Source organism: Microcebus murinus, chromosome 22 (genome assembly GCF_040939455.1).
Source record: "Microcebus murinus isolate Inina chromosome 22, M.murinus_Inina_mat1.0, whole genome shotgun sequence".
In the NCBI taxonomy this organism is placed as follows: Eukaryota; Metazoa; Chordata; class Mammalia; order Primates; family Cheirogaleidae; genus Microcebus; species Microcebus murinus.
In genome coordinates this window covers 33689587-33760754 of record NC_134125.1, presented here as the reverse complement: position 1 = coordinate 33760754, position 71168 = coordinate 33689587, and positions in this window count along the sequence as shown.

The following is a 71168-nucleotide window of genomic DNA, read 5'->3' as shown; positions in this document are numbered from 1 at the left end:
TGAGTGGACACAGCCAGATCCGCACACCGCCCTACCTGCCCGTCTGCCGTGGATCAGTGGACATAGCCAGATCCACACAGCACCCTCTCTGCCCGTCTCCCGTGGGTGAGTGGACACAGCCAGATCAACACTGCGCCTTGCCTACCCGTCTCCCGTGGGTTAGTGGACACAGCCAATTCTGCACTGCGCCCTGCCTGACCGTCTGCCGTGGGTGAGGGGACACAGCCAGATCCGCACTGCGCCCTGCCTGCCCGTCTGCCGTGGGTCAGTGGACATAGCCAGATCAACACAGCACCCTCTCTGCCCGTCTCCCGTGGGTGAGTGGACACAGCCAGATCCGCAATGCGCCCTGCCTGCCCATCTGCTGTGGGTCAGTGGACATAGCCAGATCCACTCGGCACTTTTTCTGCCCGTCTCCCGTGGATGAGTAGACACAGCCAGATTCACAGTGCGCCTTGCCTGCCCGTCTCCCGTGGGTGACTGAACACAGCCAGATCCACACTGCGCCCTGCCTGCCCGTCTTCCGTGGGTGATTGGACACAGCCAGATCCGCACTGCGCCCTGTCTGCCCATTTGCCGTGGGTCAGTGGACATAGCCAGATCAACAGAGCACCCTTTCTGCCCGTCTCCCGTGGGTGAGTGGACACAGCCAGATCCACACTGCGGCTTGCCTGCCAGTCTCCCGTGGGTGAGTGGACACAGCCAGATCCGCACTGCGCCCTGCCTGCCCGTCTGCTGTGGGTGAGTGGACACAGCCAGATCCGCACTGCGCCCTGCCTGCCCGTCTGCCGTGGGTGAGTGGATACAGCCAGATCCGCACTGCGCAATAACTGCCCGTCTGCCGTGGGTCAGTGGATTTAGCCAGAACCACACAGCACCCTCTCTGCCCGTCTCCCGTGGGTGAGTGGACACAGCCAGATCCACACTGCGCCTTGCCTGCCCGTCTCCCATGGGTGAGTGGACACAGGCAGATCCGCACTGCGCCCTGCCTGCCCGTCTGCCGTGGGTGAGTGGACACAGCCAGATCCGCACTGCGCCCTGCCTGCCCGTCTCCCGTGGGTGAGTGGACACAGCCAGATCCGCAATGCGCCCTGCCAGCCCCGTCTCCCGTGTGTGAGTGGACACAGCCAGATCTGCACTGCGCCCTGCCTGACCGTCTGCCGTGGGCGAGTGGACACAGCAAGATCCGCACTGCGCCCTGCCTGCCCGTCTGCCGTGGGTCAGTGGACATAGCCAGATCCAACAGCACCCTCTCTGCCCGTCTCCCGTGGGTGAGTGGACACAGCCATATACACACTGCGCCTTGCTTCCCCGTCTCCCGTGTGTGAGTGGACACAGCCAGTACCGCGCTGCGCCCTGCCTGCCCATCTGCCGTGGGTGATTCGACACAGCCAGATCCGCACTGCGCAATGCCTGCCCGTCTGAAGTGGGTCAGTGGACATAGCCAGATCCACACAGCGCCCTTTCTGCCCGTCTCCCGTGAGTGAATGGACACAGCCAGATCCGCACTGCCCTTTGCCTGCCCATCTCCCGTTTGTGAGTGGACACAACCAGATCCGCACTGTGCCCTGCATGACCGTCTCCCGTGGGTGAGTGGAGACAGCCAGATCCGCACTGCGCCCTGCCTGCCCGTCTGCCGTGGGTGAGTGGACATAGCCAGATCCGCACTGCGCCCTGCCTGCCCGTCTGCCGTGGGTCAGTGGACATAGCCAGATCCACACAGCACCCTTTGAGCCCGTCTCCCATGGATCAGTGGACATAGCCAGATCCACACATCACCCTCTCTGCCCGTCTCCCGTGGGTGAGTGGACACAGCCAGATCAACACTGCGCCTTGCCTACCCGTCTCCCGTGGGTGAGTGGACACAGCCAATTCAGCACTGCGCCCTGCCTGACCTTATGCCGTGGGTGAGCGGACACAGCCAGATCCGCACTGCGCCCTGCCTGCCCGTCTGCCGTGGGTCCGTGGACATAGCCAGATCAACACAGCACACTCTCTGCCCGTCTACCGTGGGTGAGTGGACACAGCCAGATCCACACTGCGCCCTGCCAGCCCGTCTGCCGTGGGTGAGTTAACACAGCCAGGTCCGCACTGCGCCCTGCCTGCCTGTCTGCCGTGGGTCAGTGGACATAGCTAGATACACACAGCACCCTCTCTGCCCATCTCCCGTGGGTGAGTGGTCACAGCAAGATCCACAGTGCGCCTTGCCTTCCCGTCTCCCGTGGGTGAGTGGACAAAGCCAGATCCGCACTGCACCCTGCCTGCCCGTCTGCCGTGGGTGTTTGGATACAGCCAGATCCACACTGCGCCCTGCCTGCCCGTCTGCCGTGGGTCAGTAGACATAGCCAGATCCACACAGGACCCTCTCTGCCCGTCTCCCGTGGGTGAATGGACACAGCCAGATCCACACTGCGCCTTGCCTGCCCGTTTCCCGTGGGTGAGTGGACACAGCCAGATCCGCACTGCGTCCTGCCTGCCCGTCTCCCGTGGGCGAGTGGACACAGCCAGATCCGCACTGTGCCCTGCCTGCTCGTCTGCCGTGGGTGAGTGGACACAGCCAGATCCGCACTGGGCCCTTCCTGATCGTCTGCCGTGGGTGAGTGGACACAGCCAAATCCCCACTGCGCACTGCCTGCCCGTCTGCCGTGGGTCAGTGGACTTAGCCATATCCACACAGCACCCTCTCTGCCCGTCTCCCGTGGGTGAGTGGACACAGCCCGATCCACAGTGCGCCTTGCCTGCCCGTCTCCCGTGTGTGAGGGGTCACAGCGAGATCCGCACTGCGCCTTGCCTGCCCGTCTGCCGTGGGTGAGGGGACACAGCCAGATCCGCACTGCGCCCTGCCTGACCGTCTGCCGTAAGTGAGGGGACACAGCCAGATCCGCACTGCGCCCTGCCTGCCCATCTGCTGTGGGTCAGTGGACATAGCCAGATCCACACGGCACTTTTTCTGCCCATCACCCGTGGGTGAGTGGACACAGCCAGATCCACAGTGCGCCTTGCATTCCCGTCTCTCGTGGGTGACTGGACACAGCCAGATCCACACTGCGCCCTGCCTGCCCGTCTTCCGTGGGTGATTGGACACAGCCAGATCCGCACTGCGCCCTGTGTGCCCGTTTGCCGTGGGTCAGTGGACATAGCCAGATTCACACAGCACCCTCTGCCGTCCCCCGTGGGTGAGTGGACACAGCCAGATCCACACTGCGCCTTGCCTGCCCGTCTCCCGTGGGTGAGTGGACACACCCAGATCCGCACTGCGCCCTACCTGCCCGTCTGCTGTGGGTGATTGCACACAGCCAGATCCGCACTGCGCCTTGCCTGCCCGTCTGCAGTGGGTCAGTGGACATAGCCAGATCCACACAGCACCCTCTCTGCCCGTCTCCCGTGGGTGAGTGGACACAGCCAGATCCACACTGCGGCTTGCCTGCCCGTCTCCCGTGGGTGAGTGGACACAGCCAGATCCGCAATGCGCCCTGCCTCACTGTCTGCCGTGGGCGAGTGGACACAGCCAGATCCGCACTGCGACCTGCCTGACCGCCTGCCGTGGGTGAGTGGACACAGCCAGATCCGCACTGCGCCCTGCCTGCCCGTCTCCCGTGGGCGAGTGGACACAGCCAGATCCGCACTGCGCCCTGCCTGACCGTCTGCCGTGGGTGAGTGTACACAGCCACATCCGCACTGCGCCCTGCCTGACCGCCTGCCGTGGGTGAGTGGACACAGCCAGATCCGTACTGCGCCCTGCCTGCCCGTCTGCCGTGGGTCAGTGGACACAGCCAGATCCACACTGCGCCCTGGCTGACCGCCTGCTGTGGGGGCGTGCACACAGCCAGATCCGCACTGCGGCCTGCCTGACCGCCTGCCGTGGGTGAGTGTACTCACCCAGATCTGCACTGCGCCCTGCCTGACCGTCTGCCGTGGGTGAGTGGACACAGCCAGATCCGTACTGCGCCCTGCTTGCCCGTCTGCCGTGGGTCAGTGGACACAGCCAGATCCATACAGCACCGTCTCTGCCCATCTCCCGTGGGTGAGTGGACACAGCCAGATCCGCACTGCGCCCTGCCTGCCCGTCTCCCGTGGTCGAGTGCACACAGCCAGATCCGCACTGCGCCCTGCCTGCCCGTCTCCCGTGGGCGTGTGGACACAGCCAGAACCGCACTGCGCCCTGCCTGCCCGTCTGCCTTGGGTGAGTGGACACAGCCTGATCCGCACTGCGCCCTGACTGCCCGTCTCCCGTGGGTGAGTGGACACAGCCAGATCCGCACTGCACCCTGCCTGACCGCCTGCCGTGGGTGAGTGGACACAGCCAGATCCGTACTGCGCCCTGCTTGGCCGTCTGCCGTGGGTCAGTGGACATAGCCAGATCCACACAGCACCCTCTCAGCCCGTATCCCGTGGGTGAGTGGCCACAGCCAGATCCGTACTGCGCCCTGCCTGCCCGTCTGCCGTGGGTCAGTGGACAAAGCCAGATCCGCACTGCGCCATGGATGACCGCCTGCCGTGGGTGCGTGGAAACAGCCAGATCCGCACTGCGCCCTGCCTGACTGCCTGCCGTGGGTGATAGGACACAACCAGATACGCACTGAGCCCTGCCTGACCGTCTGCCGTGGGTGAGTGGACACAGCCAGATCCGCACTGCGCCCTGCCTGACCGCCTGCCGTGGGTGAGTGGACACAGCCAGATCCGCACTGCGCCCAGCCGGCCCGTCTCCCGTGGGCGAGTGGACACAGCCAGATCCGCACTGCGCTCTGCCTGCCCGTCTGCCGTGGGTGAGTGGACACAGCCAGATCCGTACTGCGCCCTGCCTGACCGCCTGCTGTGGGTGCGTGGACACAGCCAGATCCGCACTGCGGCCTGCCTGACCGCCTGCTGTGTGTGCGTGGACACAGCCAGATCCGCACTGCGCCCTGCCTGACCGCCTGCCGTGGGTGAGTGGACACAGCCAGATCCGCACTGCGCCCTGCCTGACCGTCTGCCGTGGGTGAGTGGACACAGCCAGATCCGCACTGCGCCCTGCCTGACCTCCTGCCGTGTGTGAGTGGACACAGCCAGATCCGCACTGCGCCCTGCCTGCCCGTCTCCCGTGGGCGAGTGGACAAAGCCAGATCCGCACTGCGCCCTGCCTGACCGTCTGCCGTGGGTGAGTGGACACAGCCAGATCCGCACTGCGCCCTGCCTGAAGGTCTCCCGTGGGTGAGTGGACACGGCCAGATCCGCACTGCGCCCTGCCTGCCCGTCTCCCGTGGGCGAGTGGACACAGCCAGATACGCACTGCGCCCTGCCTGCCCGTCTCCCGTGGGTGAGTGGACACAGCCACATCCGCACTGCGCCCTGCCTGACCGCCTGCCGTGGGTGAGTGGACACAGCCAGATCCGTACTGCGCCCTGCCTGCCCGTCTGCCGTGGGTCAGTGGACACAGCCAGATCCACACTGCGCCCTGGCTGACCGCCTGCTGTGGGGGCGTGCACACAGCCAGATCCGCACTGCGGCCTGCCTGACCGCCTGCCGTGGGTGAGTGTACTCACCCAGATCTGCACTGCGCCCTGCCTGACCGTCTGCCGTGGGTGAGTGGACACAGCCAGATCCGTACTGCGCCCTGCTTGCCCGTCTGCCGTGGGTCAGTGGACACAGCCAGATCCATACAGCACCGTCTCTGCCCATCTCCCGTGGGTGAGTGGACACAGCCAGATCCGCACTGCGCCCTGCCTGCCCGTCTCCCGTGGTCGAGTGCACACAGCCAGATCCGCACTGCGCCCTGCCTGCCCGTCTCCCGTGGGCGTGTGGACACAGCCAGAACCGCACTGCGCCCTGCCTGCCCATCTCCCGTGGGCGAGTGGACACAGCCAGATCCGCACAGCGCCCTGCCTGCCCGTCTCCCGTGGGTGAGTGGACACAGCCAGATCCGCACTGCGCCCTGCCTGCCCGTCTGCCGTGGGTGAGTGGACACAGCCTGATCCGCACTGCGCCCTGACTGCCCGTCTCCCGTGGGTGAGTGGACACAGCCAGATCCGCACTGCACCCTGCCTGACCGCCTGCCGTGGGTGAGTGGACACAGCCAGATCCGTACTGCGCCCTGCTTGGCCGTCTGCCGTGGGTCAGTGGACATAGCCAGATCCACACAGCACCCTCTCAGCCCGTATCCCGTGGGTGAGTGGCCACAGCCAGATCCGTACTGCGCCCTGCCTGCCCGTCTGCCGTGGGTCAGTGGACAAAGCCAGATCCGCACTGCGCCATGGATGACCGCCTGCCGTGGGTGCGTGGAAACAGCCAGATCCGCACTGCGCCCTGCCTGACTGCCTGCCGTGGGTGATAGGACACAACCAGATACGCACTGAGCCCTGCCTGACCGTCTGCCGTGGGTGAGTGGACACAGCCAGATCCGCACTGCGCCCTGCCTGACCGCCTGCCGTGGGTGAGTGGACACAGCCAGATCCGCACTGCGCCCAGCCGGCCCGTCTCCCGTGGGCGAGTGGACACAGCCAGATCCGCACTGCGCTCTGCCTGCCCGTCTGCCGTGGGTGAGTGGACACAGCCAGATCCGTACTGCGCCCTGCCTGACCGCCTGCTGTGGGTGCGTGGACACAGCCAGATCCGCACTGCGGCCTGCCTGACCGCCTGCTGTGTGTGCGTGGACACAGCCAGATCCGCACTGCGCCCTGCCTGACCGCCTGCCGTGGGTGAGTGGACACAGCCAGATCCGCACTGCGCCCTGCCTGACCGTCTGCCGTGGGTGAGTGGACACAGCCAGATCCGCACTGCGCCCTGCCTGACCTCCTGCCGTGTGTGAGTGGACACAGCCAGATCCGCACTGCGCCCTGCCTGCCCGTCTCCCGTGGGCGAGTGGACAAAGCCAGATCCGCACTGCGCCCTGCCTGACCGTCTGCCGTGGGTGAGTGGACACAGCCAGATCCGCACTGCGCCCTGCCTGAAGGTCTCCCGTGGGTGAGTGGACACGGCCAGATCCGCACTGCGCCCTGCCTGCCCGTCTCCCGTGGGCGAGTGGACACAGCCAGATACGCACTGCGCCCTGCCTGCCCGTCTCCCGTGGGTGAGTGGACACAGCCAAATCCGCACTGCGCCCTGCCTGACCGTCTGCCGTGAGTGAGTGGACACAGCCAGATCCGCACTGCGCCCTGCATGCCCGTATGCCGTGGGTGAGTGGACACAGCCAGATCCGCACTGCGCCCTGCCTGACCGCCTGCCGTGGGCGAGTGGACACAGCCAGATCCGCACTGCGCCCTGCCTGCCTGTCTCCCGTGGGCGAGTGGACACAGCCAGATCCTCACTGCGCCCTGCCTGCCCGTCTGTCGTGGGGAGTGGACACAGCCATATCCACACTGCGCCCTGCCTGCCCGTCTCCCGTGGGCGAGTGGACACAGCCAGATACGCACTGCGCCCTGCCTGCCTGTCTCCCGTGGGTGAGTGGACACAGCCAAAATCGCACTGCGCCCTGCCTGCCCGTCTCCCGTGGGTGAGTGGACACAGCCAGATCCGCACTGTGCCCTGCCTGCCCGTCTCCCTTGGGTGAGTGGACACAGCCAGATCCGCACTGCACCCTGCCTGACCGCCTGCCGTGGGTGAGTGGACACAGCCAGATCCGTACTGCGCCCTGCCTGCCCGTCTGCCATGGGTCAGTGGACATAGCCAGATCCACACAGCACCGTCTCTGCCCGTCTCCCGTGGGTGGTTGGACACAGCCAGATCCGCACTGCGCCTTGCCAACCCGTCTCCCGTGGGTGAGTGGACACAGCCAGATCCGCACTGCGCCCTGCCTGCCCGTCTCCCGTGGGTGAGTGGACACAGCCAGATCCGCAATGCGCCCTGCCTCACTGTCTGCCGTAGGCGAGTGGACACAGCCAGATCCGCACTGCGCCCTGCCTGACCGCCTACCGTGGGTGAGTGGACACAGCCAGATCCGCACTGCGCCCTGCCTGCCCGTCTCCCGTGGGCGAGTGGACACAGCCAGATCCGCACTGCGCCCTGCCTGACCGTCTGCCGTGGGTGAGTGTACACAGCCACATCCGCACTGCGCCCTGCCTGACCGCCTGCCGTGGGTGAGTGGACACAGCCAGATCCGTACTGCGCCCTGCCTGCCGGTCTGCCGTGGGTCAGTGGACACAGCCAGATCCACACTGCGCCCTGGCTGACCGCCTGCTGTGGGGGCGTGCACACAGCCAGATCTGCACTGCGCCCTGCCTGAGCGTCTGCCGTGTGTGAGTGGACACAGCCAGATCCGTACTGCGCCCTTCTTGCCCGTCTGCCGTGGGTCAGTGGACACAGCCAGATCCATACAGCACCGTCTCTGCCCATCTCCCGTGGGTGAGTGGACACAGCCAGATCCGCACTGCGCCCTGCCTGCCCGTCTCCCGTGGTCGAGTGCACACAGCCAGATCCGCACTGCGCCCTGCCTGCCCGTCTCCCGTGGGCGTGTGGACACAGCCAGAACCGCACTGCGCCCTGCCTGCCCATCTCCCGTGGGCGAGTGGACACAGCCAGATCCGCACAGCGCCCTGCCTGCCCGTCTCCCGTGGGTGAGTGGACACAGCCAGATCCGCACTGCGCCCTGCCTGCCCGTCTGCCATGGGTGAGTGGACACAGCCTGATCCGCACTGCGCCCTGACTGCCCGTCTCCCGTGGGTGAGTGGACACAGCCAGATCCGCACTGCACCCTGCCTGACCGCCTGCCGTGGGTGAGTGGACACAGCCAGATCCGTACTGCGCCCTGCTTGGCCGTCTGCCGTGGGTCAGTGGACATAGCCAGATCCACACAGCACCCTCTCAGCCCGTATCCCGTGGGTGAGTGGACACAGCCAGATCCGTACTGCGCCCTGCCTGCCCGTCTGCCGTGGGTCAGTGGACAAAGCCAGATCCGCACTGCGCCATGGCTGACCGCCTGCCGTGGGTGCGTGGAAACAGCCAGATCCGCACTGCGCCCTGCCTGACTGCCTGCCGTGGGTGATAGGACACAACCAGATCCGCACTGAGCCCTGCCTGACCGTCTTCCGTGGGTTAGTGGACACAGCCAGATCCGCACTGCGCCCTGCCTGACCGCCTGCCGTGGGTGAGTGGACACAGCCAGATCCGCACTGCGCCCAGCCGGCCCGTCTCCCGTAGGCGAGTGGACACAGCCAGATCCGCACTGCGCTCTGCCTGCCCGTCTGCCGTGGGTGAGTGGACACAGCCAGATCCGTACTGCGCCCTGCCTGACCGCCTGCTGTGGGTGCGTGGACACAGCCAGATCCGCACTGCGGCCTGCCTGACCGCCTGCTGTGTGTGCGTGGACACAGCCAGATCCGCACTGCGCCCTGCCTGACCGACTGCCGTGGGAGAGTGGACACAGCCAGATCCGCACTGCGCCCTACCTGACCGTCTGCCGTGGGTGAGTGGACACAGCCAGATCCGCACTGCGCCCTGCCTGACCTCCTGCCGTGTGTGAGTGGACACAGCCAGATCCGCACTGCGCCCTGCCTGCCCGTCTCCCGTGGGCGAGTGGACACAGCCAGATCCGCACTGCGCCCTGCCTGACCGTCTGCCGTTGGTGAGTGGACACAGCCAGATCCGCACTGCGCCCTGCCTGACCGTCTGCCGTGGGTGAGTGGACACAGCCAGATCCAAACTGCGCCCTGCCTGCCCGTCGGCCGTGGGTGAGTGGACACAGCCAGATCCGCACTACGCCCTGCCTGACCGCCTGCCGTGGGTGAGTGGACACAGCCATATCCGCACTGCGCCCTGCCTGACCGCCTGCCGTGGGTGAGTGGACACAGCCAGATCCGCACTGCGCCCTGCCTGCCCGTCTCCCGTGGGCGAGTGGAGACAGCCAGATCCGCACTGCGCCCTGCCTGACCGTCTGCCGTGGGTGAGTGGACACAGCCAGATCCGCACTGCGCCCTGCCTGACCGTCTGCCGTGGGTGAGTGGACACAGCCAGATCCGCACTGCGCCCTGCCTGCCCATCTGCCGTGGGTGAGTGGACACAGACAGATCCGCACTACGACCTGCCTGACCGCCTGCCGTGGGTGAGTGTACACAGCCAGATCCGCACTGCGCCCTGCCTGACCGCCTGCCGTGGGCGAGTGGACACAGCCAGATCCGCACTGCGCCCTGCCTGAACGTCTCCCGTGGGCGAGTGTACACAGCCAGATCCGCACTGCGCCCTGCCTGACCGCCTGCCGTGGGTGAGTGGACACAGCCAGATTCGCACTACGCCCTGCCTGACCGCCTGCCGTGGGTCAGTGGACATAGCGAGATCCACACAGCACCGTCTCTGCCCATCTCCCGTGGGTGAGTGGACACAGCCGGATCCGCACTGCGCCCTGCCTGCCCGTCTCCCATGGGAGAGTGGACACAGTCAGATCCGCACTGCGCCCTGCCTGCTGGTCTTTCGTGGGTGAGTGGACACAGCCAGATCCACACTGCGCCCTGCCTGCCCGTCTCCCGTGGGCGAGTGGACACAGCCAGTTATGCACTGCGCCCTGCCTGCCTGTCTCCCGTGGGTGAGTGGACACAAAAATCGCACTGCGCCCTGCCTGCCTGTCTCCCGTGGGTGAGTGGACACAGCCCGATCCGCACTGCGCCCTGTCTGCCCGTCTCCCGTGGGTGAGTGGACACAGCCAGATCCGCACTGCGCCTTGCCTGCCGTCTCCCGTGGATGAGTGGACACAGCCAGATCCGCACTGCGCCCTGCCTGCCCGTCTCCCGTGGGTGAGTGGACACAGCCAGATCCGCACTGCGCCCTGCCTGACCGCCTGCCGTGGGTGAGTGGACACAGCCAGATCCGTACTGCGCCCTGGCTGACCGCATGCCGTGGGTGCGTGGACAGAGCCAGATCCGCACTGCGCCCTGCCTGACCGCCTGCCGTGGGTGAGTGGACAGAGCCAGATCCGCACTGTGCCCTGCCTGACCGTCTGCCGTGGGTGAGTGGACACAGCCAGATCCGCACTGCGCCCTGCCTGACCGCCTGCCGTGTGTGAGTGGACACAGCCAGATCCGCACTGCGCCCTGCCTGCCCGTCTCCCGTGTGCGAGTGGACACAGCCAGATCCGCACTGCGCCCTGCCTGCCGGTCTCCCGTGGGTGAGTGGACACGGCCAGATCCGCACTGCGCCCTGCCTGCCCGTCTCCCGTGGGCGAGTGGACACAGCCAGATACGCACTGCGCCCTGCCTGCCCGTCTCCCGTGGGTGAGTGGACACAGCCAAATCCGCACTGCGCCCTGTCTGACCGTCTGCCGTGAGTGAGTGGACACAGCCAGATCCGCACTGCGCCCTGCATGCCCGTATGCCGTGGGTGAGTGGACACAGACAGATCCGCACTACGACCTGGCTGACCGCCTGCCGTGGGTGAGTGGACACAGCCAGATCCGCACTGCGCCCTGCCTGACCGCCTGCCGTGGGCGAGTGGACACAGCCAGATCCGCACTGCGCCCTGCCTGCCTGTCTCCCGTGGGCGAGTGGACACAGCCAGATCCTCACTGCGCCCTGCCTGCCCGTCTGTCGTGGGGAGTGGACACAGCCAGATCCACACTGCGCCCTGCCTGCCCGTCTCCCGTGGGCGAGTGGACACAGCCAGATACGCACTGTGCCCTGCCTGCCTGACTCCCGTGGGTGAGTGGACACAGCCAAAATCGCACTGCGCCCTGCCTGCCTGTCTCCCGTGGGTGAGTGGACACAGCCAGATCCGCACTGTGCCCTGCCTGCCCGTCTCCCTTGGGTGAGTGGACACAGCCAGATCCGCACTGCACCCTGCCTGACCGCCTGCCGTGGGTGAGTGGACACAGCCAGATCCGTACTGCGCCCTGCCTGCCCGTCTGCCATGGGTCAGTGGACATAGCCAGATCCACACAGCACCGTCTCTGCCCGTCTCCCGTGGGTGGTTGGACACAGCCAGATCCGCACTGCGCCTTGCCAACCCGTCTCCCGTGGGTGAGTGGACACAGCCAGATCCGCACTGCGCCCTGCCTGACCGCCTGCCGTGGGTGAGTGGACACAGCCAGATCCGCACTGCGCCCTGCCTGACCGTCTGCCGTGGGTGAGTGGACACAGCCAGATCCGCACTGCGCCCTGCCTGACCTCCTGCCGTGTGTGAGTGGACACAGCCAGATCCGCACTGCGCCCTGCCTGCCCGTCTCCCGTGGGTGAGTGGACACAGCCAGATCCGCACTGCGCCCTGCCTGACCGTCTGCCGTGGGTGAGTGGACACAGCCAGATCCGCACTGCGCCCTGCCTGACCGTCTGCCGTGGGTGAGTGGACACAGCCAGATCCAAACTGCGCCCTGCCTGCCCGTCGGCCGTGGGTGAGTGGACACAGCCAGATCCGCACTACGCCCTGCCTGACCGCCTGCCGTGGGTGAGTGGACACAGCCATATCCGCACTGCGCCCTGCCTGACCGCCTGCCATGGGTCAGTGGACATAGCGAGATCCACACAGCACCGTCTCTGCCCATCTCCCGTGGGTGAGTGGACACAGCCGGATCCGCACTGCGCCCTGCCTGCCCGTCTCCCATGGGAGAGTGGACACAGCCAGATCCGCACTGCGCCCTGCCTGCTGGTCTTTCGTGGGTGAGTGGACACAGCCAGATCCACACTGCGCCCTGCCTGCCCGTCTCCTGTGGGCGAGTGGACACAGCCAGTTATGCACTGCGCCCTGCCTGCCTGTCTCCCGTGGGTGAGTGGACACAAAAATCGCACTGCGCCCTGCCTGCCTGTCTCCCGTGGGTGAGTGGACACAGCCCGATCCGCACTGCGCCCTGTCTGCCCGTCTCCCGTGGGTGAGTGGACACAGCCAGATCCGCACTGCGCCTTGCCTGCCGTCTCCCGTGGATGAGTGGACACAGCCAGATCCGCACTGCGCCCTGCCTGCCCGTCTCCCGTGGGTGAGTGGAAACAGCCAGATCCGCACTGCGCCCTGCCTGACCGCCTGCCGTGGGTGAGTGGACACAGCCAGATCCGTACTGCGCCCTGGCTGACCGCATGCCGTGGGTGCGTGGACAGAGCCAGATCCGCACTGCGCCCTGCCTGACCGTCTGCCGTGGGTGAGTGGACAGAGCCAGATCCGCACTGCGCCCTGCCTGACCGTCTGCCGTGGGTGAGTGGACACAGCCAGATCCGCACTGCGCCCTGCCTGACCGCCTGCCGTGTGTGAGTGGACACAGCCAGATCCGCACTGCGCCCTGCCTGCCCGTCTCCCGTGTGCGAGTGGACACAGCCAGATCCGCACTGCGCCCTGCCTGCCCGTCTGCCGTGGGTGAGTGGACACAGCCAGATCCGCACTGCGCCCTGCCTCACCGTCTGCCGTGGGTGAGTGGACACAGCCAGATCCACACTGCGCTCTGCCTGCCCGTCTGCCGTGGGTGAGTTGACACAGCCAGATCCGCACTACGCCCTGCCTGACCGCCTGCCGTGGGTGAGTGGACACAGCCATATCCGCACTGCGCCCTGCCTGACCGCCTGCCGTGGGTGAGTGGACACAGCCAGATCCGCACTGCGCCCTGCCTGACCGCCTGCCGTGGGTGAGTGGACACAGCCTGATCCGTACTGCGCCCTGCCTGCCCGTCTGCCGTCGGTCAGTGGACATAGCCAGATCCACACAGCACCGTCTCTGCCCGTCTCCCGTGGGTGAGTGGACACAGCCAGATCCGCACTGCGCCCTGCCTTCCCGTCCTCCGTGGGTGAGTGGACACAGCCAGATCCGCACTGCGCCCTGCCTGACCGCCTGCCGTGGGCGAGTGGACACAGCCAGATCCGCACTGCGCCCTGCCTGAACGTCTCCCGTGGGCGAGTGTACACAGCCAGATCCGCACTGCGCCCTGCCTGCCCGTCTGCCGTGGGTGAGGGGACACAGCCAGATCCGCACAGCACCCTGCCTGACCGTCTGCCGTGGGTGAGTGGACACAGCCAGATCCACACTGCGCCCTGCCTGCCCGTCTGCCGTGGGTGAGTGGACACAGCCAGATCCGCACTACGCCCTGCCTGACCGCCTGCCGTGGGTGAGTGGACACAGCCAGATTCGCACTACGCCCTGCCTGACCGCCTGCCGTGGGTCAGTGGACATAGCGAGATCCACACAGCACCGTCTCTGCCCATCTCCCGTGGGTGAGTGGACACAGCCGGATCCGCACTGCGCCCTGCCTGCTGGTCTTTCGTGGGTGAGTGGACACAGCCAGATCCACACTGCGCCCTGCCTGCCCGTCTCCCGTGGGCGAGTGGACACAGCCAGTTATGCACTGCGCCCTGCCTGCCTGTCTCCCGTGGGTGAGTGGACACAAAAATCGCACTGCGCCCTGCCTGCCTGTCTCCCGTGGGTGAGTGGACACAGCCCGATCCGCACTGCGCCCTGTCTGCCCGTCTCCCGTGGGTGAGTGGACACAGCCAGATCCGCACTGCGCCTTGCCTGCCGTCTCCCGTGGATGAGTGGACACAGCCAGATCCGCACTGCGCCCTGCCTGCCCGTCTCCCGTGGGTGAGTGGACACAGCCAGATCCGCACTGCGCCCTGCCTGACCGCCTGCCGTGGGTGAGTGGACACAGCCAGATCCGTACTGCGCCCTGGCTGACCGCATGCCGTGGGTGCGTGGACAGAGCCAGATCCGCACTGCGCCCTGCCTGACCGCCTGCCGTGGGTGAGTGGACAGAGCCAGATCCGCACTGTGCCCTGCCTGACCGTCTGCCGTGGGTGAGTGGACACAGCCAGATCCGCACTGCGCCCTGCCTGACCGCCTGCCGTGTGTGAGTGGACACAGCCAGATCCGCACTGCGCCCTGCCTGCCCGTCTCCCGTGTGCGAGTGGACACAGCCAGATCCGCACTGCGCCCTGCCTGCCGGTCTCCCGTGGGTGAGTGGACACGGCCAGATCCGCACTGCGCCCTGCCTGCCTGTCTCCCGTGGGCGAGTGGACACAGCCAGATACGCACTGCGCCCTGCCTGCCCGTCTCCCGTGGGTGAGTGGACACAGCCAAATCCGCACTGCGCCCTGCCTGACCGTCTGCCGTGAGTGAGTGGACACAGCCAGATCCGCACTGCGCCCTGCATGCCCGTATGCCGTGGGTGAGTGGACACAGACAGATCCGCACTACGACCTGGCTGACCGCCTGCCGTGGGTGAGTGGACACAGCCAGATCCGCACTGCGCCCTGCCTGACCGCCTGCCGTGGGCGAGTGGAAACAGCCAGATCCGCACTGCGCCCTGCCTGCCTGTCTCCCGTGGGCGAGTGGACACAGCCAGATCCTCACTGCGCCCTGCCTGCCCGTCTGTCGTGGGGAGTGGACACAGCCAGATCCGTACTGCGCCCTGCCTGCCCGTCTGCCATGGCTCAGTGGACATAGCCAGATCCACACAGCACCGTCTCTGCCCGTCTCCCGTGGGTGGTTGGACACAGCCAGATCCGCACTGCGCCTTGCCAACCCGTCTCCCGTGGGTGAGTGGACACAGCCAGATCCGCACTGCGCCCTGCCTGCCCGTCTCCCGTGGGTGAGTGGACACAGCCAGATCCGCAATGCGCCCTGCCTCACTGTCTGCCGTGGGCGAGTGGACACAGCCAGATCCGCACTGCGCCCTGCCTGACCGCCTGCCGTGGGTGAGTGGACACAGCCAGATCCGCACTGCGCCCTGCCTGCCCGTCTCCCGTGGGCGAGTGGACACAGCCAGATCCGCACTGCGCCCTGCCTGACCGTCTGCCGTGGGTGAGTGTACACAGCCACATCCGCACTGCGCCCTGCCTGACCGCCTGCCGTGGGTGAGTGGACACAGCCAGATCCGTACTGCGCCCTGCCTGCCCGTCTGCCGTGGGTCAGTGGACACAGCCAGATCCACACTGCGCCCTGGCTGACCGCCTGCTGTGGGGGCGTGCACACAGCCAGATCCGCACTGCGGCCTGCCTGACCGCCTGCCGTGGGTGAGTGTACTCAGCCAGATCTGCACTGCGCCCTGCCTGACCGTCTGCCGTGGGTGAGTGGACACAGCCAGATCCGTACTGCGCCCTGCTTGCCCGTCTGCCGTGGGTCAGTGGACACAGCCAGATCCATACAGCACCGTCTCTGCCCATCTCCCGTGGGTGAGTGGACACAGCCAGATCCGCACTGCGCCCTGCCTGCCCGTCTCCCGTGGTCGAGTGCACACAGCCAGATCCGCACTGCGCCCTGCCTGCCCGTCTCCCGTGGGCGTGTGGACACAGCCAGAACCGCACTGCGCCCTGCCTGCCCATCTCCCGTGGGCGAGTGGACACAGCCAGATCCGCACAGCGCCCTGCCTGCTCGTCTCCCGTGGGTGAGTGGACACAGCCAGATCCGCACTGCGCCCTGCCTGCCCGTCTGCCGTGGGTGAGTGGACACAGCCTGATCCGCACTGCGCCCTGACTGCCCGTCTCCGGTGGATGAGTGGACACAGCCAGATCCGCACTGCACCCTGGCTGACCGCCTGCCATGGGTGAGTGGACACAGCCAGATCTGTACTGCGCCCTGCTTGGCCATTTGCCGTGGGTCAGTGGACATAGCCAGATCCACACAGCACCCTCTCAGCCCGTATCCCGTGGGTGAGTGGACACAGCCAGATCCGTACTGCGCCCTGCCTGCCCGTCTGCCGTGGGTCAGTGGACAAAGCCAGATCCGCACTGCGCCATGGCTGACCGCCTGCCGTGGGTGCGTGGAAACAGCCAGATCCGCACTGCGCCCTGCCTGACTGCCTGCCGTGGGTGATAGGACACAACCAGATCCGCACTGAGCCCTGCCTGACCGTCTGCCGTGGGTGAGTGGACACAGCCAGATCCGCACTGCGCCCTGCCTGACCGCCTGCCGTGGGTGAGTGGACACAGCCAGATCCGCACTGCGCCCAGCCGGCCAGTCTCCCGTGGGCGAGTGGACACAGCCAGATCCGCACTGCGCTCTGCCTGCCCGTCTGCCGTGGGTGAGTGGACACAGCCAGATCCGTACTGCGCCCTGCCTGACCGCCTGCTGTGGGTGCGTGGACACAGCCAGATCCGCACTGCGGCCTGCCTGACCGCCTGCTGTGTGTGCGTGGACACAGCCAGATCCGCACTGCGCCCTGCCTGACCGCCTGCCGTGGGTGAGTGGACACAGCCAGATCCGCACTGCGCCCTGCCTGACCGTCTGCCGTGGGTGAGTGGACACAGCCAGATCCGCACTGCGCCCTGCCTGACCTCCTGCCGTGTGTGAGTGGACACAGCCAGATCCGCACTGCGCCCTGCCTGCCCGTCTCCCGTGGGCGAGTGGACACAGCCAGATCCGCACTGCGCCCTGCCTGACCGTCTGCCGTGGGTGAGTGGACACAGCCAGATCCGCACTGCGCCCTGCCTGACCGTCTGCCGTGGGTGAGTGGACACAGCCAGATCCGCACTGCGCCCTGCCTGACCGTCTGCCGTGGGTGAGTGGACACAGCCAGATCCAAACTGCGCCCTGCCTGCCCGTCGGCCGTGGGTGAGTGGACACAGCCAGATCCGCACTACGCCCTGCCTGACCGCCTGCCGTGGGTGAGTGGACACAGCCATATCCGCACTGCGCCCTGCCTGACCGCCTGCCGTGGGTGAGTGGACACAGCCAGATCCGCACTGCGCCCTGCCTGCCCGTCTCCCGTGGGCGAGTGGAGACAGCCAGATCCGCACTGCGCCCTGCCTGACCGTCTGCCGTGGGTGAGTGGACACAGCCAGATCCGCACTGCGCCCTGCCTGACCGTCTGCCGTGGGTCAGTGGACACAGCCAGATCCGCACTGCGCCCTGCCTGCCCATCTGCCGTGGGTGAGTGGACACAGACAGATCCGCACTACGACCTGCCTGACCGCCTGCCGTGGGTGAGTGGACACAGCCAGATCCGCACTGCGCCCTGCCTGACCGCCTGCCGTGGGCGAGTGGACACAGCCAGATCCGCACTGCGCCCTGCCTGAACGTCTCCCGTGGGCGAGTGTACACAGCCAGATCCGCACTGCGCCCTGCCTGCCCGTCTGCCGTGGGTGAGTGGACACAGCCAGATCCGCACAGCACCCTGCCTGACCGTCTGCCGTGGGTGAGTGGACACAGCCAGATCCACACTGCGCCCTGCCTGCCCGTCTGCCGTGGGTGAGTGGACACAGCCAGATCCGCACTACGCCCTGCCTGACCGCCTGCCGTGGGTGAGTGGACACAGCCAGATTCGCACTACGCCCTGCCTGACCGCCTGCCGTGGGTCAGTGGACATAGCGAGATCCACACAGCACCGTCTCTGCCCATCTCCCGTGGGTGAGTGGACACAGCCGGATCCGCACTGCGCCCTGCCTGCCCGTCTCCCATGGGAGAGTGGACACAGCCAGATCCGCACTGCGCCCTGCCTGCTGGTCTTTCGTGGGTGAGTGGACACAGCCAGATCCACACTGCGCCCTGCCTGCCCGTCTCCCGTGGGCGAGTGGACACAGCCAGTTATGCACTGCGCCCTGCCTGCCTGTCTCCCGTGGGTGAGTGGACACAAAAATCGCACTGCGCCCTGCCTGCCTGTCTCCCGTGGGTGAGTGGACACAGCCCGATCCGCACTGCGCCCTGTCTGCCCGTCTCCCGTGGGTGAGTGGACACAGCCAGATCCGCACTGCGCCTTGCCTGCCGTCTCCCGTGGATGAGTGGACACAGCCAGATCCGCACTGCGCCCTGCCTGCCCGTCTCCCGTGGGTGAGTGGACACAGCCAGATCCGCACTGCGCCCTGCCTGACCGCCTGCCGTGGGTGAGTGGACACAGCCAGATCCGTACTGCGCCCTGGCTGACCGCATGCCGTGGGTGCGTGGACAGAGCCAGATCCGCACTGCGCCCTGCCGGACCGCCTGCCGTGGGTGAGTGGACAGAGCCAGATCCGCACTGTGCCCTGCCTGACCGCCTGCCGTGGGTGAGTGGACACAGCCAGATCCGCACTGCGCCCTGCCTGACCGCCTGCCGTGGGTGAGTGGACACAGCCAGATCCGCACTACGCACTGCCTGACCGTCTGCCGTGGGTGAGTGGACACAGCCAGATCCGCACTGCGCCCTGCCGGACCGCCTGCTGTGGGTGAGTGGACACAGCCAGATCTGCACTACGCCCTGCCTGCCCGTCTCCCGTGGGCGAGTGGACACAGCCAGATCCGCACTGCGCCCTGCCTGACCGTCTGCCGTGGGTGAGTGGACACAGCCAGATCCGCACTGCGCCCTGCCTGACCGTCTGCCGTGGGTGAGTGGACACAGCCAGATCCGCACTGCGCCCTGCCTGACCGTCTGCCGTGCGTGAGTGGACACAGCCAGATCCACACTGCGCCCTGCCTGCCCGTCTGCCGTGGGTGAGTGGACACAGCCAGATCCGCACTACGACCTATCTGACCGTCTGCCGTGGGTGAGTGGACAGAGCCAGATCCGCACTGCGCCCTGCCTGCCCGTCTGCCGGGGGTGAGTGGACACAGACAGATCCGCACTACGCCCTGCCTGACCGCCTGCCGTGGGTCAGTGGACATAGCCAGATCCACAGAGCACCGTCTCTGCCCATCTCCCTTGGGTGAGTGGACACAGCCAAAATCGCACTGCGCCCTGCCTGCCCGTCTCCCCTGGGTGAGTGGACACAGCCCGATCCGCACTGCGCCCTGTCTGCCCGTCTCCCGTGGGTGAGTGGACACAGCCAGATCCGCACTGCGCCTTGCCTGCCGTCTCCCGTGGATGAGTGGACACAGCCAGATCCGCACTGCGCCCTGCCTGCCCGTCTCCCGTGGGTGAGTGGACACAGCCAGATCCGCACTGCGACCTGCCTGACCGCCTGCCGTGGGTGAGTGGACACAGCCAGATCCGTACTGCGCCCTGGCTGACCGCCTGCCGTAGGTGCGTGGACAGAGCCAGATCCGCACTGCGCCCTGCCTGACCGCCTGCCGTGGGTGAGTGGACAGAGCCAGATCCGCACTGTGCCCTGCCTGACCGTCTGCCGTGGGTGAGTGGACACAGCCAGATCCGCACTGCGCCCTGCCTGACCGCCTGCCGTGGGTGAGTGGACACAGCCAGATCCGCACTGCGCCTGCCTGCCCGTCTCCCGTGTGCGAGTGGACACAGCCAGATCCGCACTGCGCCCTGCCTGCCCGTCTGCCGTGGGTGAGTGGACACAGCCAGATCCGCACTGCGCCCTGCCTCACCGTCTGCCGTGGGTGAGTGGACACAGCCAGATCCACACTGCGCTCTGCCTGCCCGTCTGCCGTGGGTGAGTGGACACAGCCAGATCCGCACTACGCCCTGCCTGACCGCCTGCCGTGGGTGAGTGGACATAGCCAGATCCACACAGCACCGTCTCTGCCCATCTCCCGTGGGTGAGTGGACACAGCCAAAATCGCACTGCGCCCTGCCTGCCCGTCTCCCGTGGGTGAGTGGACACAGCCCGATCCGCACTGCGCCCTGTCTGCCCGTCTCCCGTGGGTGAGTGGACACAGCCAGATCCGCACTGCGCCTTGCCTGCCGTCTCCCGTGGATGAGTGGACACAGCCAGATCCGCACTGCGACCTGCCTGCCCGTCTCCCGTGGGTGAGTGGACACAGCCAGATCCGCACTGCGCCCTGCCTGACCGCCTGCCGTGGGTGAGTGGACACAGCCAGATCCGTACTGCGCCCTGGCTGACCGCCTGCCGTAGGTGCGTGGACAGAGCCAGATCCGCACTGCGCCCTGCCTGACCGCCTGCCGTGGGTGAGTGGACAGAGCCAGATCCGCACTGTGCCCTTCCTGACCGTCTGCCGTGGGTGAGTGGACACAGCCAGATCCGCACTGCGCCCTGCCTGACCGCCTGCCGTGGGTGAGTGGACACAGCCAGATCCGCACTGCGCCCTGCCTGCCCGTCTCCCGTATGCGAGTGGACACAGCCAGATCCGCACTGCGCCCTGCCTGCCCGTCTGCCGTGGGTGAGTGGACACAGCCAGATCCGCACTGCGCCCTGCCTCACCGTCTGCCGTGGGTGAGTGGACACAGCCAGATCCACACTGCGCTCTGCCTGCCCGTATGCCGTGGGTGAGTGGACACAGCCAGATCCGCACGACGCCCTGCCTGACCGCCTGCCGTGGGTGAGTGGACACAGCCATATCCGCACTGCGCCCTGCCTGAGCGCCTGCCGTGGGTGAGTGGACACAGCCTGATCCGCACTGCACCCTGCCTGACTGCCTGCCGTGGGTGAGTGTACACAGCCCGATCCATACTGCGCCCTGCCTGCCCGTCTGCCGTGGGTCAGTGGACATAGCCAGATCCACACATCACCGTCTCTGCCCGTCTCCCGTGGGTGAGTGGACACAGCCAGATCCGCACTGCGCCCTGCCTTCCCGTCTCCCGTGGGTGAGTGGACACAGCCAGATCCGCACTGCGCCCTGCCTGCCCGTCTCCCGTGGGTGAGTGGACACAGCCAGATCCGCACTGCGCCCTGCCTGCCCGACTGCCGTGGGTGAGTGGACACAGCCAGATCCGCACTGCGCCCTGCCTGACCGTCTGCGGTGGGTGAGTGGACACAGCCAGATCCATACTGCGCCCTTCCTGCCCTTCTGCCGTTGGTGAGTGGACACAGCCAGATCCGTACTGCGCCCTGCCTGACCGTCTGCCGTGGGTGAGAGGACACAGCCAGATCCGCACTGCGCCTTGGCTGACCACCTGCTGTGGGTGCGTGGACACAGCCAGATCCGCACTGCGCCCTGCCTGACCGCCTGCCGTGGGTCAGTGGACATAGCCGGATCCACACAGCACCGTCTCTGCCCATCTCCCGTGGGTGAGTGGACACTGCCGGATCCGCACTGCGCCCTGCCTACCCGTCTCCCGTGGGTGAGTGGACACAGCCATATCCACACTGCGCCCTGCCTGCCCGTCTCCCGTGGGTGAGTGGACACAGCCAGATCCGCACTGCGCCCTGCCTGACCGTCTGCCGTGGGTGAGTGGACACAGCCAGATCCGCACTGCGCCCTGCCTGCCCGTCTCCCGTGGGTGAGTGGACACAGCCAGATCCGCACTGCGCCCTGCCTGCCCGTCTCCCGTGGGTGAGTGGACACAGCCAGATCCGCACTGCGCCCTGCCTGCCCGTCTCCCGTGGGTGAGTGGACACAGCCAGATCCGCACTGCGACCTGCCTGCCCGTCTCCCGTGGGTGAGTGGACACAGCCAGATCCACACTGCACCCTGCCCGCCCGTCTGCCGTGGGTCAGTGGACATAGCCAAATCCACACAGCACCGTCTCTGCCCGTCTCCCGTGGGTGAGTGCACACACAAGATCCGCACTGCGCCTTGCCTGCCCGTCTCCCGTGGGTGAGTGGACACAGCCAGATCCGCACTGCACCCTGCCTGCCCGTCTCCCGTGGGTGTGTGGACACAGCCAGATCCGCACTGCGCCCTGCCTGACCGTCTGCTGTGGGTGAGTGGACACAGCCATATCCGTACTGGCCCTGCCTGACCGCCTGCCGTGGGTGAGTGGACACAGCCAGATCGCACTGCGCCCTGGCTGACCGCCTGCAGTGGGTGCGTGGACACAGCCAGATACGCACTGCGCCCTGCCTGACCACCTGCCGTGGGTGAGTGGACACAGCCAGATCCGCACTACGCCCTGCCTGACCGCCTGCCGTGGGTGAGTGGACACGGCCAGATCCGCACTGCGCCCTGCCGGACCGCCTGCCGTGGGTGAGTGGACACAGCCAGATCCGTACTGCGCCCTGCCTGCCCGTCTGCCGTGGGTCAGTGGACATAGCCCGATCCACACAGCACCGTCTCTGCCCATCTCCCGTGGGTGAGTGGACACAGCCGGATCCGCACTGCGCCCTGCCTGCCCGTCTCCCGTGGGCGAGTGGACACAGCCAGATCCGCACTGCGCCCTGCCTGCCCGTCTCCCGTGGGCGAGTGGACACAGCCAGATCCGCACTGCGCCCTGCCTGCCCGTCTCCCGTGGGCGAGTGGACACAGCCAGATCCGCACTGCGCCCTGCCTGCCCGTCTCCCGTGGGTGAGTGGACACAGCCAGATCCGCACTGCGCCCTGCCTGCCTGTCTCCCGTGGGTGAGTGGACACAGCCAGATCCGCACTGCGCCCTGCCTGCCTGTCTCCCGTGGGTCAGTGGACACAGCCAGATCCGCACTGCGCCCTGGCTGACCGCCTGCTGTGGGTGCGTGTACACAGCCAGATCCACACTGCGCCCTGCCTGACCGCCTGCCGTTGGTGAGTGGACACAGCCAGATCCGCACTGCGCCCTGCCTGACCGTCTGCCGTGGGTGAGTGGACACAGCCAGATCCGCACTGCGCCCTGCCTGACCGCCTGCTTTGGGTGAGTGGACACAGCCAGATCCACACTGCGCCCTGCCTGACCGCCTGCCGTGGGTGAGTGGACACAGCCAAATCCGCACTGCGCCCTGACTGCCCGTCTCCCGTGGGCAAGTGGACACAGCCAAATCCACACTGCGCCCTGCCTGCCCATCTCCCGTGGGTGAGTGAACACAGCCAGATCCGCACTGCGCCATGCCTGCCCGTCTCCCGTGGGTGAGTGGACACAGCCAGATCCGCACTGCGCCCTGCCTGCCCGTCTCCCGTGGGTGAGTGGACACAGCCAGATCCGCACTGCGCCCTGCCTGCCCGTATCCCGTGGGTGATTTGACACAGCCAGATCCGCACTGCACCCTGCCTTACCGCCTGCCGTGGGTGAGTGGACACAGCCAGATCCGTACTGCGCCCTGCCCACCCGTCTGCCGTGGGTCAGTGGACATAGCCAGATCCACACAGCACCGTCTCTGCCCGTCTCCCGTGGGTGAGTGCACACACAAGATCCGCACTGCGCCTTGCCTGCCCGTCTCCCGTGGGTGAGTGGACACAGCCAGATCCGCACTGCGCCCTGCCTGCCCGTCTCCCGTGGGTGTGTGGACACAGCCAGATATGCACTGCGCCCTGCCTGACCGTCTGCCGTGGGTGAGTGGACACAGCCATATCCGTACTGGCCCTGCCTGACCCCTGCCGTGTGTGAGTGGACACAGCCAGATCCGCACTGCGCCCTGGCTGACCGCCTGCAGTGGGTGCGTGGACACAGCCAGATCCGCACTACGCCCTGCCTGACCGCCTGCCGTGGGTGAGTGGACACGGCCAGATCCGCACTGCGCCCTGCCTGACCGCCTGCCGTGGGTGAGTGGACACAGCCAGATCCGTACTGCGCCCTGCCTTCCCGTCTGCCGTGTGTCAGTGGACATAGCCAGATCCACACAGCACCGTCTCTGCCCATCTCCCGTGGGTGAGTGGACACAGCCGGACCCGCACTGCGCCCTGCCTGCCCGTCTCCCGTGGGTGAGTGGACACAGCCAGATCCGCACTGCGCCATGCCTGCCGGTCTCCCGTGGGTGAGTGGACACGGCCAGATCCGCACTGCGCCCTGCCTGCCCGTCTCCCGTGGGTGAGTGGACACAGCCAGATACGCACTGCGCCCTGCCTGCCCGTCTCCCGTGGGTGAGTGGACACAGCCAGATCCGCACTGCGCCTTGCCTGCCCGTCTCGCGTGGGTGAGTGGACACAGCCAGATCCGCACTGCGCCCTGCCTGCCCGTCTCCCATAGGTGAGTGGACACAGACAGATCCGCACTGCCCCCTGCCTGACAGTCTGCCGTGGGTGAGTGGACACAGCCATATCCGCACTGCGCCCTGCCTGACCGCCTGCCGTGGGTGAGTGGACACAGCCAGATCCGCACTGCGCCCTGCCTGCCCGTCTCCCGTGGGTGAGTGGACACAGCCAGATCCACACTGCGCCCTGCCTGCACGTCTCCCATGGGCGAGTGGACACAGCCAGATCCGCACTGCGCCCTGCCTGCCCGTCTCCCGTGGGTGAGTGGACACAGCCAGATCCACACTGCGCCCTGCCTGCACGTCTCCCATGGGCGAGTGGACACAGCCAGATCCGCACTGCGCCCTGCCTGCCCGTCTCCCGTGGGTGAGTGGACACATCCAGATCCGCACTGCGCCCTGCCTGCCCGTCTCCCGTGGGTGAGTGAACACAGCCAGATCCGCACTGTGCCCTGCCTGCCCGTCTCCGGTGGGTGAGTGGACACAGCCAGATCCGCACTGCACCCTGCCTGACCGCCTGCCGTGGGTGAGTAGACACAGCCAGATCTGCACTGCGCCCTGCCTGCCCGTCTCCCGTGGGCGATGGACACAGCCATATCCGCACTGCGCACTGCCTGCCCGTCTGCTGTGGGTGAGTGGACACAGCCAGATCCGCACTGCGCCCTACCTGACCGTCTGCCGTGGGTGAGAGGACACAGCCAGATCCACACTGCGCCCTGCCTTCCCGTCTGCCGTGGGTGAGTGGACACAGCCAGATCCGCACTACGCCCTGCCTGACCGCCTGCCGTGGGTCAGTGGACATAGCCAGATCCACACAGCACCGTCTCTGCCCATCTCCCGTGGGTGAGTGGACACAGCCGGATCAGCACTGTGCCCTGCTTGCCCGTCTCCCGTGGGTGAGTGGACACAGCCAGATCCGCACTGCACCCTGCCTGACCGCCTGCCGTGGGTGAGTGGTCACAGCCAGATCCGTACTGCGCCCTGCCTGACCGCCTGCCGTGGGTGAGTGGACACAGCCAGATCCGTACTGCGCCCTGCCTTCCCGTCTGCCGTGTGTCAGTGGACATAGCCAGATCCACACAGCACCGTCTCTGCCCATCTCCCGTGGGTGAGTGGTCACAGCCGGATCCGCACTGCGCCCTGCCTGCCCGTCTCCCGTGGGCGAGTGGACACAGCCAGATCCGCACTGCGCCCTGCATGCCCGTCTCCCGTGGGCGAGTGGACACAGCCAGATCCGCACTGCGCCCTGCATGCCGGTCTGCCGTGGGTCAGTGGACATAGCCAGATCCACACAGCACCGTCTCTGCCCATCTCCTGTGGGTGAGTGGACACAGCCGGATCCGCACTGCGCCCTGCCTGCCCGTCTCCCGTGGGTGAGTGGACACAGCCAGATCCGCACTGCCCCCTGCCTGCCCGTCTGCCGTGGGTGAGTGGACACAGCCAGATCCGCACTACGCCCTGCCTGACCATCTGCCGTGGGTGAGTGGACACAGCCAGATCCGCACTGCTCCCTGCCTGCCCATCTCCCGTGGGTGAGTGGACACAGCCAGATCAGCACTGCGCACTGCCTGCCCGTCTCCCGTGGGTGTGTGGACACAGCCAGATCCGCACTGCGCCCTGCCTGCCTGTCTGCCGTGGGTCAGTGGACACAGCCAGATCCGCACTGCGCCCTGGCTTACCGCCTGCCGTCGGTGCGTGGACACAGCCAGATCCGCACTGCGCCCTGCCTGACCGTCTGCCGTGGTTGATTGGACACAGCCAGATCCGCACTGCACCCTGCCTGACCGCCTGCCGTGGGTGAGTGAACACAGCCAAATCCGCACTGCACCCTGCCTGCCCGTCTCCCGTGGGCGAGTGGACACAGCCAGATCCACACTGCGCCCTGCCTGCCCATCTCCCGTGAGTGAGTGGACACAGCCAGATCCGCACTGCGCCTTGCCTGCCCGTCTCGCGTGGGTGAGTGGACACAGCCAGATCCGCACTGCGCCCTGCCTGCCCGTCTCCCGTGGGTGAGTGGACACAGCCAGATCCGCACTGCCCCCTGCCTGACAGTCTGCCGTGGGTGAGTGGACACAGCCATATCAGCACTGCTCCCTGCCTGACCGCCTGCCGTGGGTGAGTGGACACAGCCATATCAGCACTGCGCCCTCCCTGACCGCCTGCCGTGGGTGAGTGGACACAGCCAGATCCGCACTGCGCCCTGCCCGCCCGTCTGCCGTGGGTCAGTGGACATAGCCAAATCCACACAGCACCGTCTCTGCCCGTCTCCCGTGGGTGAGTGGACACAGCCAGATCCGCACTGCGTCCTGCCTGCCCGTCTCCCGTGGGTGAGTGGACACAGCCAAATCCGCACAGCACCCTGCCTGACCGCCTGCCGTGGGTGAGTGGACACAGCCAGATCCGTACTGCGCCCTGCCCGCCCGTCTGCCGTGGGTCAGTGGACATAGCCAGATCCACACAGCACCGTCTCTGCCCGTCTCCCGTGGGTGAGTGCACACACAAGATCTGCACTGCGCCCTGCCTGCCCATCTCCCGTGGGTGAGTGGACACAGCCAGATCCGCACTGCGCCCTGCTTGCCCGTCTCCCGTGGGTGAGTGGACACAGCCAGATCCGCAATGCACCCTGCCTGACCGCCTGCCGTGGGTGAGTGGACACAGCCAGATCCGTACTGCGCCCTCCTGCCCGTCTGCCGTGGGTGAGTGGACACAGCCAGATCCGTACTGCACCCTGCCTGACCGCCTGCCGTGGGTGAGTGGACACAGCCAGATCCGTACGGCGCCCTGCATTCCCGTCTGCCATGGGTCAGTGGACATAGCCAGATCCACACAGCACCGTCTCTGCCCATCTCCCGTGGGTGAGTGGACACAGCCGGATCCGCACTGCGCCATGCCTGCCCGTCTCCCGTGGGCGAGTGGACACAGCCAGATCCGCACTGCGCCCTGCCTGCCCGTCTCTCGTGGGCGAGTGGACACAGCCAGATCCGCACTGCGCACTGCCTGCCCGTCTCTCGTGGGCGAGTGGACACAGCCAGATCCGCACTGCGCCCTGCCTGCCCGTCTCCCGTGGGCGAGTGGACACAGCCATATCCGCACTGCGCCCTGCCTGCCCGTCTGCTGTGGGTGAGTGGACACAGCCAGATCCGCACTGCACCCTGCCTGACCGTCTGCCGTGGGTGAGAGGACACAGCCAGATCCACACTGCGCCCTGCCTTCCCGTCTGCCGTGGGTGAGTGGACACAGCCAGATCCGCACTACCCCCTGCCTGACCGCCTGCCGTGGGTGAGTAGACACAGCCAGATCCGAACTGTGCCCTGCCTGCCCGTCTCCCGTGGGCGAGTGGACACAGCCAGATCCGCACTGCGCCCTGCCTACCCGTCTGCCGTGGGTGAGTGGACACAGCCAGATCCGCACTGCGCCCTGCCTGACCGTCTGCCGTTGGTGAGTGGACACAGCCAGATCCACACTGCGCCCTGCCTGCCCGCCTGCCGTGGGTGAGTGGACACAGCCAGATCCGCACTACGCCCTGCCTGACCACCTGCCGTGGGTGAGTGGACACAGCCAGATCTGCACTGCGCCCTGCCTGACCGCCTGCTGTGGGTGCGTGGACACAGCCGGATCCACACTGCGCCCTGCCTGACCGCCTGCCGTGGGTGAGTGGACACAGCCAGATCCGCACTGCGCCCTGCCTGACCATCTGCCGTGGGTGAGAGGACACAGCCAGATCCACACTGCGCCCTGCCTTCCCGTCTGCCGTGGGTGAGTGGACACAGCCAGATCCGCACTACCCCCTGCCTGACCGCCTGCCGTGGGTCAGTGGACATAGCCAGATCCACACAGCACCGTCTCTACCCATCTCCCGTGGGTGAGTGGACACAGCCGGATCCGCACTGCGCCCTGCCTGCCCGTCTCCCGTGGGTGAGTGGACACAGCCAGATCCGCACTGCGCCCTGCCTGCCCGTCTCCCGTGGGTGAGTGGACACAGCCAGATCCACACTGCGCCCTGCCTGCCCGTCTCCCATGGGCGAGGGGACACAGCCAGATAGGCACTGCGCCCTGCCTGCCCGTCTCCCGTGGGTGAGTGGACACAGCCAAAATCGCACTGCGCCCTGCCTGCCCGTCTCCCGTGGGTGAGTGGACACAGCCAGATCCGCACTGCGCCCTGCCTGCCCGTCTCCCGTGGGTGAGTGAACACAGCCAGATCCGCACTGTGCCCTGCCAGCCCGTCTCCCGTGGGTGAGTGGACACAGCCAGATCCGCACTGCACCCTGCCTGACCGCCTGCCGTGTGTGAGTGGACACAGCCAGATCCGTACTGCGCCCTGCCTGTCCGCCTGCCGTGGGTGAGTGGACACAGCCAGATCCGTACTGCGCCCTGCCTTCCCGTCTGCCGTGTGTCAGTGGACATAGCCAGATCCACACAGCACCGTCTCTGCCCATCTCCCGTGGGTGAGTGGACACAGCCGGATCCGCACTGCGCCCTGCTTGCCCGTCTCCCGTGGGCGAGTGGACACAGCCAGATCCGCACTGCGCCCGGCCTGCCCGTCTCCCGTGGGTGAATGGACACAGCCAGATCCGCACTGCGCCCTGCCTGCCCGTCTCCTGTGGGCGAGTGGACACAGCCAGATCCGCACTGCGCCCTGCCTGCCCGTCTCCCGTAGGCGAGTGGACACAGCCAGATCCGCACTGCGCCCTGCCTGCCCGTCTCCCGTGGGTGAGTGGACACAGCCAGATCCGCACTGCGCCCTGCCTGCCCGTCTCCCGTAGGTGAGTGGACACAGCCATATCCACACTGCACCCTGCCTGACCGCCTGCCGTGGGTGAGTGGACTCAGCCAGCTCCGTACTGGGCCCTGCCTGCCCGTCTGCCGTGGGTCAGTGGACATAGCCAGATCCACACAGCACCGTCTCTGCCCGTCTCCCGTGGGTGAGTGGACACAGCAAGATCCGCACTGCGCCCTGCCTGCCGGTCTCCCGTGGGTGAGTGGACACGGCCAGATCCGCACTGCGCCCTGCCTGCCCGTCTCCCGTGGGCGAGTGGAAACAGCCAGATACGCACTGCGCCCTGCCTGCCCGTCTCCCGTGGGTGAGTGGACGCAGCCAAATCCGCACTGCGCCCTGCCTGCCCGTCTCCCGTGGGTGAGTGGACACAGCCAGATCTGCACTGCGCCCTGCCTGCCCATCTCCCGTGGGTGAGTGGACACAGCCAGATCCGCACTGCGCCCTGCTTGCCCGTCTCCCGTGGGTGAGTGGACACAGCCAGATCCGCAATGCACCCTGCCTGACCGCCTGCCGTGGGTGAGTGGACACAGCCAGATCCGTACTGCGCCCTCCTGCCCGTCTGCCGTGGGTGAGTGGACACAGCCAGATCCGTACTGCACCCTGCCTGACCGCCTGCCGTGGGTGAGTGGACACAGCCAGATCCGTACTGCGCCCTGCATTCCCGTCTGCCATGGGTCAGTGGACATAGCCAGATCCACACAGCACCGTCTCTGCCCATCTCCCGTGGGTGAGTGGACACAGCCGGATCCGCACTGCGCCCTGCCTGCCCGTCTCCCGTGGGCGAGTGGACACAGCCAGATCCGCACTGCGCCCTGCCTACCCGTCTCTCGTGGGCGAGTGGACACAGCCAGATCCGCACTGCGCACTGCCTGCCCGTCTCTCGTGGGCGAGTGGACACAGCCAGATCCGCACTGCGCCCTGCCTGCCCGTCTCCCGTGGGCGAGTGGACACAGCCATATCCGCACTGCGCCCTGCCTGCCCGTCTGCTGTGGGTGAGTGGACACAGCCAGATCCGCACTGCACCCTGCCTGACCGTCTGCCGTGGGTGAGAGGACACAGCCAGATCCACACTGCGCCCTGCCTTCCCGTCTGCCGTGGGTGAGTGGACACAGCCAGATCCGCACTACCCCCTGCCTGACCGCCTGCCGTGGGTCAGTGGACATAGCCAGATCCACACAGCACCGTCTCTACCCATCTCCTGTGGGTGAGTGGACACAGCCGTATCCGCACTGCGCCCTGCCTGCCCGTCTCCCGTGGGTGAGTGGACACAGCCAGATCCGCACTGCGCCCTGCCTCCCCGTCTCCCGTGGGTGGGTGGACACAGCCAGATCCACACTGCGCCCTGCCTGCACGTCTCCCATGGGCGAGTGGACACAGCCAGATAGGCACTGCGCCCTGCCTGCCCGTCTACCGTGGGTGAGTGGACACAGCCAGATCCGCACTGCGCCCTGCCTGCCCGTCTCCCGTGGGTGAGTGAACACAGCCAGATCAGCACTGTGCCCTGCCTGCCCGTCTCCCGTGGCTGAGTGGACACAGCCAGATCCGCACTGCACCCTGCCTGACCGCCTGCCGTGGGTGAGTGGACACAGCCAGATCCGTACTGCGCCCTGCCTGACCGCCTGCCGTGGGTGAGTGGACACAGCAAGATCCGTACTGCGCTCTGCCTTCCCGTCTGCCGTGGGTCAGTGGACATAGCCAGATCCACACAGCACTGTCTCTGCCCATCTCCCGTGGGTGAGTGGACACAGCCGGATCCGCACTGCGCCCTGCCTGCCCGTCTCCCGTGGGTGAGTGGACACAGCCAGATCCGCACTGCGCCCTGCCTGCCCGTCTCCCGTGGGTGAGTGGACACAGCCAGATCCACACTGCGCCCTGCCTGCCCGTCTCCCATGGGCGAGGGGACACAGCCAGATAGGCACTGCGCCCTGCCTGCCCGTCTCCCGTGGGTGAGTGGACACAGCCAAAATCGCACTGCGCCCTGCCTGCCCGTCTCCCGTGGGTGAGTGGACACAGCCAGATCCGTACTGCGCCCTGCCTTCCCGTCTGCCGTGTGTCAGTGGACATAGCCAGATCCACACAGCACCGTCTCTGCCCATCTCCCGTGGGTGAGTGGACACAGCCGGATCCGCACTGCACCCTGCTTGCCCGTCTCCCGTGGGCGAGTGGACACAGCCAGATCCGCACTGCGCCCGGCCTGCCCGTCTCCCGTGGGTGAATGGACACAGCCAGATCCGCACTGCGCCCTGCCTGCCCGTCTCCCGTGGGCGAGTGGACACAGCCAGATCCGCACTGCGCCCTGCCTGCCCGTCTCCCGTAGGCGAGTGGACACAGCCAGATCCGCACTGCGCCCTGCCTGCCCGTCTCCCGTGGGTGAGTGGACACAGCCAGATCCGCACTGCGCCCTGCCTGCCCGTCTCCCGTAGGTGAGTGGACACAGCCATATCCACACTGCACCCTGCCTGACCGCCTGCCGTGGGTGAGTGGACTCAGCCAGCTCCGTACTGGGCCCTGCCTGCCCGTCTGCCGTGGGTCAGTGGACATAGCCAGATCCACACAGCACCGTCTCTGCCCGTCTCCCGTGGGTGAGTGGACACAGCAAGATCCGCACTGCGCCCTGCCTGCCGGTCTCCCGTGGGTGAGTGGACACGGCCAGATCCGCACTGCGCCCTGCCTGCCCGTCTCCCGTGGGCGAGTGGAAACAGCCAGATACGCACTGCGCCCTGCCTGCCCGTCTCCCGTGGGTGAGTGGACGCAGCCAAATCCGCACTGCGCCCTGCCTGCCCGTCTCCCGTGGGTGAGTGGACACAGCCAGATCTGCACTGCGCCCTGCCTGCCCATCTCCCGTGGGTGAGTGGACACAGCCAGATCCGCACTGCGCCCTGCTTGCCCGTCTCCCGTGGGTGAGTGGACACAGCCAGATCCGCAATGCACCCTGCCTGACCGCCTGCCGTGGGTGAGTGGACACAGCCAGATCCGTACTGCGCCCTCCTGCCCGTCTGCCGTGGGTGAGTGGACACAGCCAGATCCGTACTGCACCCTGCCTGACCGCCTGCCGTGGGTGAGTGGACACAGTCAGATCCGTACTGCGCCCTGCATTCCCGTCTGCCATGGGTCAGTGGACATAGCCAGATCCACACAGCACCGTCTCTGCCCATCTCCCGTGGGTGAGTGGACACAGCCGGATCCGCACTGCGCCCTGCCTGCCCGTCTCCCGTGGGCGAGTGGACACAGCCAGATCCGCACTGCGCCCTGCCTACCCGTCTCTCGTGGGCGAGTGGACACAGCCAGATCCGCACTGCGCACTGCCTGCCCGTCTCTCGTGGGCGAGTGGACACAGCCAGATCCGCACTGCGCCCTGCCTGCCCGTCTCCCGTGGGCGAGTGGACACAGCCATATCCGCACTGCGCCCTGCCTGCCCGTCTGCTGTGGGTGAGTGGACACAGCCAGATCCGCACTGCACCCTGCCTGACCGTCTGCCGTGGGTGAGAGGACACAGCCAGATCCACACTGCGCCCTGCCTTCCCGTCTGCCGTGGGTGAGTGGACACAGCCAGATCCGCACTACCCCCTGCCTGACCGCCTGCCGTGGGTCAGTGGACATAGCCAGATCCACACAGCACCGTCTCTACCCATCTCCCGTGGGTGAGTGGACACAGCCGTATCCGCACTGCGCCCTGCCTGCCCGTCTCCCGTGGGTGAGTGGACACAGCCAGATCCGCACTGCGCCCTGCCTCCCCGTCTCCCGTGGGTGGGTGGACACAGCCAGATCCACACTGCGCCCTGCCTGCACGTCTCCCATGGGCGAGTGGACACAGCCAGATAGGCACTGCGCCCTGCCTGCCCGTCTACCGTGGGTGAGTGGACACAGCCAGATCCGCACTGCGCCCTGCCTGCCCGTCTCCCGTGGGTGAGTGAACACAGCCAGATCAGCACTGTGCCCTGCCTGCCCGTCTCCCGTGGCTGAGTGGACACAGCCAGATCCGCACTGCACCCTGCCTGACCGCCTGCCGTGGGTGAGTGGACACAGCCAGATCCGTACTGCGCCCTGCCTGACCGCCTGCCGTGGGTGAGTGGACACAGCAAGATCCGTACTGCGCTCTGCCTTCCCGTCTGCCGTGGGTCAGTGGACATAGCCAGATCCACACAGCACTGTCTCTGCCCATCTCCCGTGGGTGAGTGGACACAGCCGGATCCGCACTGTACCCTGCTTGCCCGTCTCCTGTGGGCGAGTGGACACAGCCAGATCCGCACTGCGCCCTGCCTGCCCGTCTCCCGTGGGTGAGTGGACACAGCCAGATCCGCACTGCGCCCTGCCTGCCCATTTCCCGTGGGCGAGTGGACACAGCCAGATCCGCACTGCGCCCTGCCTGCCCGTCTCCCGTAGGCGAGTGGACACAGCCAGATCCGCACTGCGCCCTGCCTGCCCGTCTCCCGTGGGTGAGTGGACACAGCCAGATCCGCACTGCGCCCTGCCTGCCCGTCTCCCGTAGGTGAGTGGACACAGCCAGATCCACACTGCACCCTGCCTGACCGCCTGCCGTGGGTGAGTGGACTCAGCCAGCTCCGTACTGGGCCCTGCCTGCCCGTCTGCCGTGGGTCAGTGGACATAGCCAGATCCACACAGCACCGTCTCTGCCCGTCTCCCGTGGGTGAGTGGACACAGCCAGATCCGCACTGCGCCCTGCCTGCCGGTCTCCCGTGGGTGAGTGGACACGGCCAGATCCGCACTGCGCCCTGCCTGCCCGTCTCCCGTGGGCGAGTGGAAACAGCCAGATACGCACTGCGCCCTGCCTGCCCGTCTCCCGTGGGTGAGTGGACACAGCCAAATCCGCACTGAGCCCTGCCTACCCGTCTCCCGTGGGCGATTGGACACAGCCAAATCTGCACTGCGCCCTGCCTGCCCATCTCCCGTGGGTGAGTGGACACAGCCAGATCCGCACTGCGCCCTGCTTGCCCGTCTCCCGTGGGTGAGTGGACACAGCAAGATCAGCACTGCACCCTGCCTGACCGCCTGCCGTGGGTGAGTGGACACAGCCAGATCCGTACTGCGCCCTCCTGCCCGTCTGCCGTGGGTGAGTGGACACAGCCAGATCCGTACTGCGCCCTGCCTAACCGCCTGCCGTGGGTGAGTGGACACAGCCAGATCCGTACTGCGCCCTGCCTTCCCGTCTGCCGTGGGTCAGTGGACATAGCCAGATCCACACAGCACCGTCTCTGCCCATCTCCCGTGGGTGAGTGGACACAGCCGGATCCGCACTGCGCCCTGCCTGCCCGTCTCCCGTCGGCGAGTGGACACAGCCAGATCCGCACTGCGCACTGCCTGCCCATCTCTAGTGGGCGAGTGGACACAGCCAGATCCGCACTGCGCCCTGCCTGCCCGTCTCCTGTGGGTGAGTGGACACAGCCAGATCCGCACTGCGCCTTGCCTGCCCGTCTCCCGTGGGTGAGTGGACACAGCCAGATCCACACTGCACCCTGCCTGACCGCCTGCCGTGGGTGAGTGGACTTAGCCAGCTCCGTACTCCGCCCTGCCTGCCCGTCTGCCGTGGGTCATTGGACATAGCCAGATCCACACAGTACCGTCTCTGCCCGTCTCCCGTGGGTGAGTGGACACAGCCAGATCCGCACTGCGCCCTGCCTGACCGCCTGCCGTGGGTGAGTGGACACAGCCAGATCCGCACTGCGCCCTGCCTGCCCGTCTCCCGTGGGCGAGTGGACACAGCCAGATCCGCACTGCGCCCTGCCTGCCCGTCTTCCGTGGGTGAGTGGACACAGCCAGATCCGCACTGCGCCCTGCCTGACCGTCTGCCGTGGGTGAGTGGACACAGCCAGATCCGCACTGCGCCCTGCCTGCCCATCTGCCGTGGGTGAGTGGACACAGCCAGATCCGTACTGCGCCCTGCCTGACCGTCTGCCGTGGGTGAGTGGACACAGCGATATCCGCACTGCGCCCTGGCTGACCGCTTGCTGTGTGTGCGTGGACACAGCCAGATCCGCACTGCGCCCTGCCTGACCGCCTGCCGTGGGTGAATGTACACAGCCAGATCCGCACTGTGCCCTGCCTGACCGCCTGCCGTGAATGAGTGGACACAGCCAGATCCGCACTGCGCCCTGCCTGACCGCCTGCCGTGGGTGAGTGGACACAGCCAGATCCGTACTGCGCCCTGCCTTCCCGTCTGCCGTGTGTCAGTGGACATAGCCAGATCCACACAGCACCGTCTCTGCCCATCTCCCGTGGGTGAGTGGAAACAGCCGGATCCGCACTGCGCCCTGCTTGCCCGTCTCCCGTGGGCGAGTGGACACAGCCAGATCCGCACTGCGCCCTGCCTGCCCGTCTCCCGTGGGCGAGTGGACACAGCCAGATCCGCACTGCGCCCTGCCTGCCCGTCTCCCGTGGGCGAGTGGACACAGCCAGATCCGCACTGCGCCCTGCCTGCCCGTCTCCCGTGGGCGAGTGGACACAGCCAGATCCGCACTGCGCCCTGCATGCCCGTCTCCCGTGGGCGAGTGGACACAGCCAGATCCGCACTGCGCCCTGCCTGCCCGTCTCCCGTGGGTGAGTGGACACAGCCAGATCCGCAATGCGCCCTGCCTGCCCGTCTCCCGTAGGTGAGTGGACACAGCCATATCCACACTGCACCCTGCCTGACCGCCTGCTGTGGGTGAGTGGACTCAGCCAGCTCCGTACTGGGCCCTGACTGCCCGTCTGCCGTGGGTCAGTGGACATAGCCAGATCCACACAGCACCGTCTCTGCCCGTCTCCCGTGGGTGAGTGGACACAGCCAGATCCGCACTGCGCCCTGCCTGCCGGTCTCCCGTGGGTGAGTGGACACGGCCAGATCCGCACTGCGCCCTGCCTGCCCGTCTCCCGTGGGCGAGTGGAAACAGCCAGATCCGCACTGCGCCCTGCCTGCCCGTCTCCCGTGGGTGAGTGGACACAGCCAAATCCGCACTGCGCCCTGCCTGCCCGTCTCCCGTGGGTGAGTGGACACAGCCAGATCTGCACTGCGCCCTGCCTGCCCATCTCCCGTGGGTGAGTGGACACAGCCAGATCCGCACTGCGCCCTGCATGCCCGTCTCCCGTGGGTGAGTGGACACAGCCAGATCCGCAATGCACCCTGCCTGACCGCCTGCCGTGGGTGAGTGGACACAGCCAGATCCGTACTGCGCCCTGCCTGCCCGTCTCCCGTGGGCAAGTGGACACAGCCAGATCCGCACTGCGCCCTGCCTGCCCGTCTGCCGTGGGTGAGTGGACACAGCCAGATCCGCACTGCGCCCTGCCTGCCCGTCTCCCGTGGGTGAGTGGACACAGCCAGATCCGCACAGCACCCTGCCTGACCGCCTGCCGTGGGTGAGTGGACACAGCCAGATCCGTACTGCGCCCTGCCCGCCCGTCTGCCGTGGGTCAGTGGACATAGCCAGATCCACACAGCACCGTCTCTGCCCGTCTCCCGTGGGTGAGTGCACACACAAGATCCGCACTGCGCCTTGCCTGCCCGTCTCCCGTGGGTGAGTGGACACAGCCAGATCCGCACTGCGCCCTGCCTGCCCGTCTCCCGTGGGTGTGTGGACACAGCCAGATATGCACTGCGCCCTGCCTGACCGTCTGCCGTGGGTGAGTGGACACAGCCATATCCGTACTGGCCCTGCCTGACCCTTGCCGTGGGTGAGTGGACACAGCCAGATCCGCACTGCGCCCTGGCTGACCGCCTGCAGTGGGTGCGTGGACACAGCCAGATCCGCACTACGCCCTGCCTGACCGCCTGCCGTGGGTGAGTGGACACGGCCAGATCCGCACTGCGCCCTGCCTGACCGCCTGCCGTGGGTGAGTGGACACCGCCAGATCCGTACTGCGCCCTGCCTTCCCGTCTGCCGTGTGTCAGTGGACATAGCCAGATCCACACAGCACCGTCTCTGCCCATCTCCCGTGGGTGAGTGGACACAGCCGGACCCGCACTGCGCCCTGCCTGCCCGTCTCCCGTGGGTGAGTGGACACAGCCAGATCCGCACTGCGCCCTGCCTGCCGGTCTCCCGTGGGTGAGTGGACACGGCCAGATCCGCACTGCGCCCTGCCTGCCCGTCTCCCGTGGGTGAGTGGACACAGCCAGATACGCACTGCGCCCTGCCTGCCCGTCTCCCGTGGGTGAGTGGACACAGCCAGATCCGCACTGCGCCTTGCCTGCCCGTCTCGCGTGGGTGAGTGGACACAGCCAGATCCGCACTGCGCCCTGCCTGCCCGTCTCCCATAGGTGAGTGGACACAGACAGATCCGCACTGCCCCCTGCCTGACAGTCTGCCGTGGGTGAGTGGACACAGCCATATCCGCACTGCGCCCTGCCTGACCGCCTGCCGTGGGTGAGTGGACACAGCCATATCCGCACTGCGCCCTCCCTGACCGCCTGCCGTGGGTGAGTGGACACAGCCAGATCCGCACTGCACCCTGCCTGACCGTCTGCCGTGGGTGAGAGGACACAGCCAGATCCACACTGCGCCCTGCCTTCCCGTCTGCCGTGGGTGAGTGGACACAGCCAGATCCGCACTACCCCCTGCCTGACCGCCTGCCGTGGGTCAGTGGACATAGCCAGATCCACACAGCACCGTCTCTACCCATCTCCCGTGGGTGAGTGGACACAGCCGGATCCGCACTGCGCCCTGCCTGCCCGTCTCCCGTGGGTGAGTGTACACAGCCAGATCCGCACTGCGCCCTGCCTGCCCGTCTCCCGTGGGTGAGTGGACACAGCCAGATCCACACTGCGCCCTGCCTGCACGTCTCCCATGGGCGAGTGGACACAGCCAGATCCGCACTGCGCCCTGCCTGCCCGTCTCCCGTGGGTGAGTGGACACATCCAGATCCGCACTGCGCCCTGCCTGCCCGTCTCCCGTGGGTGAGTGAACACAGCCAGATCCGCACTGTGCCCTGCCTGCCCGTCTCCGGTGGGTGAGTGGACACAGCCAGATCCGCACTGCACCCTGCCTGACCGCCTGCCGTGGGTGAGTAGACACAGCCAGATCTGCACTGCGCCCTGCCTGCCCGTCTCCCGTGGGCGAGTGGACACAGCCATATCCGCACTGCGCACTGCCTGCCCGTCTGCTGTGGGTGAGTGGACACAGCCAGATCCGCACTGCGCCCTACCTGACCGTCTGCCGTGGGTGAGAGGACACAGCCAGATCCACACTGCGCCCTGCCTTCCCGTCTGCCGTGGGTGAGTGGACACAGCCAGATCCGCACTACGCCCTGCCTGACCGCCTGCCGTGGGTCAGTGGACATAGCCAGATCCACACAGCACCGTCTCTGCCCATCTCCTGTGGGTGAGTGGACACAGCCGGATCAGCACTGTGCCCTGCCTGCCCGTCTCCCGTGGGTGAGTGGACACAGCCAGATCCGCACTGCACCCTGCCTGACCGCCTGCCGTGGGTGAGTGGTCACAGCCAGATCCGTACTGCGCCCTGCCTGACCGCCTGCCGTGGGTGAGTGGACACAGCCAGATCCGTACTGCGCCCTGCCTTCCCGTCTGCCGTGTGTTAGTGGACATAGCCAGATCCACACAGCACCGTCTCTGCCCATCTCCCGTGGGTGAGTGGTCACAGCCGGATCCGCACTGCGCCCTGCCTGCCCGTCTCCCGTGGGCGAGTGGACACAGCCAGATCCGCACTGCGCCCTGCCTGCCCGTCTCCCGTGGGCGAGTGGACACAGCCAGATCCGCACTGCGCCCTGCATGCCCGTCTCCCGTGGGCGAGTGGACACAGCCAGATCCGCACTGCGCCCTGCCTGCCCGTCTCCCGTGGGTGAGTGGACACAGCCAGATCCGCACTGCGCCCTGCCTGCCCGTCTCCCGTAGGTGAGTGGACACAGCCATATCCACACTGCACCCTGCCTGACCGCCTGCCGTGGGTGAGTGGACTCAGCCAGCTCCGTACTGGACCCTGCCTGCCCGTCTGCCGTGGGTCAGTGGACATAGCCAGATCCACACAGCACCGTCTCTGCCCGTCTCCCGTGGGTGAGTGGACACAGCCAGATCCGCACTGCGCCCTGCCTGCCGGTCTCCCGTGGGTGAGTGGACACGGCCAGATCCGCACTGCGCCCTGCCTGCCCGTCTCCCGTGGGCGAGTGGAAACAGCCAGATACGCACTGCGCCCTGCCTGCCCGTCTCCCGTGGGTGAGTGGACACAGCCAAATCCGCACTGCGCCCTGCCTGCCCGTCTCCCGTGGGTGAGTGGACACAGCCAGATCCGCACTGCGCCCTGCCTGCCCATCTCCCGTGGGTGAGTGGACACAGCCAGATCCGCACTGTGCCCTGCCTGCCCGTCTCCCGTGGGTGAGTGGACACAGCCAGATCCGCACTGCACCCTGCCTGACCGCCTGCCGTGGGTGAGTGGACACAGCCAGATCCGTACTGCACCCTGCCTGCCCGTCTGCCGTCGGTCAGTGGACATAGCCAGATCCACACAGCACCGTCTCTGCCCATCTCCCGTGGGTGAGTGGACACAGCCGGATCCGCACTGCGCCCTGCCTGCCCGTCTGCCGTGGGTGAGTGGACACAGCCAGATCCGCACTACGCCCTACCTGACCGCCTGCCGTTGGTGAGTGGACACAGCCAGATCCGCACTGCGCCCTGCCTGACCGTCTGCCGTGGGTGAGTGGACACAGCGATATCCGCACTGCGCCCTGGCTGACCGCTTGCTGTGTGTGCGTGGACACAGCCAGATCCGCACTGCGCCCTGCCTGACCGCCTGCCGTGGGTGAGTGTACACAGCCAGATCCGCACTGTGCCCTGCCTGACCGCCTGCCGTGAATGAGTGGACACAGCCAGATCCGCACTGCGCCCTGCCTGACCGCCTGCCGTGGGTGAGTGGACACAGCCAGATCCGTACTGCGCCCTGCCTTCCCGTCTGCCGTGTGTCAGTGGACATAGCCAGATCCACACAGCACCGTCTCTGCCCATCTCCCGTGGGTGAGTGGAAACAGCCGGATCCGCACTGCGCCCTGCTTGCCCGTCTCCCGTGGGCGAGTGGACACAGCCAGATCCGCACTGCGCCCTGCCTGCCCGTCTCCCGTGGGCGAGTGGACACAGCCAGATCCGCACTGCGCACTGCCTGCCCGTCTCCCGTGGGCGAGTGGACACAGCCAGATCCGCACTGCGCCCTGCCTGCCCGTCTCCCGTGGGCGAGTGGACACAGCCAGATCCGCACTGCGCCCTGCATGCCCGTCTCCCGTGGGCGAGTGGACACAGCCAGATCCGCACTGCGCCCTGCCTGCCCGTCTCCCGTGGGTGAGTGGACACAGCCAGATCCGCAATGCGCCCTGCCTGCCCGTCTCCCGTAGGTGAGTGGACACAGCCATATCCACACTGCACCCTGCCTGACCGCCTGCTGTGGGTGAGTGGACTCAGCCAGCTCCGTACTGGGCCCTGACTGCCCGTCTGCCGTGGGTCAGTGGACATAGCCAGATCCACACAGCACCGTCTCTGCCCGTCTCCCGTGGGTGAGTGGACACAGCCAGATCCGCACTGCGCCCTGCCTGCCGGTCTCCCGTGGGTGAGTGGACACGGCCAGATCCGCACTGCGCCCTGCCTGCCCGTCTCCCGTGGGCGAGTGGAAACAGCCAGATCCGCACTGCGCCCTGCCTGCCCGTCTCCCGTGGGTGAGTGGACACAGCCAAATCCGCACTGCGCCCTGCCTGCCCGTCTCCCGTGGGTGAGTGGACACAGCCAGATCTGCACTGCGCCCTGCCTGCCCATCTCCCGTGGGTGAGTGGACACAGCCAGATCCGCACTGCGCCCTGCATGCCCGTCTCCCGTGGGTGAGTGGACACAGCCAGATCCGCAATGCACCCTGCCTGACCGCCTGCCGTGGGTGAGTGGACACAGCCAGATCCGTACTGCGCCCTGCCTGCCCGTCTCCCGTGGGCAAGTGGACACAGCCAGATCCGCACTGCGCCCTGCCTGCCCGTCTGCCGTGGGTGAGTGGACACAGCCAGATCCGCACTGCGCCCTGCCTGCCCGTCTCCCGTGGGTGAGTGGACACAGCCAGATCCGCACAGCACCCTGCCTGACCGCCTGCCGTGGGTGAGTGGACACAGCCAGATCCGTACTGCGCCCTGCCCGCCCGTCTGCCGTGGGTCAGTGGACATAGCCAGATCCACACAGCACCGTCTCTGCCCGTCTCCCGTGGGTGAGTGCACACACAAGATCCGCACTGCGCCTTGCCTGCCCGTCTCCCGTGGGTGAGTGGACACAGCCAGATCCGCACTGCGCCCTGCCTGCCCGTCTCCCGTGGGTGTGTGGACACAGCCAGATATGCACTGCGCCCTGCCTGACCGTCTGCCGTGGGTGAGTGGACACAGCCATATCCGTACTGGCCCTGCCTGACCCTTGCCGTGGGTGAGTGGACACAGCCAGATCCGCACTGCGCCCTGGCTGACCGCCTGCAGTGGGTGCGTGGACACAGCCAGATCCGCACTACGCCCTGCCTGACCGCCTGCCGTGGGTGAGTGGACACGGCCAGATCCGCACTGCGCCCTGCCTGACCGCCTGCCGTGGGTGAGTGGACACCGCCAGATCCGTACTGCGCCCTGCCTTCCCGTCTGCCGTGTGTCAGTGGACATAGCCAGATCCACACAGCACCGTCTCTGCCCATCTCCCGTGGGTGAGTGGACACAGCCGGACCCGCACTGCGCCCTGCCTGCCCGTCTCCCGTGGGTGAGTGGACACAGCCAGATCCGCACTGCCCCCTGCCTGCCGGTCTCCCGTGGGTGAGTGGACACGGCCAGATCCGCACTGCGCCCTGCCTGCCCGTCTCCCGTGGGTGAGTGGACACAGCCAGATACGCACTGCGCCCTGCCTGCCCGTCTCCCGTGGGTGAGTGGACACAGCCAGATCCGCACTGCGCCTTGCCTGCCCGTCTCGCGTGGGTGAGTGGACACAGCCAGATCCGCACTGCGCCCTGCCTGCCCGTCTCCCATAGGTGAGTGGACACAGACAGATCCGCACTGCCCCCTGCCTGACAGTCTGCCGTGGGTGAGTGGACACAGCCATATCCGCACTGCGCCCTGCCTGACCGCCTGCCGTGGGTGAGTGGACACAGCCATATCCGCACTGCGCCCTCCCTGACCGCCTGCCGTGGGTGAGTGGACACAGCCAGATCCGCACTGCACCCTGCCTGACCGTCTGCCGTGGGTGAGAGGACACAGCCAGATCCACACTGCGCCCTGCCTTCCCGTCTGCCGTGGGTGAGTGGACACAGCCAGATCCGCACTACCCCCTGCCTGACCGCCAGCCGTGGGTCAGTGGACATAGCCAGATCCACACAGCACCGTCTCTACCCATCTCCCGTGGGTGAGTGGACACAGCCGGATCCGCACTGCGCCCTGCCTGCCCGTCTCCCGTGGGTGAGTGGACACAGCCAGATCCGCACTGCGCCCTGCCTGCCCGTCTCCCGTGGGTGAGTGGACACAGCCAGATCCACACTGCGCCCTGCCTGCACGTCTCCCATGGGCGAGTGGACACAGCCAGATCCGCACTGCGCCCTGCCTGCCCGTCTCCCGTGGGTGAGTGGACACATCCAGATCCGCACTGCGCCCTGCCTGCCCGTCTCCCGTGGGTGAGTGAACACAGCCAGATCCGCACTGTGCCCTGCCTGCCCGTCTCCGGTGGGTGAGTGGACACAGCCAGATCCGCACTGCACCCTGCCTGACCGCCTGCCGTGGGTGAGTAGACACAGCCAGATCTGCACTGCGCCCTGCCTGCCCGTCTCCCGTGGGCGAGTGGACACAGCCATATCCGCACTGCGCACTGCCTGCCCGTCTGCTGTGGGTGAGTGGACACCGCCAGATCCGCACTGCGCCCTACCTGACCGTCTGCCGTGGGTGAGAGGACACAGCCAGATCCACACTGCGCCCTGCCTTCCCGTCTGCCGTGGGTGAGTGGACACAGCCAGATCCGCACTACGCCCTGCCTGACTGCCTGCCGTGGGTCAGTGGACATAGCCAGATCCACACAGCACCGTCTCTGCCCATCTCCTGTGGGTGAGTGGACACAGCCGGATCAGCACTGTGCCCTGCCTGCCCGTCTCCCGTGGGTGAGTGGACACAGCCTGATCCGCACTGCACCCTGCCTGACCGCCTGCCGTGGGTGAGTGGTCACAGCCAGATCCGTACTGCGCCCTGCCTGACCGCCTGCCGTGGGTGAGTGGACACAGCCAGATCCGTACTGCGCCCTGCCTTCCCGTCTGCCGTGTGTCAGTGGACATAGCCAGATCCACACAGCACCGTCTCTGCCCATCTCCCGTGGGTGAGTGGTCACAGCCGGATCCGCACTGCGCCCTGCCTGCCCGTCTCCCGTGGGCGAGTGGACACAGCCAGATCCGCACTGCGCCCTGCCTGCCCGTCTCCCGTGGGCGAGTGGACACAGCCAGATCCGCACTGCGCCCTGCATGCCCGTCTCCCGTGGGCGAGTGGACACAGCCAGATCCGCACTGCGCCCTGCCTGCCCGTCTCCCGTGGGTGAGTGGACACAGCCAGATCCGCACTGCGCCCTGCCTGCCCGTCTCCCGTAGGTGAGTGGACACAGCCATATCCACACTGCACCCTGCCTGACCGCCTGCCGTGGGTGAGTGGACTCAGCCAGCTCCGTACTGGGCCCTGCCTGCCCGTCTGCCGTGGGTCAGTGGACATAGCCAGATCCAAACAGCACCGTCTCTGCCCGTCTCCCGTGGGTGAGTGGACACAGCCAGATCCGCACTGCGCCCTGCCTGCCGGTCTCCCGTGGGTGAGTGGACACGGCCAGATCCGCACTGCGCCCTGCCTGCCCGTCTCCCGTGGGCGAGTGGAAACAGCCAGATACGCACTGCGCCCTGCCTGCCCGTCTCCCGTGGGTGAGTGGACACAGCCAAATCCGCACTGCGCCCTGCCTGCCCGTCTCCCGTGGGTGAGTGGACACAGCCAGATCCGCACTGCGCCCTGCCTGCCCATCTCCCGTGGGTGAGTGGACACAGCCAGATCCGCACTGTGCCCTGCCTGCCCGTCTCCCGTGGGTGAGTGGACACAGCCAGATCCGCACTGCACCCTGCCTGACCGCCTGCCGTGGGTGAGTGGACACAGCCAGATCCGTACTGCACCCTGCCTGCCCGTCTGCCGTCGGTCAGTGGACATAGCCAGATCCACACAGCACCGTCTCTGCCCATCTCCCGTGGGTGAGTGGACACAGCCGGTTCCGCACTGCGCCCTGCCTGCCCGTCTGCCGTGGGTGAGTGGACACAGCCAGATCCGCACTACGCCCTACCTGACCGCCTGCCGTTGGTGAGTGGACACAGCCAGATCCGCACTGCGCCCTGCCTGACCGCCTGCTGTGGGTGAGTGGACACAGCCAGATCCGTACTGCGCCCTGCCTGCCCGTCTGCCGTGGGTCAGTGGACATAGCCAGATCCACACAGCACCGTCTCTGCCCATCTCCTGTGGGTGAGTGGACACAGCCGGATCCGCACTGCGCCCTGCCTGCCCGTCTCCCGTGGGTGAGTGGACACAGCCAGATCCGCACTGCCCCCTGCCTGCCCGTCTGCCGTGGGTTTGTGGACACAGCCAGATCCGCACTACGCCCTGCCTGACCATCTGCCGTGGGTGAGTGGACACAGCCAGATCCGCACTGCTCCCTGCCTGCCCATCTCCCGTGGGTGAGTGGACACAGCCAGATCCGCACTGCGCACTGCCTGCCCGTCTCCCGTGGGTGAGTGGACACAGCCAGATCCGCACTGCGCCCTGCCTGCCTGTCTGCCGTGGGTCAGTGGACACAGCCAGATCCGCACTGCGCCCTGGCTGACCGCCTGCCGTCGGTGCGTGGACACAGCCAGATCCGCACTGCGCCCTGCCTGACCGTCTGCCGTGGTTGATTGGACACAGCCAGATCCGCACTGCACCCTGCCTGACCGCCTGCCGTGGGTGAGTGGACACAGCCAAATCCGCACTGCACCCTGCCTGCCCGTCTCGCGTGGGCGAGTGGACACAGCCAGATCCACACTGCGCCCTGCCTGCCCATCTCCCGTGGGTGAGTGGACACAGCCAGATCCGCACTGCGCCTTGCCTGCCCGTCTCGCGTGGGTGAGTGGACACAGCCAGATCCGCACTGCGCCCTGCCTGCCCGTCTCCCGTGGGTGAGTGGACACAGCCAGATCCGCACTGCCCCCTGCCTGACAGTCTGCCGTGGGTGAGTGGACACAGCCATATCAGCACTGCTCCCTGCCTGACCGCCTGCCGTGGGTGAGTGGACACAGCCATATCAGCACTGCGCCCTCCCTGACCGCCTGCCGTGGGTGAGTGGACACAGCCAGATCCGCACTGCGCCCTGCCCGCCCGTCTGCCGTGGGTCAGTGGACATAGCCAAATCCACACAGCACCGTCTCTGCCCGTCTCCCGTGGGTGAGTGGACACAGCCAGATCCGCACTGCGCCCTGCCTGCCCGTCTCCCGTGGGTGAGTGGACACAGCCAAATCCGCACAGCACCCTGCCTGACCGCCTGCCGTGGGTGAGTGGACACAGCCAGATCCGTACTGCGCCCTGCCCGCCCGTCTGCCGTGGGTCAGTGGACATAGCCAGATCCACACAGCACCGTCTCTGCCCGTCTCCCGTGGGTGAGTGCACACAAAAGATCCGCACTGCGCCTTGCTTGCCCGTCTCCCGTGGGTGAGTGGACACGGCCAGATCCGCACTGCGCCCTGCCTGCCCGTCTCCCATGGGCGAGGGGACACAGCCAGATAGGCACTGCGCCCTGCCTGCCCGTCTCCCGTGGGTGAGTGGACACAGCCAAAATCGCACTGCGCCCTGCCTGCCCGTCTCCCGTGGGTGAGTGGACACAGCCAGATCCGCACTGCGCCCTGCCTGCCCGTCTCCCGTGGGTGAGTGAACACAGCCAGATCCGCACTGTGCCCTGCCAGCCCGTCTCCCGTGGGTGAGTGGACACAGCCAGATCCGCACTGCACCCTGCCTGACCGCCTGCCGTGTGTGAGTGGACACAGCCAGATTCGTACTGCGCCCTGCCTGTCCGCCTGCCGTGGGTGAGTGGACACAGCCAGATCCGTACTGCGCCCTGCATTCCCGTCTGCCGTGTGTCAGTGGACATAGCCAGATCCACACAGCACCGTCTCTGCCCATCTCCCGTGGGTGAGTGGACACAGCCGGATCCGCACTGCGCCCTGCTTGCCCGTCTCCCGTGGGCGAGTGGACACAGCCAGATCCGCACTGCGCCCTGCCTGCCCGTCTCCCGTGGGCGAGTGGACACAGCCAGATCCGCACTGCGCCCTGCCTGCCCGTCTCCCGTGGGCGAGTGGACACAGCCAGATCCGCACTGCGCCCTGCCTGCCCGTCTCCCGTGGGCGAGTGGACACAGCCAGATCCGCACTGCGCCCTGCCTGCCCGTCTCCCGTGGGCGAGTGGACACAGCCAGATCCGCACTGCGCCCTGCCTGCCCGTCTCCCGTGGGTGAGTGGACACAGCCAGATCCGCACTGCGCCCTGCCTGCCCGTCTCCCGTAGGTGAGTGGACACAGCCATATCCACACTGCACCCTGCCTGACCGCCTGCCGTGGGTGAGTGGACTCAGCCAGCTCCGTACTGGGCCCTGCCTGCCCGTCTGCCGTGGGTCAGTGGACATAGCCAGATCCACACAGCACCGTCTCTGCCCGTCTCCCGTGGGTGAGTGGACACAGCCAGATCCGCACTGCGCCCTGCCTGCCGGTCTCCCGTGGGTGAGTGGACACGGCCAGATCCGCACTGCGCCCTGCCTGCCCGTCCCCCGTGGGCGAGTGGAAACAGCCAGATACGCACTGCGCCCTGCCTGCCCGTCTCCCGTGGGTGAGTTGACGCAGCCAAATCCGCACTGCGCCCTGCCTGCCCGTCTCCCGTGGGTGAGTGGACACAGCCAGATCTGCACTGCGCCCTGCCTGCCCATCTCCCGTGGGTGAGTGGACACAGCCAGATCCGCACTGCACCCTGCTTGCCCGTCTCCCGTGGGTGAGTGGACACAGCCAGATCCGCAATGCACCCTGCCTGACCGCCTGCCGTGGGTGAGTGGACACAGCCAGATCCGTACTGCGCCCTCCTGCCCGTCTGCCGTGGGTGAGTGGACACAGCCAGATCCGTACTGCACCCTGCCTGACCGCCTGCCGTGGGTGAGTGGACACAGCCAGATCCGTACTGCGCCCTGCATTCCCGTCTGCCATGGGTCAGTGGACATAGCCAGATCCACACAGCACCGTCTCTGCCCATCTCCCGTGGGTGAGTGGACACAGCCGGATCCGCACTGCGCCCTGCCTGCCCGTCTCCCGTGGGCGAGTGGACACAGCCAGATCCGCACTGCGCCCTGCCTGCCCGTCTCTCGTGGGCGAGTGGACACAGCCAGATCCGCACTGCGCACTGCCTGCCCGTCTCTCGTGGGCGAGTGGACACAGCCAGATCCGCACTGCGCCCTGCCTGCCCGTCTCCCGTGGGCGAGTGGACACAGCCATATCCGCACTGCGCCCTGCCTGCCCGTCTGCTGTGGGTGAGTGGACACAGCCAGATCCGCACTGCACCCTGCCTGACCGTCTGCCGTGGGTGAGAGGACACAGCCAGATCCACACTGCGCCCTGCCTTCCCGTCTGCCGTGGGTGAGTGGACACAGCCAGATCCGCACTACCCCCTGCCTGACCGCCTGCCGTGGGTGAGTAGACACAGCCAGATCCGAACTGTGCCCTGCCTGCCCGTCTCCCGTGGGCGAGTGGACACAGCCAGATCCGCACTGCGCCCTGCCTACCCGTCTGCCGTGGGTGAGTGGACACAGCCAGATCCGCACTGCGCCCTGCCTGACCGTCTGCCGTTGGTGAGTGGACACAGCCAGATCCACACTGCGCCCTGCCTGCCCGCCTGCCGTGGGTGAGTGGACACAGCCAGATCCGCACTACGCCCTGCCTGACCGCCTGCCGTGGGTGAGTGGACACAGCCAGATCTGCACTGCGCCCTGCCTGACCGCCTGCTGTGGGTGCGTGGACACAGCCGGATCCACACTGCGCCCTGCCTGACCGCCTGCCGTGGGTGAGTGGACACAGCCAGATCCGCACTGCGCCCTGCCTGACCATCTGCCGTGGGTGAGAGGACACAGCCAGATCCACACTGCGCCCTGCCTTCCCGTCTGCCGTGGGTGAGTGGACACAGCCAGATCCGCACTACCCCCTGCCTGACCGCCTGCCGTGGGTCAGTGGACATAGCCAGATCCACACAGCACCGTCTCTACCCATCTCCCGTGGGTGAGTGGACACAGCCGGATCCGCACTGCGCCCTGCCTGCCCGTCTCCCGTGGGTGAGTGGACACAGCCAGATCCGCACTGCGCCCTGCCTGCCCGTCTCCCGTGGGTGAGTGGACACAGCCAGATCCACACTGCGCCCTGCCTGCCCGTCTCCCATGGGCGAGGGGACACAGCCAGATAGGCACTGCGCCCTGCCTACCCGTCTCCCGTGGGTGAGTGGACACAGCCAAAATCGCACTGCGCCCTGCCTGCCCGTCTCCCGTGGGTGAGTGGACACAGCCAGATCCGCACTGCGCCCTGCCTGCCCGTCTCCCGTGGTTGAGTGATCACAGCCAGATCCGCACTGTGCCCTGCCAGCCCGTCTCCCGTGGGTGAGTGGACACAGCCAGATCCGCACTGCACCCTGCCTGACTGCCTGCCGTGTGTGAGTGGACACAGCCAGATCCGTACTGCGCCCTGCCTGTCCGCCTGCCGTGGGTGAGTGGACACAGCCAGATCCGTACTGCGCCCTGCCTTCCCGTCTGCCGTGTGTCAGTGGACATAGCCAGATCCACACAGCACCGTCTCTGCCCATCTCCCGTGGGTTAGTGGACACAGCCGGATCCGCACTGCGCCCTGCTTGCCCGTCTCCCGTGGGCGAGTGGACACAGCCAGATCCGCACTGCGCCCTGCCTGCCCGTCTCCCGTGGGCGAGTGGACACAGCCAGATCCGCACTGCGCCCTGTCTGCCCGTCTCCCGTGGGCGAGTGGACACAGCCAGATCCGCACTGCGTCCTGCCTGCCCGTCTCCCGTTGGCGAGTGGACACAGCCAGATCCGCACTGCGCCCTGCCTGCCCGTCTCCCATAGGCGAGTGGACACAGCCAGATCCGCACTGCGCCCTGCCTGCCCGTCTCCCGTGGGTGAGTGGACACAGCCAGATCCGCATTGCGCCCTGCCTGCCCGTCTCCCGTAGGTGAGTGGACACAGCCATATCCACACTGCACCCTGCCTGACCGCCTGCCGTGGGTGAGTGGACTCAGCCAGCTCCGTACTGGGCCCTGCCTGCCCGTCTGCCGTGGGTCAGTGGACATAGCCAGATCCACACAGCACCGTCTCTGCCCGTCTCCCGTGGGTGAGTGGACACAGCCAGATCCGCACTGCGCCCTGCCTGCCGGTCTCCCGTGGGTGAGTGGACACGGCCAGATCCGCACTGCGCTCTGCCTGCCCGTCTCCCGTGGGCGAGTGGAAACAGCCAGATACGCACTGCGCCCTGCCTGCCCGTCTCCCGTGGGTGAGTGGACGCAGCCAAATTCGCACTGCGCCCTGCCTGCCCGTCTCCCGTGGGTGAGTGGACACAGCCAGATCTGCACTGCGCCCTGCCTGCCCATCTCCCGTGGGTGAGTGGACACAGCCAGATCCGCACTGCGCCCTGCTTGCCCGTCTCCCGTGGGTGAGTGGACACAGCCAGATCCGCAATGCACCCTGCCTGACCGCCTGCCGTGGGTGAGTGGACACAGCCAGATCCGTACTGCGCCCTCCTGCCCGTCTGCCGTGGGTGAGTGGACACAGCCAGATCCGTACTGCACCCTGCCTGACCGCCTGCCGTGGGTGAGTGGACACAGCAGATCCGTACTGCGCCCTGCATTCCCGTCTGCCATGGGTCAGTGGACATAGTCAGATCCACACAGCACCGTCTCTGCCCATCTCCCGTGGGTGAGTGGACACAGCCGGATCCGCACTGCGCCCTGCCTGCCCGTCTCCCGTGGGCGAGTGGACACAGCCAGATCCGCACTGCGCCCTGCCTCCCCGTATCCCGTGGGTGGGTGGACACAGCCAGATCCACACTGCGCCCTGCCTGCACGTCTCCCATGGGCGAGTGGACACAGCCAGATAGGCACTGCGCCCTGCCTGCCCGTCTACCGTGGGTGAGTGGACACAGCCAGATCCGCACTGCGCCCTGCCTGCCCGTCTCCCGTGGGTGAGTGAACACAGCCAGATCAGCACTGTGCCCTGCCTGCCCGTCTCCCGTGGCTGAGTGGACACAGCCAGATCCGCACTGCACCCTGCCTGACCGCCTGCCGTGGGTGAGTGGACACAGCCAGATCCGTACTGCGCCCTCCTGCCCGTCTGCCGTGGGTGAGTGGACACAGCCAGATCCGTACTGCGCCCTGCCTAACCGCCTTCCGTGGGTGAGTGGACACAGCCAGATCCGTACTGCGCCCTGCCTTCCCGTCTGCCGTGGGTCAGTGGACATAGCCAGATCCACACAGCACCGTCTCTGCCCATCTCCCGTGGGTGAGTGGACACAGCCGGATCCGCACTGCGCCCTGCCTGCCCGTCTCCCGTCGGCGAGTGGACACAGCCAGATCCGCACTGCGCACTGCCTGCCCATCTCTAGTGGGAGGGTGGACACAGCCAGATCCGCACTGCGCCCTGCCTGCCCGTCTCCTGTGGGTGAGTGGACACAGCCAGATCCGCACTGCGCCTTGCCTGCCCGTCTCCCGTGGGTGAGTGGACACAGCCAGATCCACACTGCACCCTGCCTGACCGCCTGCCGTTGGTGAGTGGACTTAGCCAGCTCCGTACTGCGCCCTGCCTGCCCGTCTGCCGTGGGTCATTGGACATAGCCAGATCCACACAGAACCGTCTCTGCCCGTCTCCCGTGGGTGAGTGGACACAGCCAGATCCGCACTGCGCCCTGCCTGACCGCCTGCCGTGGGTGAGTGGACACAGCCAGATCCGCACTGCGCCCTGCCTGCCCGTCTCCCGTGGGCGAGTGGACACAGCCAGATCCGCACTGCGCCCTGCCTGCCCGTCTTCCGTGGGTGAGTGGACACAGCCAGATCCGCACTGCGCCCTGCCTGACCGTCTGCCGTGGGTGAGTGGACACAGCCAGATCCGCACTGCGCCCTGCCTGCCCATCTGCCGTGGGTGAGTGGACACAGCCAGATCCGTACTGCGCCCTGCCTGACCGTCTGCCGTGGGTGAGTGGACACAGCGATATCCGCACTGCGCCCTGGCTGACCGCTTGCTGTGGGTGCGTGGACACAGCCAGATCCGCACTGCGCCCTGCCTGACCGCCTGCCGTGGGTGAGTGTACACAGCCAGATCCGCACTGTGCCCTGCCTGACCGTCTGCCGTGAATGAGTGGACACAGCCAGATCCGCACTGCGCCCTGCCTGACCGCCTGCCGTGGGTGAGTGGACACAGCCAGATCCGTACTGCGCCCTGCCTTCCCGTCTGCCGTGTGTCAGTGGACATAGCCAGATCCACACAGCACCGTCTCTGCCCATCTCCCGTGGGTGAGTGGACACAGCCGGATCCGCACTGCGCCCTGCTTGCCCGTCTCCCGTGGGCGAGTGGACACAGCCAGATCCGCACTGCGCCCTGCCTGCCCGTCTCCCGTGGGCGAGTGGACACAGCCAGATCCGCACTGCGCCCTGCCTGCCCGTCTCCCGTGGGCGAGTGGACACAGCCAGATCCGCACTGCGCCCTGCCTGCCCGTCTCCCGTGGGCGAGTGGACACAGCCAGATCCGCACTGCGCCCTGCATGCCCGTCTCCCGTGGGCGAGTGGACACAGCCAGATCCGCACTGCGCCCTGCCTGCCCGTCTCCCGTGGGTGAGTGGACACAGCCAGATCCGCAATGCGCCCTGCCTACCCGTCTCCCGTAGGTGAGTGGACACAGCCATATCCACACTGCACCCTGCCTGACCGCCTGCCGTGGGTGAGTGGACTCAGCCAGCTCCGTACTGGGCCCTGACTGCCCGTCTGCCGTGGGTCAGTGGACATAGCCAGATCCACACAGCACCGTCTCTGCCCGTCTCCCGTGGGTGAGTGGACACAGCAAGATCCGCACTGCGCCCTGCCTGCCGGTCTCCCGTGGGTGAGTGGACACGGCCAGATCCGCACTGCGCCCTGCCTGCCCGTCTCCCGTGGGCGAGTGGTAACAGCCAGATACGCACTGCGCCCTGCCTGCCCGTCTCCCGTGGGTGAGTGGACACAGCCAAATCCGCACTGTGCCCTGCCTGCCCGTCTCCCGTGGGTGAGTGGACACAGCCAGATCTGCACTGCGCCCTGCCTGCCCATCTCCCGTGGGTGAGTGTACACAGCCAGATCCGCACTGCGCCCTGCATGCCCGTCTCCCGTGGGTGAGTGGACACAGCCAGATCCGCAATGCACCCTGCCTGACCGCCTGCCGTGGGTGAGTGGACACAGCCAGATCCGTACTGCGCCCTCCAGCCTGTCTGCCGTGGGTGAGAGGACACAGCCAGATCCACACTGCGCCCTGCCTTCCCGTCTGCCGTGGGTGAGTGGACACAGCCAGATCCGCACTACGCCCTGCCTGACCGCCTGCCGTGGGTCAGTGGACATAGCCAGATCCACACAGCACCGTCTCTGCCCATCTCCCGTGGGTGAGTGGACACAGCCGGATCAGCACTGTGCCCTGCCTGCCCGTCTGCCGTGGGTGAGTGGACACAGCCAGATCCGCACTGCGCCCTGCCTGCCCTTCTCCTGTGGGTGAGTGTACACAGCCAGATCCACACTGCGCCATGCCTGCCCGTCTCCCATGGGCGAGTGAACACAGCCAGATACGCACTGCACCCTGCCTGCCCGTCTCCCGTGGGTGAGTGGACACAGCCAAAATCGCACTGCGCCCTGCCTGCCCGTCTCCCGTGGGTGAGTGGACACAGCCAGATCCGCACTGCGCCCTGCCTGCCCGTCTCCCGTGGGTGAGTGGACACAGCCAGATCCGCACTGTGCCCTGCCTGCCCGTCTCCCGTGGGTGAGTGGACACAGCCAGATCCGCACTGCACCCTGCCTGACCGCCTGCCGTGGGTGAGTGGACACAGCCTGATCCGTACTGCACCCTGCCTGCCCGTCTGCCGTCGGTCAGTGGACATAGCCAGATCCACACAGCACCGTCTCTGCCCATCTCCCGTGGGTGAGTGGACACAGCCGGATCCGCACTGCGCCCTGCCTGCCCGTCTGCCGTGGGTGAGTGGACACAGCCAGATCCGCACTGCGCCCTGCCTGCCCGTCTCCCGTGGGCGAGTGGACACAGCCAGATCCGCACTGCGCCCTGCCTGCCCGTCTTCCGTGGGTGAGTGGACACAGCCAGATCCGCACTGCGCCCTGCCTGACCGTCTGCCGTGGGTGAGTGGACACAGCCAGATCCGCACTGCGCCCTGCCTGCCCATCTGCCGTGGGTGAGTGGACACAGCCAGATCCGTACTGCGCCCTGCCTGACCGTCTGCCGTGGGTGAGTGGACACAGCGATATCCGCACTGCGCCCTGGCTCACCGCTTGCTGTGGGTGCGTGGACACAGCCAGATCCGCACTGCGCCCTGCCTGACCGCCTGCCGTGGGTGAGTGTACACAGCCAGATCCGCACTGTGCCCTGCCTGACCGTCTGCCGTGAATGAGTGGACACAGCCAGATCCGCACTGCGCCCTGTCTGCCCGTCTCCCGTGGGCGAGTGGACACAGCCAGATCCGCACTGCGCCCTGCCTGCCCGTCTCCCGTGGGCGAGTGGACACAGCCAGATCCGCACTGCGCCCTGCCTGCCCGTCTCCCATAGGCGAGTGGACACAGCCAGATCCGCACTGCGCCCTGCCTGCCCGTCTCCCGTGGGTGAGTGGACACAGCCAGATCCGCACTGCGCCCTGCCTGCCCGTCTCCCGTAGGTGAGTGGACACAGCCATATCCACACTGCACCCTGCCTGACCGCCTGCCGTGGGTGAGTGGACTCAGCCAGCTCCGTACTGGTTTCTGCCTGCCCGTCTGCCGTGGGTCAGTGGACATAGCCAGATCCACACAGCACCGTCTCTGCCCGTCTCCCGTGGGTGAGTGGACACAGCCAGATCCGCACTGCGCCCTGCCTGCCGGTCTCCCGTGGGTGAGTGGACACGGCCAGATCCGCACTGCGCCCTGCCTGCCCGTCTCCCGTGGGCGAGTGGAAACAGCCAGATACGCACTGCGCCCTGCCTGCCCGTCTCCCGTGGGTGAGTGGACGCAGCCAAATTCGCACTGCGCCCTGCCTGCCCGTCTCCCGTGGGTGAGTGGACACAGCCAGATCTGCACTGCGCCCTGCCTGCCCATCTCCCGTGGGTGAGTGGACACAGCCAGATCCGCACTGCGCCCTGCTTGCCCGTCTCCCGTGGGTGAGTGGACACAGCCAGATCCGCAATGCACCCTGCCTGACCGCCTGCCGTGGGTGAGTGGACACAGCCAGATCCGTACTGCGCCCTCCTGCCCGTCTGCCGTGGGTGAGTGGACACAGCCAGATCCGTACTGCACCCTGCCTGACCGCCTGCCGTGGGTGAGTGGACACAGCAGATCCGTACTGCGCCCTGCATTCCCGTCTGCCATGGGTCAGTGGACATAGCCAGATCCACACAGCACCGTCTCTGCCCATCTCCCGTGGGTGAGTGGACACAGCCGGATCCGCACTGCGCCCTGCCTGCCCGTCTCCCGTGGGCGAGTGGACACAGCCAGATCCGCACTGCGCCCTGCCTGCTCGTCTCCCGTGGGTGAGTGGACACAGCCAGATCCGCACTGCACCCTGCCTGACCGCCTGCCGTGTGTGAGTGGACACAGCCAGATCCGTACTGCGCCCTGCCTTCCCGTCTGCCGTGTGTCAGTGGACATAGCCAGATCCACACAGCACCGTCTCTGCCCATCTCCCGTGGGTTAGTGGACACAGCCGGATCCGCACTGCGCCCTGCTTGCCCGTCTCCCGTGGGCGAGTGGACACAGCCAGATCCGCACTGCGCCCTGCCTGCCCGTCTCCCGTGGGCGAGTGGACACAGCCAGATCCGCACTGCGCCCTGTCTGCCCGTCTCCCGTGGGCGAGTGGACACAGCCAGATCCGCACTGCGCCCTGCCTGCCCGTCTCCCGTGGGCGAGTGGACACAGCCAGATCCGCACTGCGCCCTGCCTGCCCGTCTCCCATAGGCGAGTGGACACAGCCAGATCCGCACTGCGCCCTGCCTGCCCGTCTCCCGTGGGTGAGTGGACACAGCCAGATCCGCACTGCGCCCTGCCTGCCCGTCTCCCGTAGGTGAGTGGACACAGCCATATCCACACTGCACCCTGCCTGACCGCCTGCCGTGGGTGAGTGGACTCAGCCAGCTCCGTACTGGTCCCTGCCTGCCCGTCTGCCGTGGGTCAGTGGACATAGCCAGATCCACACAGCACCGTCTCTGCCCGTCTCCCGTGGGTGAGTGGACACAGCCAGATCCGCACTGCGCCCTGCCTGCCGGTCTCCCGTGGGTGAGTGGACACGGCCAGATCCGCACTGCGCCCTGCCTGCCCGTCTCCCGTGGGCGAGTGGAAACAGCCAGATACGCACTGCGCCCTGCCTGCCCGTCTCCCGTGGGTGAGTGGACGCAGCCAAATTCGCACTGCGCCCTGCCTGCCCGTCTCCCGTGGGTGAGTGGACACAGCCAGATCTGCACTGCGCCCTGCCTGCCCATCTCCCGTGGGTGAGTGGACACAGCCAGATCCGCACTGCGCCCTGCTTGCCCGTCTCCCGTGGGTGAGTGGACACAGCCAGATCCGCAATGCACCCTGCCTGACCGCCTGCCGTGGGTGAGTGGACACAGCCAGATCCGTACTGCGCCCTCCTGCCCGTCTGCCGTGGGTGAGTGGACACAGCCAGATCCGTACTGCACCCTGCCTGACCGCCTGCCGTGGGTGAGTGGACACAGCAGATCCGTACTGCGCCCTGCATTCCCGTCTGCCATGGGTCAGTGGACATAGCCAGATCCACACAGCACCGTCTCTGCCCATCTCCCGTGGGTGAGTGGACACAGCCGGATCCGCACTGCGCCCTGCCTGCCCGTCTCCCGTTGGCGAGTGGACACAGCCAGATCCGCACTGCGCCCTGCCTGCTCGTCTCCCGTGGGCGAGTGGACACAGCCAGATCCGCACTGCGCACTGCCTGCCCGTCTCTCGTGGGCGAGTGGACACAGCCAGATCCGCACTGCGCCCTGCCTGCCCGTCTCCCGTGGGCGAGTGGACACAGCCATATCCGCACTGCGCCCTGCCTGCCCGTCTGCTGTGGGTGAGTGGACACAGCCAGATCCGCACTGCACCCTGCCTGACCGTCTGCCGTGGGTGAGAGGACACAGCCAGATCCACACTGCGCCCTGCCTTCCCGTCTGCCGTGGGTGAGTGGACACAGCCAGATCCGCACTACCCCCTGCCTGACCGCCTGCCGTGGGTCAGTGGACACAGCCAGATCCACACAGCACCGTCTCTACCCATCTCCCGTGGGTGAGTGGACACAGCCGTATCCGCACTGCGCCCTGCCTGCCCGTCTCCCGTGGGTGAGTGGACACAGCCAGATCCGCACTGCGCCCTGCCTCCCCGTCTCCCGTGGGTGGGTGGACACAGCCAGATCCACACTGCGCCCTGCCTGCACGTCTCCCATGGGCGAGTGGACACAGCCAGATAGGCACTGCGCCCTGCCTGCCCGTCTCCCGTGGGTGAGTGGACACAGCCAGATCCGCACTGCGCCCTGCCTGCCCGTCTCCCGTGGGTGAGTGAACACAGCCAGATCCGCACTGTGCCCTGCCTGCCCGTCTCCCGTGGCTGAGTGGACACAGCCAGATCTGCACTGCACCCTGCCTGACCGCCTGCCGTGGGTGAGTGGACACAGCCAGATCCGTACTGCGCCCTGCCTGACCGCCTGCCGTGGGTGAGTGGACACAGCAAGATCCGTACTGCGCTCTGCCTTCCCGTCTGCCGTGGGTCAGTGGACATAGCCAGATCCACACAGCACTGTCTCTGCCCATCTCCCGTGGGTGAGTGGACACAGCCGGATCCGCACTGTACCCTGCTTGCCCGTCTCCTGTGGGCGAGTGGACACAGCCAGATCCGCACTGCGCCCTGCCTGCCCGTCTCCCGTGGGTGAGTGGACACAGCCAGATCCGCACTGCGCCCTGCCTGCCCATTTCCCGTGGGCGAGTGGACACAGCCAGATACGCACTGCGCCCTGCCTGCCCGTCTCCCGTAGGCGAGTGGACACAGCCAGATCCGCACTGCGCCCTGCCTACCCGTCTCCCGTGGGTGAGTGGACACAGCCAGATCCGCACTGCGCCCTGCCTGCCCGTCTCCCATAGGTGAGTGGACACAGCCAGATCCACACTGCACCCTGCCTGACCGCCTGCCGTGGGTGAGTGGACTCAGCCAGCTCCGTACTGGGCCCTGCCTGCCCGTCTGCCGTGGGTCAGTGGACATAGCCAGATCCACACAGCACCGTCTCTGCCCGTCTCCTGTGGGAGAGTGGACACAGCCAGATCCGCATTGCGCCCTGCCTGCCGGTCTCCCGTGGGTGAGTGGACACGGCCAGATCCGCACTGCGCCCTGCCTGCCCGTCTCCCGTGGGCGAGTGGAAACAGCCAGATACGCACTGCGCCCTGCCTGCCCGTCTCCCGTGGGTGAGTGGACACAGCCAAATCCGCACTGAGCCCTGCCTACCCGTCTCCCGTGGGTGAGTGGACACAGCCAGATCCGCACTGCGCCCTGCTTGCCCGTCTCCCGTGGGTGAGTGGACACAGCAAGATCAGCACTGCACCCTGCCTGACCGCCTGCCGTGGGTGAGTGGACACAGCCAGATCCGTACTGCGCCCTCCTGCCCGTCTGCCGTGGGTGAGTGGACACAGCCAGATCCGTACTGCGCCCTGCCTAACCGCCTGTCGTGGGTGAGTGGACACAGCCAGATCCGTACTGCGCCCTGCCTTCCCGTCTGCCGTGGGTCAGTGGACATAGCCAGATCCACACAGCACCGTCTCTGCCCATCTCCCGTGGGTGAGTGGACACAGCCGGATCCGCACTGCGCCCTGCCTGCCCGTCTCCCGTCGGCGAGTGGACACAGCCAGATCCGCACTGCACACTGCCTGACCGTCTGCCCTGGGCGAGTGGACACAGCCAGATCCGCACTGCGCCCTGCCTGCCCGTCTCCTGTGGGTGAGTGGACACAGCCAGATCCGCACTGCGCCTTGCCTGCCCGTCTCCCGTGGGTGAGTGGACACAGCCAGATCCACACTGCACCCTGCCTGACCGCCTGCCGTGGGTGAGTGGACTTAGCCAGCTCCGTACTGCGCCCTGCCTGCCCGTCTGCCGTGGGTCATTGGACATAGCCAGATCCACACAGAACCGTCTCTGCCCGTCTCCCGTGGGTGAGTGGACACAGCCAGATCCGCACTGCGCCCTGCCTGACCGCCTGCCGTGGGTGAGTGGACACAGCCAGATCCGCACTGCGCCCTGCCTGCCCGTCTCCCGTGGGCGAGTGGACACAGCCAGATCCGCACTGCGCCCTGCCTGCCCGTCTTCCGTGGGTGAGTGGACACAGCCAGATCCGCACTGCGCCCTGCCTGACCGTCTGCCGTGGGTGAGTGGACACAGCCAGATCCGCACTGCGCCCTGCCTGCCCATCTGCCGTGGGTGAGTGGACACAGCCAGATCCGTACTGCGCCCTGCCTGACCGTCTGCCGTGGGTGAGTGGACACAGCGATATCCGCACTGCGCCCTGGCTGACCGCTTGCTGTGGGTGCGTGGACACAGCCAGATCCGCACTGCGCCCTGCCTGACCGCCTGCCGTGGGTGAGTGGACACAGCCAGATCCGCACTGTGCCCTGCCTGACCGTCTGCCGTGAATGAGTGGACACAGCCGGATCCGCACTGCGCCCTGCCTGACCGCCTGCCGTGGGTGAGTGGAGACAGCCAGATCCGAACTGCGCCCTGCCTGCCCGTCTCCCGTGGGCGAGTGGACACAGCCAGATCCGCACTGCGCCCTGCCTACCCGTCTGCCGTGGGTGAGTGGACACAGCCAGATCCGCACTGCGCCCTGCCTGACCGTCTGCCGTTGGTGAGTGGACACAGCCAGATCCACACTGCGCCCAGCCTGCCCGCCTGCCGTGGGTGAGTGGACACAGCCAGATCCGCACTACGCCCTGCCTGACCACCTGCCGTGGGTGAGTGGACACAGCCAGATCCGCACTGCGCCCTGCCTGACCGCCTGCTGTGGGTGCGTGGACACAGCCGGATCCTCACTGCGCCCTGCCTGACCGCCTGCCATGGGTGAGTGGACACAGCCAGATCCGCACTGCACCTTGCCTGACCGTCAGCCGTGGGTGAGTGGACACAGCCAGATCCGCACTGCGCCCTGCCTGACCGCCTGCCGTGGGTGAGTAGACACAGCCAGATCCGCACTGCGCCCTGCCTGCCCGTCTCCCGTGGGCGAGTGGACACAGCCATATCCGCACTGCGCCCTGCCTGCCCGTCTGCTGTGGGTGAGTGGACACAGCCAGATCCGCACTGCGCCCTGCCTGACCGTCTGCCGTGGGTGAGAGGAAACAGCCAGATCCACACTGCGCACTGCCTTCCCGTCTGCCGTGGGTGAGTGGACACAGCCAGATCCGCAATACCCCCTGTCTGACCGCCTGCCGTGGGTCAGTGGACATAGCCAGATCCACACAGCACCGTCTCTACCCATCTCCCGTGGGTGAGTGGACACAGCCGGATCCGCACTGCGCCCTGCCTGCCCGTCTCCCGTGGGTGAGTGGACACAGCCAGATCCGCACTGCGCCCTGCCTGCCCGTCTCCCATGGGCGAGTGGACACAGCCAGATAGGCACTGCGCCATGCCTGCCCGTCTCCCGTGGGTGAGTGGACACAGCCAAAATCGCACTGCGCCCTGCCTGCCCGTCTCCCGTGGGTGAGTGGACACAGCCAGATCCGCACTGCGCCCTGCCTGCCCGTCTCCCGTGGGTGAGTGGACACAGCCAGATCCGCAGTGCGCCTTGCCTACCCGTCTCCCGTGGGTGAGTGGACACAGCCAGATCCGCACTGCACCCTGCCTGACCGCCTGCCGTGGGTGAGTGGACACAGCCAGATCCGTACTGCGCCCTTCCTGACCGCCTGCCGTGGGTGAGTGGACAAAGCCAGATCCGTACTGCGCCCTGCCTTCCCGTCTGCCATGGGTCAGTGGACATAGCCAGATCCACACAGCACCGTCTCTGCCCATCTCCCGTGGGTGAGTGGACACAGCCAGATCCGCACTGCGCCCTGCCTGCCCGTCTCCCGTAGGTGAGTGGACACAGCCAGATCCACACTGCACCCTGCCTGACCGCCTGCCGTGGGTGAGTGGACTCAGCCAGCTCCGTACTGGGCCCTGCCTGACCGTCTGCCGTGGGTGAGTGGACACAGCCAGATCCACACTGTGCCCTGCCTGACCGCCAGCCGTGGGTGAGTGGACACAGCCAGATCCACACTGCGCCCAGCCTGCCCGCCTGCCGTGGGTGAGTGGACACAGCCAGATCCGCACTACGCCCTGCCTGACCACCTGCCGTGGGTGAGTGGACACAGCCAGATCCGCACTGCGCCCTGCCTGACCCCCTGCTGTGGGTGCGTGGACACAGCCGGATCCACACTGCGCCCTGCCTGACCGCCTGCCATGGGTGAGTGGACACAGCCAGATCCGCACTGCACCTTGCCTGACCGTCAGCTGTGGGTGAGTGGACACAGCCAGATCCGCACTGCGCCCTGCCTGACCGCCTGCCGTGGGTGAGTAGACACAGCCAGATCCGCACTGCGCCCTGCCTGCCCGTCTCCTGTGGGCGAGTGGACACAGCCATATCCGCACTGCGCCCTGCCTGCCCGTCTGCTGTGGGTGAGTGGACACAGCCAGATCCGCACTGCGCCCTGCCTGACCGTCTGCCGTGGGTGAGAGGAAACAGCCAGATCCACACTGCGCCCTGCCTTCCCGTCTGCCGTGGGTGAGTGGACACAGCCAGATCCGCAATACCCCCTGTCTGACCGCCTGCCGTGGGTCAGTGGACATAGCCAGATCCACACAGCACCGTCTCTACCCATCTCCCGTGGGTGAGTGGACACAGCCGGATCCGCACTGCGCCCTGCCTGCCCGTCTCCCGTGGGTGAGTGGACACAGCCAGATCAGCACTGCGCCCTGCCTGCCCGTCTCCCATGGGCGAGTGGACACAGCCAGATAGGCACTGCGCCATGCCTGCCCGTCTCCCGTGGGTGAGTGGACACAGCCAAAATCGCACTGCGCCCTGCCTGCCCGTCTCCCGTGGGTGAGTGGACACAGCCAGATCCGCACTGCGCCCTGGCTGCCCGTCTCCCGTGGGTGAGTGGACACAGCCAGATCCGCACTGCGCCTTGCCTACCCGTCTCCCGTGGGTGAGTGGACACAGCCAGATCCGCACTGCACCCTGCCTGACCGCCTGCCGTGGGTGAGTGGACACAGCAGGATCCGTACTGCGCCCTTCCTGACCGCCTGCCGTGGGTGAGTGGACAAAGCCAGATCCGAACTGCGCCCTGCCTGCCCGTCTCCCGTGGGCGAGTGGACACAGCCAGATCCGCACTGCGCCCTGCCTACCCGTCTGCCGTGGGTGAGTGGACACAGCCAGATCCGCACTGCGCCCTGCCTGACCGTCTGCCGTTGGTGAGTGGACACAGCCAGATCCACACTGCGCCCAGCCTGCCCGCCTGCCGTGGGTGAGTGGACACAGCCAGATCCGCACTACGCCCTGCCTGACCACCTGCCGTGGGTGAGTGGACACAGCCAGATCCGCAGTGCGCCCTGCCTGACCGCCTGCTGTGGGTGCATGGACACAGCCGGATCCACACTGCGCCCTGCCTGACCGCCTGCCATGGGTGAGTGGACACAGCCAGATCCGCACTGCACCTTGCCTGACCGTCAGCCGTGGGTGAGTGGACACAGCCAGATCCGCACTGCGCCCTGCCTGACCGCCTGCCGTGGGTGAGTAGACACAGCCAGATCCGCACTGCGCCCTGCCTGCCCGTCTCCGTGGGCGAGTGGACACAGCCATATCCGCACTGCGCCCTGCCTGCCCGTCTGCTGTGGGTGAGTGGACACAGCCAGATCCGCACTGCGCCCTGCCTGACCGTCTGCCGTGGGTGAGAGGAAACAGCCAGATCCACACTGCGCCCTGCCTTCCCGTCTGCCGTGGGTGAGTGGACACAGCCAGATCCGCAATACCCCCTGTCTGACCGCCTGCCGTGGGTCAGTGGACATAGCCAGATCCACACAGCACCGTCTCTACCCATCTCCCGTGGGTGAGTGGACACAGCCGGATCCGCACTGCGCCCTGCCTGCCCGTCTCCCGTGGGTGAGTGGACACAGCCAGATCCGCACTGCGCCCTGCCTGCCCGTCTCCCATGGGCGAGTGGACACAGCCAGATAGGCACTGCGCCATGCCTGCCCGTCTCCCGTGGGTGAGTGGACACAGCCAAAATCGCACTGCGCCCTGCCTGCCCGTCTCCCGTGGGTGAGTGGACACAGCCAGATCCGCACTGCGCCCTGCCTGCCCGTCTCCCGTGGGTGAGTGGACACAGCCAGATCCGCAGTGCGCCTTGCCTACCCGTCTCCCGTGGGTGAGTGGACACAGCCAGATCCGCACTGCACCCTGCCTGACCGCCTGCCGTGGGTGAGTGGACACAGCCAGATCCGTACTGCGCCCTTCCTGACCGCCTGCCGTGGGTGAGTGGACAAAGCCAGATCCGTACTGCGCCCTGCCTTCCCGTCTGCCGTGGGTCAGTGGACATAGCCAGATCCACACAGCACCGTCTCTGCCCATCTCCCGTGGGTGAGTGGACACAGCCAGATCCGCACTGCGCCCTGCCTGCCCGTTTCCCGTAGGTGAGTGGACACAGCCAGATCCACACTGCACCCTGCCTGACCGCCTGCCGTGGGTGAGTGGACTCAGCCAGCTCCGTACTGGGCCCTGCCTGACCGTCTGCCGTGGGTGAGTGGACACAGCCAGATCCACACTGTGCCCTGCCTGACCGCCAGCCGTGGGTGAGTGGACGCAGCCAGATCCGCACTGCGCCCTGCCTGACCGCCTGCCGTGGGTGAGTGGACACAGCTAGATCCGTACTGCGCCCTGCCTGCCCGTCTGCCGTGGGTCAGTGGACACAGCCAGATCCGCACTGCGCCCTGGCTGACCGCCTGCTGTGGGTGCGTGGACACAGCCAGATCCACACTGCGCCCTGCCTGACCGCCTGCCGTTGGTGAGTGGACACAGCCAGATCCGCACTGCGCCCTGCCTGACCGTCTGCCGTGGGTGAGTGGACACAGCCAGATCCGCACTGCGCACTGCCTGCCCGTCTCTCGTGGGCGAGTGGACACAGCCAGATCCGCACTGCGCCCTGCCTGCCCGTCTCCCGTGGGCGAGTGGACACAGCCATATCCGCACTGCGCCCTGCCTGCCCGTCTGTTGTGGGTGAGTGGACACAGCCAGATCCGCACTGCACCCTGCCTGACCGTCTGCCGTGGGTGAGAGGACACAGCCAGATCCACACTGCGCCCTGACTTCCCGTCTGCCGTGGGTGAGTGGACACAGCCAGATCCGCACTACCCCCTGCCTGACCGCCTGCCGTGGGTCAGTGGACATAGCCAGATCCACACAGCACCGTCTCTACCCATCTCCCGTGGGTGAGTGGACACAGCCGTATCCGCACTGCGCCCTGCCTGCCCGTCTCCCGTGGGTGAGTGGACACAGCCAGATCCGCACTGCGTCCTGCCTCCCCGTCTCCCGTGGGTGGGTGGACACAGCCAGATCCACACTGCGCCCTGCCTGCACGTCTCCCATGGGCGAGTGGACACAGCCAGATAGGCACTGCGCCCTGCCTGCCCGTCTCCCGTGGGTGAGTGGACACAGCCAGATCCGCACTGCGCCCTGCCTGCCCGTCTCCCGTGGGTGAGTGAACACAGCCAGATCCGCACTGTGCCCTGCCTGCCCGTCTCCCGTGGCTGAGTGGACACAGCCAGATCTGCACTGCACCCTGCCTGACCGCCTGCCGTGGGTGAGTGGACACAGCCAGATCCGTACTGCGCCCTGCCTGACCGCCTGCCGTGGGTGAGTGGACACAGCAAGATCCGTACTGCGCTCTGCCTTCCCGTCTGCCGTGGGTCAGTGGACATAGCCAGATCCACACAGCACTGTCTCTGCCCATCTCCCGTGGGTGAGTGGACACAGCCGGATCCGCACTGTACCCTGCTTGCCCGTCTCCTGTGGGCGAGTGGACACAGCCAGATCCGCACTGCGCCCTGCCTGCCCGTCTCCCGTGGGTGAGTGGACACAGCCAGATCCGCACTGCGCCCTGCCTGCCCATTTCCCGTGGGCGAGTGGACACAGCCAGATCCGCACTGCGCCCTGCCTGCCCGTCTCCCGTAGGCGAGTGGACACAGCCAGATCCGCACTGCGCCCTGCCTACCCGTCTCCCGTGGGTGAGTGGACACAGCCAGATCCGCACTGCGCCCTGCCTGCCCGTCTCCCGTAGGTGAGTGGACACAGCCAGATCCACACTGCACCCTGCCTGACCGCCTGCCGTGGGTGAGTGGACTCAGCCAGCTCCGTACTGGGCCCTGCCTGCCCGTCTGCCGTGGGTCAGTGGACATAGCCAGATCCACACAGCACCGTCTCTGCCCGTCTCCCGTGGGTGAGTGGACACAGCCAGATCCGCACTGCGCCCTGCCTGCCGGTCTCCCGTGGGTGAGTGGACACGGCCAGATCCGCACTGCGCCCTGCCTGCCCGTCTCCCGTGGGCGAGTGGAAACAGCCAGATACGCACTGCGCCCTGCCTGCCCGTCTCCCGTGGGTGAGTGGACACAGCCAAATCCGCACTGAGCCCTGCCTACCGGTCTCCCGTGGGTGAATGGACACAGCCAGATCTGCACTGCGCCCTGCCTGCCCATCTCCCGTGGGTGAGTGGACACAGCCAGATCCGCACTGCGCCCTGCTTGCCCGTCTCCCGTGGGTGAGTGGACACAGCAAGATCAGCACTGCACCCTGCCTGACCGCCTGCCGTGGGTGAGTGGACACAGCCAGATCCGTACTGCGCCCTCCTGCCCGTCTGCCGTGGGTGAGTGGACACAGCCAGATCCGTACTGCGCCCTGCCTAACCGCCTGCCGTGGGTGAGTGGACACAGCCAGATCCGTACTGCGCCCTGCCTTCCCGTCTGCCGTGGGTCAGTGGACATAGCCAGATCCACACAGCACCGTCTCTGCCCATCTCCCGTGGGTGAGTGGACACAGCCGGATCCGCACTGCGCCCTGCCTGCCCGTCTCCCGTCGGCGAGTGGACACAGCCAGATCCGCACTGCGCACTGCCTGCCCATCTCTAGTGGGCGAGTGGACACAGCCAGATCCGCACTGCGCCCTGCCTGCCCGTCTCCTGTGGGTGAGTGGACACAGCCAGATCCGCACTGCGCCTTGCCTGCCCGTCTCCCGTGGGTGAGTGGACACAGCCAGATCCACACTGCACCCTGCCTGACCGCCTGCCGTGGGTGAGTGGACTTAGCCAGCTCCGTACTACGCCCTGCCTGCCCGTCTGCCGTGGGTCATTGGACATAGCCAGATCCACACAGAACCGTCTCTGCCCGTCTCCCGTGGGTGAGTGGACACAGCCAGATCCGCACTGCGCCCTGCCTGACCGCCTGCCGTGGGTGAGTGGACACAGCCAGATCCGCACTGCGCCCTGCCTGCCCGTCTCCCGTGGGCGAGTGGACACAGCCAGATCCGCACTGCGCCCTGCCTGCCAGTCTTCCGTGGGTGAGTGGACACAGCCAGATCCGCACTGCGCCCTGCCTGACCGTCTGCCGTGGGTGAGTGGACACAGCCAGATCCGCACTGCGCCCTGCCTGCCCATCTGCCGTGGGTGAGTGGACACAGCCAGATCCGTACTGCGCCCTGCCTGACCGTCTCCCGTGGGTGAGTGGACACAGCGATATCCGCACTGCGCCCTGGCTGACCGCTTGCTGTGGGTGCGTGGACACAGCCAGATCCGCACTGCGCCCTGCCTGACCGCCTGCCGTGGGTGAGTGGACACAGCCAGATCCGCACTGTGCCCTGCCTGACCGTCTGCCGTGAATGAGTGGACACAGCCAGATCCGCACTGCGCCCTGCCTGACCGCCTGCCGTGGGTGAGTGGACACAGCCAGATCCGAACTGCGTCCTGCCTGCCCGTCTCCCGTGGGCGAGTGGACACAGCCAGATCCGCACTGCGCCCTGCCTACCCGTCTGCCGTGGGTGAGTGGACACAGCCAGATCCGCACTGCGCCCTGCCTGACCGTCTGCCGTTGGTGAGTGGACACAGCCAGATCCACACTGCGCCCAGCCTGCCCGCCTGCCGTGGGTGAGTGGACACAGCCAGATCCGCACTACGCCCTGCCTGACCACCTGCCGTGGGTGAGTGGACACAGCCAGATCCGCACTGCGCCCTGCCTGACCGCCTGCTGTGGGTGCGTGGACACAGCCGGATCCACACTGCGCCCTGCCTGACCGCCTGCCATGGGTGAGTGGACACAGCCAGATCCGCACTGCACCTTGCCTGACCGTCAGCTGTGGGTGAGTGGACACAGCCAGATCCGCACTGCGCCCTGCCTGACCGCCTGCCGTGGGTGAGTAGACACAGCCAGATCCGCACTGCGCCCTGCCTGCCCGTCTCCCGTGGGCGAGTGGACACAGCCATATCCGCACTGCGCCCTGCCTGCCCGTCTGCTGTGGGTGAGTGGACACAGCCAGATCCGCACTGCGCCCTGCCTGACCGTCTGCCGTGGGTGAGAGGAAACAGCCAGATCCACACTGCGCCCTGCCTTCCCGTCTGCCGTGGGTGAGTGGACACAGCCAGATCCGCAATACCCCCTGTCTGACCGCCTGCCGTGGGTCAGTGGACATAGCCAGATCCACACAGCACCGTCTCTACCCATCTCCCGTGGGTGAGTGGACACAGCCGGATCCGCACTGCGCCCTGCCTGCCCGTCTCCCGTGGGTGAGTGGACACAGCCAGATCCGCACTGCGCCCTGCCTGCCCGTCTCCCTTGGGCGAGTGGACGCAGCCAGATAGGCACTGCGCCATGCCTGCCCGTCTCCCGTGGGTGAGTGGACACAGCCAAAATCGCACTGCGCCCTGCCTGCCCGTCTCCCGTGGGTGAGTGGACACAGCCAGATCCGCACTGCGCCCTGGCTGCCCGTCTCCCGTGGGTGAGTGGACACAATCAGATCCGCACTGCGCCTTGCCTACCCGTCTCCCGTGGGTGAGTGGACACAGCCAGATCCGCACTGCACCCTGCCTGACCGCCTGCCGTGGGTGAGTGGACACAGCCAGATCCGTACTGCGCCCTTCCTGACCGCCTGCCGTGGGTGAGTGGACAAAGCCAGATCCGTACTGCGCCCTGCCTTCCCGTCTGCCGTGGGTCAGTGGACATAGCCAGTTCCACACAGCACCGTCTCTGCCCATCTCCCGTGGGTGAGTGGACACAGCCAGATCCGCACTGCGCCCTGCCTGCCCGTCTCCCGTAGGTGAGTGGACACAGCCAGATCCACACTGCACCCTGCCTGACCGCCTGCCGTGGGTGAGTGGACTCAGCCAGCTCCGTACTGGGCCACGCCTGACCGTCTGCCGTGGGTGAGTGGACACAGCCAGATCCACACTGTGCCCTGCCTGACCGCCAGCCGTGGGTGAGTGGACGCAGCCAGATCCGCACTGCGCCCTGCCTGACCGCCTGCCGTGGGTGAGTGGACACAGCTAGATCCGTACTGCGCCCTGCCTGCCCGTCTGCCGTGGGTCAGTGGACACAGCCAGATCCGCACTGCGCCCTGGCTGACCGCCTACTGTGGGTGCGTGGACACAGCCAGATCCACACTGCGCCCTGCCTGACCGCCTGCCGTTGGTGAGTGGACACAGCCAGAACCGCACTGCGCCCTGCCTGACCGTCTGCCGTGGGTGAGTGGACACAGCCAGATCCGCACTGCGCCCTGCCTGACCGCCTGCCGTGGTGAGTGGACACAGCCAGATCCACACTGCGCCCTGCCTGCCCGTCTCCCGTGGGCGAGTGGACACAGCCAGATCCGCACTGCGCCCTGCCTACCCGTCTGCCGTGGCTGAGTGGACACAGCCAGATCCGCACTGCGCCCTGCCTGACCGTCTGCCGTGGGTGAGTGGACACAGCCAGATCCGCACTACGCCCTGCCTGACCACCTGCCGTGGGTGAGTGGACACAGCCAGATCCGCACTGCGCCCTGGCTGACCACCTGCTGTGGGTGAGTGGACACAGCCAGATCCGCACTGCGCCCTGCCTGACCGCCTGCCGTGGGTGAGTGGACACAGCCAGATCCGTACTGCGCCCTGGCTGCCCGTCTGCCGTGGGTCAGTGGACATAGCCAGATCCACACAGCACCGTCTCTGCCCATCTCCGGTGGGTGAGTGGACACAGCCGGATCCGCACTGCGCCCTGCCTGCCCGTCTGCCGTGGGTGAGTGGACACACCCAGATCCGCACTGCGCCCTGCCTGCCCATCTCCCGTGGGTGAGTGGACACAGCCAGATCCGCACTGCGCCCTGCTTGCCCGTCTCCCGTGGGTGAGTGTACACAGCCAGATCCGCACTGCGCCCTGCCTGCCTATCTGCCGTGGGTCAGTGGACACAGCCAGATCCGCACTGCGCCCTGGCTGACCGCCTGCCGTGGGTGCGTGGACACAGCCAGATCCGCACTGCGCCCTGCCTGACCGCCTGCCGTGGGTGAGTGGACACAGCCAGATCCGCACTGCGCCCTGCCTGACCGTCTGCCGTGGGTGATTGGACACAGCCAGATCCGCACTGCGCCCTGCCTGACCGCCTACCGTGGGTGAGTGGACACAGCCAAATCCGCACTGCACCCTGCCTGCCCGTCTCCCGTGGGCGAGTGGACACAGCCAGATCCACACTGCGCCCTGCCTGCACATCTCCCGTGGGTGAGTGGACACAGCCAGATCCGCACTGCGCCTTGCCTGCCTGTCTCCCGTGGGTGAGTGGACACAGCCAGATCCGCACTGCGCCCTGCCTGCCCGTCTCCCGTGGGTGAGTGGACACAGCCAGATCCGCACTGCCCCCTGCCTGACAGTCTGCTGTGGGTGAGTGGACACAGCCATATCCGCACTGCGCCCTGCCTGACCGCCTGCCGTGGGTAAGTGGACATAGCCAGATCCACACAGCACCGTCTCTGCCCGTCTCCCGTGGGTGAGTGGACACAGCCAGATCCGCACAGCCCCCTGCCTGACCGTCTGCCGTGGGTGAGTGGACACAGCCACATCCGCACTGCGCCCTCCCTGACCGCCTGCCGTGGGTGAGTGGACACAGCCAGATCCGCACTGCGCCCTGCCTGCCCGTCTGCCGTGGGTCAGTGGACATAGCCAAATCCACACAGCACCGTCTCTGCCCGTCTCCCGTGGGTGAGTGGACACAGACAGATCCGCACTGCGCCCTGCCTGCCCGTCTCCCGTGGGTGTGTGGACACAGCCAGATCCGCACTGCTCCCTGCCTGACCGCCTGCCGTGGGTGAGTGGACACAGCCAGATCCGTACTGCGCCCTGCCCGCCCGTCTGCCGTGGGTCAGTGGATATAGCCAGATCCACACAGCACCGTCTCTGCCCGTCTCCCGTGGGTGAGTGCACACACAAGATCCGCACTGCGCCCTGCCTGCCCGTCTGCCATGGGTGAGTGGACACAGCCAGATGGGCACTGAGCCCTGCCTGCCCGTCTGCCGTGGGTGAGTGGACACAGCCAGATCCGCACTGCGCCTTGCCTGCCCGTCTCCCGTGGGTGAGTGGAAACAGCCATAACCGCACTGCGCCCTGCCTGACCGACTGCCGTGGGTGAGTGGACACAGCCAGATCCGCACTGCGCCCTGCCTGACCACCTGCCGTGGGTGAGTGGACACAGCCAGATCCGCACTGCGCCCTGCCTGCCCGTCTCCCGTGGGTGAGTGTACACAGCCAGATCCGCATTGTGCACTGTCTGCCCGTCTGCCGTGGGTGAGTGGACACAGCCAGATCCGCACTGTGCCCTGCCTGCCCGTCTGCCGTGGGTGAGTGGACACAGCCAGATCCTTCCTGCGCCCTGCCTGCCAGTCTGCCGTGGGGGATTGGACACAGCCAGATCCGCACTGCGCCCTGCCTGCCCGTCTGTCGTGGGTGAGTGGACACAGCCAGATCCGCACTGCGCCCTGCCTGTCCGTCTGCCGTGGGTCAGTGGACATAGCCAGATCCACACAGCACCCTCTCTGCCCTTCTCCCGTGGGTGAGTGGACAGAGCCAGATCCACACTGCGCCTTGCCTGCCCGTCTCCCGTGGGTGAGTGGACAAAGCCAGATCCGCACTGCACCCTGCATGCCCGTCTGCCGTGGGTGAGTGGACACAGCCAGATCCCAACTGCGCCCTTCCTGCCCGTCTTCCGTGGGTGAGTGGACATAGCCAGATCCGGACTGCGCCCTTCCTGCCAGTCTGTCGTTGGTGATGGACACAGACAGATCCACAGTGCGCCTTGCCTACCTGTCTCCCGTGGGTGAGTGGACACAGCCAGATCCGCACTGCGCCCTGCCTGCCCGTGTGTCGTGGGTGATGGACACTGCCAGATCCACAGTGCGCCTTGCCTACCCATCTCCCGTGGGTGAGTGGACACAGCCAGATACTCACTGCGCCCTGCCTGCCCGTCTGTCGTGGGTGAGTGGACACAGCCAGATCCACAGTGCGCCTTGCCTACCCGTCTCCCGTGGGTGAGTGGACACAGCCAGATCCGCACTGCGCCCTGCCTGCCCGTCTGCCG